Genomic DNA, 71,833 nt, shown 5'->3' with positions numbered 1-71,833 from the left:
TGAATCAATCAATCACAAGAATCAATATCAATGAAGACCAATCACCTCGAAATCAAATGATGACACAAAGATTTTTTATCGAGGTTCACTTGCTTGGCGGCAAGTTAGTCCTCGTTGTGGCGATTCACTCACTTGGAGGTTCACGCGCTAATTGGCATCATATGCCAAACCCTCAATAGGGTGTCGCACAACCAACACAAGATGAGGATCACATAAGCCACGAGCAATTTACTAGAGTACTTTTTGGCTCTCTATCGGGGAAAGGTCAAAAACCCCTCACAATCACCACGATCGGAGCCGGAGACAATCACCAACCTCCGCTCAATGATCCTCGCTGCTCCAAGCCATCTAGGTGGCGGCAACCACTAAGAGTAACAAACGAATCCTGCAGTGAAACACAAACACCAAGTGCCTCTAGATGTAAATACTCAAGTAATGCACTTAGATTCACTCCTAATCTCACAAAGATAATGAATCAATGATAGAGATGAGTGAGAGGGTTTTAGCTAAACTCACAAGGTTGCTATATCAATGCAAATGGCCAAGAGGGTGTGTAACACCCCTGGTGTTATGAGCTCATTTAGCACCGTGATTTAGACCTAAGTAAAAATTTTGAAACGAGTTTCTCAGAATTTTTGATTCAAAATGTACTTGATGCGATAAACGAATCCTGTGTGACTCAGTTTTGTAGACTAGAATAACGTCCAAGTAGATTACTCAGTGCGTAAAGATATTTAGAAATGTCTGACAATAATTCTAGCAAATAAATAGCGAATGGTTTGTTCTATTAAATTAAGCATGAAAAGCAAATGTTATAAATAAAATAGAATCCATTAATAAATAGAACGATATATATATACTCACGTGTTTATTTTGATAAGCGCGAACTAACGAGAGAGAGAGAGCGCAGCAGCTTCGTTTATTTTTCCTGGCGTACCACGTACTCGTTGCATGGCATTTATTACCGTCACGTCTCTCGTCGTGGCTTTGCATTGCTCTGCACCATGGCGTGTCCGTTTGCCTGCGCCCCTGTTTATCCTTGTCTGCCTCTGTGCCGAGCCGGGCAACCGACGTACCTACGCCTGCACGTGTGCCACTGTTGCTCAGTCACGTCGTAGATCAATCCATGCTAGTCCTGCCTCTCCCTCCCTTTTTCCGTTGCCTGCCTCTGCTTGTCTTTGCTCCTCTTTTTTCACTCTACCAGACAAGCAGGTCAGGGCCATTACCGCCTGAACAAAGCACGCACGCAAGCACCTTGTCACGTACGCCATGGCCCGCTGCCGTCCAACTCGTTGCATCACACTATAGCACCGTCAATGCCCTTGTCCTGCTCCCTGCTCTCTGCCTTGTGTGTCTCTACTGCTTTGCTTGTTTCTATCGAGCCTCGTGCTGTTTTCCTCTTTCTCTATTTCTCAGTTGCCGAGGAGACGCCCATGCCCTCAGCCCCGCCTCCCTCCTCCTTGTTCTACTGCCATGCTGAGCAACTCGTGCTGGGCCGGTTGCTCCTCGGCGCCCCCTCCTGTTTCCTCTCCGTGAGCCGCTTTCCCTTCTAGGACGGCCGCAGCACCGTTGCCCCTCTCGTGCGCCCGCAGCTGTGCTAGACCGAGCCGCAGCGCCCACCGTGGCCGCGCTTCATCGACGACCACCGCGCGTGCAGGCTCCATGACCCACCGTCCCAACCATGCCGCCCCACCTCCTGTGCGCGTGAGCTCCACGCTAGTACGGCTGCTCCACGATGCTGCTTCTCCTAGGCGCACCCACCATCGTCCACGCTAGGTCCGTCGGTGCCGAAGGGCCTGCCTCGCCAAGCCGCCGCGACCCGCACACCGCCACCACTGAGCGCGTCACGCTCGCCCGCCAAAGCCCATGGCACCGCCCCTCCTCTGCATGCCTCGCGCAGACGCCCAGCGTGAGCGCACTGCTCATTCGTGCCTCATAGTGTCACCTCCCATCACCGTGCCGTGCCTCTTGCCCACTCTGTTGCTGGTCGGTTTCCCCCCTGCTCGTGCTCTGTTCGCCGGCGACCACCACCACACCACGCTCACGCAAGCAAGCTAGCAGCCGGCTGTGCATATCTTTGCACTTCCTAGCTTATTGACATCATCCTTGCTCACACCCATTTTAGGGCCGTTTTCTTATAGGAAAATATATCCTTGAATACATTAAAAATACACACCATGTGCCGCCTGTTGGGCCGCAGCCTGCACACCTGGCTCGACAGCGCTAGCTACCAGCCTACAGCCGCCGCACTAGGCCGCTCGCGTCTGCGCCCGCCGCCTGCTGGGCCGCTCACGCGTGTGCCCCGCCTGCCGAGCCGGCCGCGTCGTCGCCGCGCACCTTGCTGGGCCAGTCTATGGCCGCGGCGTTGGGTCGGCCAGTCGCCTTCGTCCACGTGCTAGGCCGACTGGGTGCCGCCCGCGCTTGGGCCGCTCATGCCGCGCGCGCCGGGCCCGCCTAGGCGGTCTTGCCGCTGGACCTGGTCGAGCGGGCTGCTGGGCCAGTTTAGCTGCCACCACCCCTTTTATTTTGAGGTATTTTCTAATTTAATGATGAAGTAAACTTGTAAAATCAGTAGCAATTTGTGTACTGGTCTAAAAATTGTAAAAGCAATTTTGTTAGTATCCTAAAATCATTATCTACCTGTTAGTATAGTTTGTTCACATAGTTTGATAATATTTTTGGAAGCTATATAATTAATTTAAGGTACTTAATATTATAAAAATATAAACTTATAGGAATTATTGTGATAAATTAGTAATAGTGTTGAATCTGAAACTTTTACAGTAGGCTCCTAGCAATATTAGGTACTCACTGTAATTTTTGGAGTTCCGAAATAATTAGTTTGCTAAATAGATCATGATGTTCTATTGCGAATAAAGATTTAATTGATAGAATAGAATAAAGAAACAACATGGGTTTATATAACTAAAATAATTGTTAGGAAATAACGTCTTATCAGATAACGTGTATATGTAGCCTAAGTACGGTCGTCGTTAGAACTAGCCCGTTAACTTGAGAGGCGTAAATTGTATTTTGCGAGTCACAATTGCAGTCGATTAATTACGTCTTTGCATTGCATATCATATAGGTACAATAATGGATCAATGGATCAAGTAAAGGATGAGTGGGAATCCGAAGATAGTGTAATAGTATTCTCTCTAAGAGACGATGCAATGGGCTTTCTATTCAGTTGATGGTGGATGATCTGAAGATGTAGATACTAACTTTTTAATACATCTTACCCAGACAAGCCCCGGTGCATAACCCCTACTTTTCTACAGTTTAAATTATATTTGTGCATTAAGTTTTAAAGAGTTGAATGAAACTCACTTGCATATATATATATCCTATGAGTCTTACTAGTATGACAGGATCGTGTAGATTGCTATGCTACAAGACTCTAGTAGAAGTCGAGTGATTGCTATCACTCGCGAGATATAGGAAACATATTACTGTATTTTTACCACTCAGAAAATATAACTGGTGGAAGAGAAAATGGCGACCGGGCAGGGATATGGTTTGGGTACTAGTGGGTGTAAGGGGTTGTGTCCTGCGGCCAACAGGGCATAGCTCGGTTACACTTTTTCCCTATATGTGTCGGTTAAGGACCGATCGTTGCAATGGACGCTAGGCAAGTCACAGATCTATTATCCCGAGCACATACTTGGGTATAGGCGCAGAGAAGACTCGTTGCTCTCCTATCGTGGATCCAGCTCTTTCCAGACTGACTGATTGGAGGCAGGGATGGTAGAGGTCCTTACACCGCACTGAGTCCGAGACTTAGAAGTGGGGACTTGGAGTCCAAGTTTGGATGGGGACCTAGACACCTAGGACAGGAGGGTGATGGGTTAGTTCGGCTTGTGCCTAGGGTGCAAGCTGGTGAAAGCTCTAGTTTGGTTTTGGTTAATTAATGAAACCCTAAGTGCTAACCTAGTTTATCAAGATGATTATGAGATAGGTAGCACTACTCCAAGTGATGAAGTAATGGTAAAGATCATGACAATGGTGATGGCATGGTGATGGTCAAATGCTTAAACTTAGAAAAGAAGAAAGAGAAAAACAAAAGGCTCAAGGCAAAGGTATAAAATGTAGGAGCCATTTTGTTTTAGTGATCAAGACACTTAGTGAGTGTAATCACATTTAGGATAGATAGTCGTACTATTAAGAGGAGTGAAACTCGTATCAGAATGCGGTTATCAAAGTGCCACTAGATGCTCTAACTCATTGCATATGCATTTAGGATCTAGTGGAGTGCTAACACCCTTGAAAATGTTTGTGAAAATATGCTAACACTTGTGCACAAGGTGATACACTTGGTGGTGTTGGCACATCTACAAAGGAGGTGGTGTTTGTAGGGTTGAGATAGGTTTGGGTCCCTCTCTCCCTCATCTAGTGCCACTCGAGTGATCTAACTTTGCATCGTCGCTAGGATCGAGTGGCGTGGCAAGTTGAGTGGCTAACATCCTTTGGGAAATGATTGTGAAAATGCTAACACACATACACATGGTGGTGTTGGCACATCTACAAAGGAGGTGGTGTTTGCAGGGTTGAGATGGGTTTGGGTCCCTCTCTCGCAAGCTCGGTGGGATTTGGCGCTTTTGGGAAAATGGAATGCCTATTTTCTATTGCGCCGGATGCAAATTGTTGTGGTTGGCACATTGGAGCAAGGGTGAAGAAGTTAGAAGTGAAAACGAGTTGATCGCGAAGACGCTGGCGTCGGTCAACTGACTGGACGCTGGGTCTGAAAGCACTGGACCCTGGTAGCATGTGTCCGATCAAACTAACAGGTCTACACAGTACCGAGGGTATTGCACCAGATGCTGGTCTGTGTCCGGTCAAGATGGACCAAACGCGTTCGGTCAAAGAAATACACCTCGGGGAGCTTACTGGAAATGATCGGACGCTGAGGCTTTTGCGTCCGGTCAGTTTTGCCAGAGCGTCCGGTCAGCTTCGTAGCCGTTGAAATCTGACGAACAGCGTTTGAAGCCGATGACATGTGGCGCACATCGCACGACCGGACGCTGGAATTGAAGCCGATGACACGTGGCGCACATCGCACGACCGGACGCTGAGGTCCAGCGTCCGGTCAATATGACCGGAGCATCCGGTCGGCTCGTGTTTAGTGCAGTGAAGGGGTACAACGGCTCTATTTTATGGGGGCTTCTATTTAAGCCCCATGGCCGGCTCAAGCTCACTCTCTTGCACATTTTCATTAACATAGCAACCTTGTGAGCTTAGCCAAAGTCCTTTCACTCATCTCCATCATTGATTCATCATCTTTGTGAGATTGGGAGAGAATCCAAGTGCATTGCTTGAGTGATTGCATCTAGAGGCACTTGGTATTTGTGTTGCACTATGGATTTCGCTTGTTACTCTTGATGGTTGCCACCACCTAGATGGCTCGGTGCAGCGGTGGAGGATCGGCACGAGTTGGTGATTGTTCGTGGCCATCTCCGGTGATTGTGAGGGGAGTTGTACCTTCCCCAGCGGAGCGCCGAAAGGTAACTCTAGTAAATTACTCATGTCATTGAGTTACCTCACTTATGGGTCGATTCTTGCAGTGTCCAATTGTGTGGACGAGGTTTGTGAAACACCTCTTAGCCACCGAACCACCAAGTGTTGGTCGACACAACAGGGACGTAGCGTGTTGGCAAGCACGTGAACCTCGGGAGAAAATCAATTGTCTCTTGTCTTTGGCATTCCCCCGGTGATTGGCTATATATTCTTCTTGTAATTGGTTCATCCCCTACACGTCGGTATAATCACCCTACTCACTTATTTACATTCTTGCAAACTAGTTGATACAAGCTCTTTAGTGTAATTAGAATTGAGAGCTTGCTTTATTATTTACATTCATCTAGTTGAGCTCTTTAGAGTAGCAAGATTGAGAGCTCTTAGTGAGTAATTACTTTGGAAGTTGTGTGCCTAAGTAATCATTGCAACTAGAATTGTTGGATAGGTGGCTTGCAACCCTTGTAGAGCTAGAGCAAGTTTGCATTACACTATTTGTCATACTAATCAAATTGCTCTAGTTGATTTGTAGATTTTTAAATAGGCTATTCACCCCCCTCAAGCCATATTAGGACCTTTTAGCTGGGCGTGTATTTTTAGGGTACCCAGCTGGGGACATTGATTCATGAATCACCGCCGAGTCAGTACGGCTTGTCTTAACTCTAGCATCGTAGTAAGAATTGGAAGAAGAAAGATGGAATGGAAAAAGAAAATCTGATTTCTTACCACATGCGTGAAAGTAGCATAGGTGCTTACATAGAATGGTTAGTTAATGAATATGGGGGTATGGCCCCTAAGACATGGCTGCACCATCGGAGGTGGCCTGGCCCACAAGATTAAGGCGTGCACGGCGCTGCTCGGCGTGCACCGCAAGACATTATATAGTACCAAATAGGATACTTTACTTGTAACCCTGTCTCTCTAGACTATATAAGGAGAGGCAGGGGTCCCCTAGCGGATAGGCTACATCAAGCTACTTGGTCATCCAGATCAATACAATACACCAAAGACATAGGACGTAGGGTATTACGTCGATCAGACGACCCGAACCTGTCTAAATCGCTGTCTCTACGCCTTGTGTCGCCATCCGGTTCCTGATTACGTGCATCCCCATCGACAAATCTACCATCATGGGATACCCCTCGGTGGACTTCCAAGCATATTCTGTCGACAGTTGGTGCGCTAGGTAGGGGTGTGCGCTTGATCCATGGCGAGCCAGATGGACCTTAAATCAATAGTGCGTTCTTGTCATCAATCTCATGGAGATCCATGCTGATCCACGACGACGATTCATCGCTGCTACACCAGCCCCCGCGACAGCAGATCTGATCTCGAAACCACCTTCAAGGTCGTCTTCACCAACAACTCACCGCCCGCCAGGTGTTCGCCGTCAACGCCGACCAGATAACGCCATACGTCACCAACCAGATGCTCCGTCCAAAGCTAAGTCACGCTTTAATATTCTTGTAAATATTCTCCAATCTCTGTATATCGCCATAACATTTCTCCGAACTATTTTCTCCATATTTGCTCTCCAAATGATTTTCCGAACCCTCGAACAGTCACGTTGATGCTTGGATACCTCCAGAGATGGCCCTGTCTCCGGCTCCTCCCTACACGTGCTACGGGCTCTACGCTCTGCATTATGGGTGGTCGGCAGCAGCTCCTTGGTCACACCTATTCCTCCTACACATGCACGGGCTCCGTGCTCGATGTTATGGACTATGGGCTAGCTAGGGATGGAGACTCAGCTATACACTAATTGTTCGGGCGGTTTATATTAAACATAAATATATTTTCACGCTAACTGATCGCCGAACTGCATACGCCGTTTCATCACCATTGCTGATTTTTCTCCGGAGTTTATTTATTTGTGCATCATGTACTACCCGTTCTACATGTTTGTATTGCAGGATCATCATCCAGGTGATCGGATCACCTGGTGTTCGGACTTCTCCACCGATCAACTGGTCGGACCGCTTGGTTCATGGACTCCGTCGCCGACTAGTTGATCAGACTATTCGCCCGTCGTTTCTACTTAATGTTCACTTCACCGCCGACCAGTTGACCAGACTGTTCGCTGCTCGTGCTTCATCGCCAGCTACGCCGGTTACCCCTCAGCGCTTGGATTCTTCGTGCTCGAGGACTAAGTGGGCACACTTCACCGCACGAACATCGTCAGCTATGTTGGTGCTCGGACCTCACCGCCTACGCCGAGGACTCCTCGGTGCTTGGACATCGCCGCCTACGCTGGGGACTCCTCGGTGCTCAGATGTTGCCACCTATACTGGGGACTCCTCGGTGCTCGGTCATCGCCAGCTTCACCGAGGCCTCCTCGATGCTCAGACATCGCCGCCTACGCTGAGGACTCCTCGGTGATCGGTCATCGTCAGTGACTCCGGGGACTCCTCGCTCCTCGGTGCTCGATCATCGCCGCCTACGCCAGGGACTCCTCGACTCCTCTCTCCTCGATGCTCGGTCATTGCCGCCTACGCTAGGGACTCCTCGCTCCTTAATGCTTAGTCATCGCCGCCTATGCTAGGGACCCTCGCTCCTCACTCCTCGGTGCTCGGTCATCGCTACCGACGCTGGGGACTCCTCGCTCCTCGGTGCTCGGATCTTGTTACGTTTCGTTGGTGTGCTATCAAGCTGCTCCATACTGTTCAGATCAGGGTGCTGATCTTGGGCAGCACGTCTGGGGTCTTGATACGCGCATGTCAGACGATGTTGGCAAGCTTTCAGACTTCTTTGAACCTGCTATAAGATTCATTCTTCATCTTCCAGCAGGCTCAGGGACTAAGTGGGCACACTTCACCTTGCGGTGAATGTGCTTGTTCTCATCTCGAGGCTACGCTCGGGGATTGGCTGCCTGCTCGGCTGGTCTTCTACTTTATGACCCTAGCACAACGTGACTATGTCACCTACTGTTAGGCTCGGAGACTAGCTATGGGGGTATGGCCCCCAAGATATGGGCCGCACCATCGGAGGTGGCCCGACCCACAAGATTAAGGTGTGCACGGCGCTGCTCGGCGTGCACCGCAAGACATTATATAGTACCAAATAGGATACTTTACTTGTAACCCTATCTCTCTAGACTATATAAGGAGAGGCAGGGGTCCCCTAGCAGATAGGCTACATCAAGCTACTTGGTCATCCAGATCAATACAATACACCAAAGACACATGATGTAGGGTATTACGTCGATCAGACGACCCGAACCTATCTAAATCGTTGTCTTTGCGCCTTATGTCACCATCTGGTTCCTGATTATGCGTATCTCCACTGACAAATCTACCATCACGGGATACCCCTCAGTGGACTACCAAGCATATTCTGTTGACAATGAACCAATGCGTCTGTTAATAAAAGTTGACTATATGGACACACTTTTAGTAATGCTTCCTATAGATGCAATAAACCCACAAGCCAGATAGCCTTGCATATCCTTGGAGTCTTTTCTTTCCTCCTATCGGGTAAGTCTTGCTGAGTATAATTGAGTACTCAGGGTTTTATTCCTCCTGTTGCAGGTGACAGGCAGATGCTAGAGTTGACTCTTGTATGTGGACTCCTCCTAGTGGGCTCAGCGAGGATTTCTTTACGCTGCGATCATAGATTTTATTTATAACTCTTACTAAATGTTTTTATAAATGAAAGTTTTATAATCTGTTGTCATAGTTTACATATTAATGTTTCATCATGCTATGAATAGATAATTATTTCTGCTATAATTCTGATCATATTTAAATTGTTCATAACTATGATAATATGATTACATTCCGCTGTCATAATAATAAATGTTGTACTCTAATGTACATGTAAAGTGATGTAAGAATGGTTAAGAATGATTTAAGCTTTATTCTCTCATTTGTGATCCTAATGAAAAATATGGATTTTTTGATTTCTCTCCTAGGGTGTGCCCGATGGAATTGCATAATTTAGTGTTATCCCTTGGGTGCTTAGTGTCTAATAGAAGACGAGCACTCCTGGAGGCATTAGATTAGGCAGTTCTACCATAGGATCAGCTAGAGCCGGCCATGGGGCTTAAATAGAAGCCCCCACAAAATAGAGCTGTTGTACCCCTTCATTGGGCATAGCTCGGGGTGACCGGACACTCCAATCAGATCGATCGGATGCACCCTGCCAACGTCTGATTAACGGATGACTGTCACATCATCTCTCTCTTCAAATACTAAGCGCCCGATCCCAACAGTCAAGTGATGACTGGACACAGCATAGTGCCACAACTCGACATGGGACCCTAGTGTCCGGTCACTTCTAGTAAGCCTCCACTCACGACCGAACGCGTCTGGTCATGCCCGATTAGACTCACCCAACGTTCGGTCACTCATTGTCTCCTCTGTGCACTACCACGTTAGTAGGACCAGACGCCCTCCGCTAGAGTCCGGTCATGAAGTGACCTAGCATTTGGTCGAAGACCAACGCCAGTGTCTTCACTGCTTCCACTGACTGGACGCTTTGGTCCAGTTGAGACCAGCGTATGATGCACTATGCAAAACCCTGTCTTTTCTGTATAACACTACTCCACCGATGAGGTTTCTTGCCCTTGCTCCCAAGTGCTAAACACAATGTGTATCACCTTTGTGCATGTGTGTTAGCATATTTTCTCAAATGTTTTCAAGGATGTTAGCACTCCACTAGATCCTAAATGCATATGCAATGAGTTAGAGCATCTAGTGGCACTTTGATAACCAAATTTCGATACAAGTTTCACCCCTCTTAATAGTACGACTATCGATCCTAAATATGATCACACTCACTAAGTGTTTCGATCACCAAAACAAAACGCTCCTATCAAGTTTCACATTTGCCTTGAGCTTTTTGTTTTTCTCTTTCTTCTTTTCAAAGTCCAAGCATTTGATCATCACCATGCCATCACCATCATCATGATCTTCACCATTGCTTCATCACTAGGAGTAGTGCTACCTATCTCATAATCACTTTGATAAACTAGGTTAGCACTTAGGGTTTCATCAATTCACCAAAACCAAACTAGAGCTTTCAACAGGAAGCCTGCTTCAGGCCATAGAGAGACTTATTGAGCCAACAGACAAAATATGGACATAATGAGTCAACAAAACCAGAAGGCTACACACTATACACCGTCTTGGTCAGAGTGCCATTTAAGAATGCATTCTTAACATCCAGCTAATGAATAGGCTAGTGTAGAGATAGCGCCAAAGATAGAACCACCCGAACTATCGCTGGCTTGACCACATAACTAAAAGTCTCATCATAATCAACACTTAGCCGCTGTGTAAAACCTCGTAGGACCCAGCAAGCCTTCTAGCAATCAAGCGAACCATCTGAGAGCAGCTTGTGATGATAAATCCACTTGCCAGTCACGAGATTGACTCTAGGAGGCTGAGGAGCAAGGCTCTAGGTGTCATTGGTCAGAAGTGCATCATACTCAGCTTGCATAGCAGAACGCCAATTGGGGTTTGACAGAGCATCATGAACAGAGCGCGGTAGGGGCGACATAGGCACAACGTGGAGGTTGAGCCAATCCATGGGCTACATGATGCCTTCTTTGCCACGCGTGCGCATTGGTGACTGGGGTGATGGAGCATGGTGGAGTAGCAAGCGGTATGGCCGGGTCTGCTACAACAACCTATGCGTGAGCAGCAGGGGCAGTAGGACCGGCAGTACGTATGGGCTCCGTGGAGATGGCGCCACTGGCAGCAGCCTATGCGGGATGCATAGGGGGAGCAGCGTCGGGTGGCACTGGTGATGATGGGGAGGTGGCGCTACTAGCAGCAGCCTATGTGGGATGCACAGGGGCAGCAGCGTCGAGCGGCACGGGCAACAAGGACCCTAGCGACCATGACCTAGGGCTTAGTGGTGTAGGAGCAGGCTCGGGTACGGCTACAGGACCATGCACGGGCACAGTACCATGCACAACATGCGGCGCTGAAGCAGCCGGTGCGATTGATGGGGTACCTGCATGCACAAGACAAGCTCCAGGTGGTGGAACGGTAAGATCATGCTCATCAATCAAGAAGTCCAGGGCGGAGGACGCCATGGGTGTTGTGGACATGTCGAAGAAAGAGAAAAAGGATTCATAAAAAACGACATGTCGAGAGATGAGGATGCAATTCAACTAGAGCTCGAGACACCGATAGCCCTTGTGTTCCGAGGAGTAGCTAAGGAAAACACATAAGGAGGAACAGGGGGCAAGTTTGTGGGGCGCTGTGGAGGACATATTAGGATAATAGGCACACCCAAAAACTTTAAGGTGGCTGTAGGAGGGCTGGGTGGAATAGAGGGAGGTGTATGGTGTCGAGAAGGTAAGGGTTTTAGTGGGGAGCCGGTTCATAAGATATGTCACAGTGTGAAGGGCCTCAACCCAATAAACCAAAGGGAGACTCGCTAGAAACAAAAGGGAACATAGAATGTTATTAATGGTGCGAAGTGAACGTTCCGCTTTTCCATTTTGTTGAGAAGCATATGGACACGACATGTGGAGTGCAACACCGTGGGAAAGGAAGAACGTGCGGGCCTAAGAATCATCAAATTCATGGCTGTTATCGCACTGGACGCTCTTGATGGTGGTGCCAAATTGTATACGAATATAAGCGAATAAATTTGAAAGTGGAAAAGATCTCAAATTTGAGGCAGAGAGGAAAGGTCCAAATGTAGTGTGAACAATCATCGAGAATGGCATGGTAATACTGTGATAGAACCGACCAATTATATGAAATTAAGTAAGAAGATCATCCACCAGAGCAGACGATTAAGCAAACTTAAGCCCGTATAACCCGGTTCCGTGAAATCACGAAGGATTTCAAACCAACTCGTGTCCCAGCCATGATCGTAATAAGTTTAGCGGTCACCATCACATATTACATAAAAGTTTGCATCACGGATACATCAGAGTTTCAACATAGTTATTACAAGACCAGTTCGAATAAAGTAGCAGGAAGTCATTTGTTCAAACCACACACACACTCACGCGGAGTTTAAATATAGTGCCAGCGAATGATCATCTCCAACAAAAGCATCAGATGAGACATAAGGAATGACCATGCCCATGGTCCTAAGCATCACCCATCGCAGGATAAAGGCAGTTGATACAGTAGCCGTAATACATCTGCCCATCTGCAACAAGTGGGAATAAAACCCTGAGTACGAGAAGGTACTCAGCCAGACTTACCCGACATGACCGAAAATAAATGACACCAAGATTATGAAGGGCTTTATAGTAGGGTAGCTGACTCATTTGCAAAAAGAAGCATTTTTAGCATTTCAAGAACCTTTCTAAAAGCATTATTGCCAAGTTAATTATTATTAACCTGTCAACTAGATTTGCACCTATACTAGAGTAAACATGTGATTAAACAGATAACGATAACCCATGATCATTAAACAACTTCCTTACTGTCATATTCATTATAACTGTCCAAGTGTTCCATAACATTTACTATGATGAAGTAACTCAAGTCAAGTGCTCACTATCCAGGAGCGATGGCGATTCGAATCGATTCCTAACCAGCTGGTGATTTATTCCTTACACAAACCTCACTCACCCGCTAAAGTGAGATATTGATCACCGAGTCAACTTTCCAGGAATCTCGAGTTTGCCAGGAACCACATGTACCCGGGGGCCGACCGACTGCACTTTGGTCTTATCATCCCGCCCCCGTGTCCTACCACACCTGCTCCGGTACAGTGCGTTGCGGGCAATCTACTCGACCCGAAAAATCTCCCAGCTTCGCGGTCGGAAGGTACTTTATCCGGCCAGCTAAATGTAAGGCATGCGTTCAACATGACTCGAGGCCCAACAACGGTCGGTCCTTAATCGACACAGACGGAAAACACTACAGTCCAAAACTCTGCAAGTCTCCGTCCGGTCTCAACTTCATTTAACACTTAGTTATACCATGACTTCATAGTCATCCAAGCAGATCCAGGTAACCACCTATAGCTCGCAGGTGACAGGAAATCACCCGACTTCTACCGGTCTAAGCCAGCTAAGCATTGACTCGACTACGGATACCAGGGTAACAAGGATATAGGTATAACAAAGGTAAGCAAGGTATAATGCAGCAACGGTTGCAAACAACTCCTGAACGTAATGCATCAATTTAAAGTAAAGTATTTAATTAAATAATTGCAAACCGGGATAAAAATGCTTCGGGGCTTGCCTCTCTCGAAGGAGCTCGGACGGTGATCGGGGCACTCCGGAAGTTCCTCAACGTCCTCCTCGTCGGCTTCTGGCACTTCCTGCTGCTGCACCTCGAACTGCTCCTCTGGCTCCTCGGGTATGATGACTGGGTTCTCGGTTTGCGATCCTGTATGATGCAATGCGCGTAAGTGATTATGCAAACAGGTGCATCGAAGGAGATGAATGCAATGGATATGTTGAAATGCAAGGTAGTCAACATCATCCAAGAACTATACTACAAGCACATGTCATCTACTGCATTCTCTTCTACTACTAATATGTTAAGTTAACATACCTTATGAAATGCTTCAAAGATACACCAAAGCTTTACTAATTTCTTAATCACACTTAAAGCAACACTTGCTTAAACTCTAATTAATAATAGGTTTGAATAGCAACATATATTTTTGATGCTCCTAAAAATCTGAGAAAATTATAGTAGCATAATACTACCCTAAACAGACTACCATAAAAATTTCATGGCATTTGGATAAGTAAACTATCCTACACAAAAATGACAAGCTATAGCATAAAAATGAGCATGAAATTACTTTGTACTATGAAAAGTGTCAAACAACAGAATTAATATTTTTCCTAGGTTCTTCATAGCCTATAATGACTGTCCAAAAATTCACCACATGCATGTTTTATACAAAGTTTGCTCTCTAGCAAAAATAACAAAAATCAGCCATTAAAGGCACTTGAACTACACCTCAAAATTTTCCCACAGCACATGCATGAAACATATTTTTCATAGGAAGTACATGACCTAAGAAGATTAACAAACTTGAAATCATATTTTTCTGCAGACTATAGATTTTTCTACATATTTTTCAAGTTATCAGCAATATCCATGATTAAATAAAATCCTACAGAAAAGTATCCCAAAAATGACATGCAAAAATTTTCCCAAGTAGATCTGATGATAAGGAACCTAGCAAAATTTGTTTCAACAAATTTGGAGCAAGTTTGACCATCCAAATATTTTTCAAACCATTTCAGATTTCAAATAATAAAGAATAATGAAAATCAATTCACTTAAGCGTTACTGGGCCGGCCCGAAGGGACCCGACGGCCCACGACACAGCGCAGCCCAAGCCTGGCTCCCCCTTCGGCTCAGCGACTGACGCGCGGGACCCCCGTGTCAATGACACAAAATAGGGGAGACGGCACACGTCGGCGCGGCGACTGATCGAGCTCGCCGACGGTGATCTCCCCGGCGAAACCGACGGCACCAACGTGCCCTACGTGAAGAACCACGTCTATTGGTACTCTAACCATGCTCCCTACTGACCCCTAAGCACCCTAGCCACGGAGCTCGGTGGCTCGGCCATGGCGCACGGTGGTGCGCGGCCGCGTTCTGGCCAGACGGGGCCGGCGGGGATGGTGACATCATTACCCAAGTAACAGTGCGCGACGGAGAAGACAAAATGGGAGGTAGGGAAGGAAGGGAGGAGCTATGCCATGCTAGCCACGGTGAGCTCCAACTCCGGCGAGTTGTGGTGGCGGCGAAAACTCAATTGGGCCACTACCTTAGGTTCTCCGGCTCGATGGTGAGATGGAACAGCTAGGGGAGGTGAAGACAGAGCTGAGTGCTAACTGGAGGTGGCGATTTCGCGGCGGTGAGCGCGCTGGGCGACGGCGCTTGCTCGGCATCGATGGAGGAGCCGGTGCGCTGTTGCTGCGAGAGAGCGCTGCGGCGAAGGAAATGAAAATGGGTGGGCGAGTTGGTCAGGCAGGCGCGCGGGGTGCTCAAGACTCGGCCAGCAGCAGTCAGGAAGCCCGTGGCGCGTGGCCAGCTCGAGCAGAAGGCCGGCGACGCGCGGCATCCACGCGGCGGTGATCTTCTGAACCGGTCGGGCACTGTAGCAGCGATTCAGAGAACGAAAGGCTGACTGACAGCGCCAAAAGACGAGGCTCGATCTCCTAATCCGTTGAGTGTTAGCGAAAGAAATCAAAACGAAAGTTGTACACCTACATGCCAGCTACAAAACTCATTTAAAGATCACTGTCTAATTCGCAAAGGATAGAGAGAAAAATCATGCCAAAGTCGTGTTCAAGAAACTGAAAACTTGGAATTTATACTTAGAAATTTTTAAGTGTTGAAATCAACCCAAATTCTGACTTGTGGGACCATTTAGAGCATGTTCGTGCACATTTTCATGACTTGGTCACAAAATACTTTTTGTTCCTCATATAATTTGCTACAACTTTGTTTTAGGTTGCTCAGACATGCAAACATTCTAAGTGGCACTTTTTGAACAGTCAAACCAAAAAGTCCTAGGGTCAAAACAAGTCAAACCATGATTTGAAATCTTAATCAGGCAAAATGATCAACATGAACATTGTTCCTAATGACTTTCTAAGCATAGCTAAGATGTTTAACAATATATTTAGCTATACCACACCTTGGTCATACAATAATCAAGCACTAAAGGTACTAAAACGATGAAAAACACTTGAAATGGTACTCTTGTTTCAAAGTCATGTTTCCCATGTTTCAAGTGACATGCTCATGAATGGATGAATGATGCTCATGAACATGAAATGCAAGTGCAATTAGGCAAGAATAACACCAGGGGTGTTACAGCCCTCCCCCCTTATAAAAATCTCGTCCCGAGATTTGGGTTACGAACCATTTGTTATAAAATTCTTCATAAGCTTTTTGTAGATACTCTCCTGTTTCCCAAGTTGCATCTCCCTCATCATGATGATCCCACTGTATCTTGTATGTTTTCACCACACTATTCCGAGTAGCACGTTCCTTAGTGTCTAACACCCGTACTGGTTGTTCACGATACACCAAATCTGATTTGAGTTGGATACCTCGAGGTTCTATTCTTTCCTCCGGAACACGCAAACATTTCTTGAGATGTGATACATGGAAAACTAGGAAAACTGGTACTCATTGTCTCAGGTAACTCTAACTTGTAGGCTACCGGACCTCTTCGTTCTAAGATCTTGTATGGTCCTACGAATCTCGCGGTAAGCTTTCTTCGGATTCCAAACCTTTTCTTCTTCATTGGCGTGACTTTCAGATAAACATAGTCACCAACTTCAAACACAAGGGGTCTCCTTCTTTTGTCTGCATAGCTTTTCTGACGTGATTGGGCAGCTTTCATATTCTGCTGAATAATATGAACTTTCTTCTTAGGCTTCTTCTACAAAGTCAATGTCCATAATACCTTCTATCACCAGGCTCGACCCAATTCAATGGTGTTCTACAATTTCTGCCATATAAAGCTTCGAATGGAGCCATCTTGATGCTTTCTTGATAACTATTATTATAAGAAAATTCAGCTAACGGTAACCATGACTCCCATGATCCCTTGGAAGACAATACACAGGCTCTCAACATATCCTCCAAAACAGCATTTACTCGTTCAGTCTGACCATCTGTCTGAGGATGATAAGCGGTACTGCGAATCAAACTAGTTCCTAAGCCTTTGTGTAAATGTTCCCAAAAATGAGCCGTGAACTGTGAGCCTCTATCAGACACTATGGTCTTTGGTATTCCATGTAACCTCACAATTTCTGCGATATATCTCTCGGCATATTGAGGTGGTCGATAATCTGTTTTGACAGGCAAGAAATGAGCTGGTCTTGGTAAGACGATCCACAATTACCCATATTGAATCATGTCCTTTTTGAGTAGTGGGCAAACCCGTGATAAAATCCATACTGATATCGTCCCACTTCCAACTAGGGACTGATAAGGGTTGCAACATACCGGCAGGTTTCATGTGAATGGCTTTCACTCGACAACATGTGTCACATCTGACAACATATGCTGTAATTTCTTTCTTCATTTTGGTCCACCAATAACGAGATCTTAGTTCTTGATACATCTTACTACTTCCGGGATGGATAGATAGCTTAGAAAGGTGAGCTTCATCCATGAGTTTATTCCTAAGCTCTCGATCCTTGGGAACCACAAGACGGTTGTCAAACCACAACACGCCCTGTTCATCCACTTTAAAGTGTTGAGACGACTTTTCTTTTATTTTCTCTTTGATGTGGAATATCCCCTTGTCAGTTTTCTGACCTTCTATTATCTTACTCTCCAACGAGCAACTAATCTGAATACTATGTAACACAGCAGGATGCATTAGATCGAATCCATCTTCAAGTAATGGCTGCACATTCAAGTAATGTGACTTTCTGCTCAAAGCATCTGCCACTACATTGGCTTTACCAGGATGATATTGCACATTCAAGTTGTAATCTTTGATCAATTCCAACCATCTACGCTGTCTCATGTTTAGCTCTGGTTGGGTAAAGATATACTTAAGACTCTTATGATCCGTGAAAATATTGCACACATTACCAAGTAGATAATGTCTCCAAATTTTAGGGCGTGCACAACTGCAGCAAGTTCAAGATCATGTGTTGGATAGTTGACCTCGTGCTTTCTCAACTGTACGTGATGCATAAGCAATGACTCTCCTTTCTTGCATAAGGACACAACCCAATCCAGTCTTCGATGCGTCGCAAAACACATCAAATGGTTTCTCAATATCTGGTTGTGCTAGAACAGGAGCAGTGGTCAACAGTTTCCGCAAAGTGTGGAAAGCTGCTTCACACTCTTCTGTCCACACAAATTTATGATCCTTCTGAAGGAGGCTTGTCATTGGTTTGGCGATCTTCGAGAAATCTGGTATAAAGCGACGGTAATAACCTGCTAATCCTAAGAAACTTCTAATCTCAGGAACTGTGGTCGGTGCTTTCCAATTCATAACTTCTTGCACCTTACTTGGATCGACTGAAACTCCATTCTCTGACAGAATGTGACCAAGGAAAGGAACTTCCTTCAACCAGAATTCGCATTTGCTAAACTTAGCATACAATTGATGATCTCTAAGTCTGGTCAAGACAGTTCTCAGATGCTCTTCATGATCTTTTTCGTTCTCGGAGTACACCAGAATGTCATCGATGAACACTACCACAAACTTATCCAATTCTGGCATGAAAACTGTATTCATCAAAAACATAAAGTATGCGGGAGCATTCGTCAAGCCAAAAGACATGACAAGATACTCATACAACCCGTATCTGGTGGAAAATGCAGTTTTCGGTATATCCTGTAGGCCTAATCTTGATCTGATGATAACCGGATCTCAAATCTATTTTTGAGAACACCTTGGCCTTGGATAATTGGTCAAACAGAACATCAATATGAGGCAAGGGATATTTATTCTTGATGGTCACAGCGTTGAGTGGCCTATAATCTACGCACATTCTCAACGTGCCCTCTTTCTTCTTTTTCACAAACAAAGCGGGACATCCCCATTCAGACTTGCTTGGCCGAATAAACCCCTTTTTGACAAATCTTCTAATTGCTTCTTCAGCTCAGCTAACTCATCTGGAGGCATCCGATATGGTCTCCTTGAAATCGGAGCTGTTCCGGGGACTAGCTCAATTCCAAACTCAATCTCCCTATCTGGCGGAAGACCAGGTAGCTCATCCGGAAATACGTCCGGGAATTCACACACTACCGAATCTGATGAATAGGAAGTGACTGCCGTAGCACATGTAACACTTATAAGGTCTGTCCTTCGAGGCAATGGTACTTGGAAAGTACCCTCACCCAGGGGATCCTTAAGGGTAAGTACTCGACTTCCCGTATCTATGACTGCTCCCCAATCCTTCATCCAATTCATCCCTATAATGACATCCAAGACTAACCCAGGCATAACTATCAAGTTCACTCGGAACTTCCTGCTACCTAATTCAAGGGTTGCCCCTCGAACCATCCGGTTGGTCAAAACATCAGCCCCTGCTGAACTTATACGGTAACCATAACCCAATTCTGTGCATAGTTGTCCATGTTTCTGTGCAAATGCTTGACTCATAAAAGAATGCGATGATCCAGAATCAAATAGAACAACTGCAGGGTTTTCGTTGACAGGAAACTTACCAGCAGTGACGGGCTCTCCCTCTGGAATTTCATCCACTGTTGTACTATGCACTCTAGCATTATAAGTCTGCTGCTTCTTCTTAGGCGGGTACGGACAAAACCTCGAGAAATGACCGGGTTGATCACAGTTATAGCAGGGTCCTCTTACTGTCCCGGCAGATCCCACAGCTCCCTTGGAACTGCCTTGTACCGCAGTTGCGGCTGCTTTGTTGGGCTGTACTGCCATCTTGTACGGCTTTTGAGGTCCACGGAAATTCTGACTTCTTGGCTGAGGTGGCCTGAATCTAGCGCCAGGTGCCGATGGGCGATAAGGAGGACGACCTCCCATAGGTGCTCTAGCTTGAGACGGCCCACCTTCAAAGGCTCTCTTGCGTGTCTTGGCTGCGGTGCTGGCGTTGTTATTCTTCTCCTGCTTCAGACAGTCGCTGATGAAGTCATTGAATCTGACGCGGTTGTTGGTACCAACATGCTTCATCATTTTTGGATTGAGACCCCTCTTAAAACTGGCTATCCTTTTAGCATCTGTGTCAACCATGTCGGGAGCATAGCGACACAAGTTGTTGAAAGCATGCAGGTATTGCGTCACGGTCTTGGTACCCTGGTTCAATGCCAGAAACTCTCCCAACTTCATCTCTGTCAGCCCGGGTGGAATATAGACTCCACGGAAGGCCTCAGCAAACTCTCTCCAAGAAATTTGAGCATTTGGAGGGAAGGTGGTGCGATGGTGCTTCCACCACATTCCCGCCGGTCCTTGCAATTGAAGTGCAGCATATTCCGTTTTCAGCACCTCAGTCATTCCTCAACACACGGAATTTATCTTCCATCGTGTTGATCCATTCCTCAGCATCGAGTGGCTCTGTTGCTTCCTTGAATACGGGTGGCCTGGTGTCCATGAAATCTTTGAAGCTGCTATATTGGTTTACTCCCATGCCACCACCTTGATTGTTACCACGTTGAACGTTGTTGGCGATGGTTCGCAGAAAATCCTCCATGTTCTTCTGAGATTGTTCCGTGTTGCGCTGACTCCCGAGCAGCTGTGCGAGAACATCTCGGGGGTAAACGGGGGAGGAGGTGGCAAATGCGGTTCATGGGGAGGTTCATTGTTGTTGCCTGTGGTTTCCACCACCACCACCACCACCGTCCCCGTACCGTTAGCACCGGGCTCAGCGGCCTCATACGTGGTTCGGCGAGTGTTTGTCATCTGCATATTTCAGCAACAAGTAAGATTGAGTGAAGCTGTAATAATTGCGAGTGAAGGAAAAATTATGCCAGTACTGAATTTACTGGAGAGAATAAATTCATACAATAAAACAGAGGCACAACAATCGCATTCCAATTAAAACAACAGCACTTAATCGAATTACTTAAACGGCAAACATCGCGTCCATACAATCACATTGCCAGCATACATACACTGGACTTTTTATGCGTTCAGATATCGCATTCGAAAATCAAGTTCCAACCATATGCCAAGTCTCATACGTTCGAAGCAACATACGATAGATTACATGCCAACAAAAGAAAGGTCATCGCGACAAGACCTAGATACTAGCGCAAAGCAACTAGCCTACTCCTCGGGGCCATCGTCGGGATCGGAGACGTCACCATCGCCTCCAGGTGAAACTGCAGGCTCGTTCTCGTTGTCGTCGTCGATGTCCATGCCAGCGGCGTTCGGTGGAGCATATGGGCCAACCCCATTGTAGAGCGCGTGAAACTCCTCGTGCAGGTTGCCGTTGTATTCCTCTAGCTCATCGACTCTCTGCAACAGAAGGTTTCTTGCGTTCCAGGCTTCATTCCTTTCCTGAACCAACTGTCCAATCATGCGGTCTGCATTGTTGTTGGCTTGAGTCAACGTATGCACTCGCTGCATAGCTCTATCACCTCTCTCAACCGCTTGATCTCGCTGTAAGTTCATATCAGCCAACTGCTCCTGCAAGCTAGCTATAGCTCGTGCCTGTCTCTTCTTCTGCTTCTTCCCTTTGAGCTTATCCTCACTACGCAAGCCAGTCAAAGTCCAGTAGGTACTCTCGAGACCCTCATACGCTCTGATGGCGGCGAACATAGCACTCATTGCCTGGTTGTCGCTAGCCTGTCCCTCAGCTGGACCTCTGACCAATGCACTTCCCTGAGGCTGAACCCAAATGGCATCACGAGGATCATCCCTAGGAAAAGTACCAGCTAGAGCTGCAGCAAGCTCACTGGGAAATCTGCTCATAATGTCCCTGATGACACGGAAGGCTGCTCCCTCTGCACCCTCAGCTGGAGTGCGACCCTCAAACTCCAAATGCCAACCATCCCAATCTGGAGCATCACCGAGAGCAGGAACCGTGATCTCCACCACTGCAAGTCCATCATCTGCTAACTGGCTTTCATTCCAAGAGTACACCGGCTCTTGACCCTCTGGGTACCCCACATCATGGAGCACTCTCCAAAGCAAAGTTGGCATGCCAAACTCGCTCAAGAAGGTGTCCGTGGTGCGGTGCTCCCTTAGGGCCAACGGACGTCGAGGTGCTCTTCCTCCGGTGGACTTACGGGCGGTCTGCTTCGTGCGGGCCATCTGTAGCAAAAGTTCTCTTATTACCTCGGGGAAACATATTTTAGGTGATACAACTTTTATCAAAATGAGATAATCAATTTATAAGGGGAGGAATGCATGAGATGAATGAGATGCACAAGTAACATGATGTATGTACGTGCCGTACGTTCTCACAAACTTAGGAAATAATAATTTCTAACGACTGAATTCGGTGGCATACAACGATCTCTCAATACGTAGCTAATACGTTCTACACGATAGCGTTGTTATGTACCTGCAGAAGATTCATTTCAGCCCAATTCCCAATGAATGCATAAAAGCAGTAAAGTTTTATCTACACGCTCTACACGAATCCCCAGATACGTGTACAACGGTAGTAACTACCCGAACCATCGTCCTATTGACGGCATCGCCTCCACAGACGGAAGACCCATACATGAGATACCTTTGTAAAACATGCGTAGAACATGTAATTACTCCAGCATCATATAAGCATTCACCCTAGATCGGCGGTGTATCCGATCATGCTCTCACAACTCACACTTACCGAGGCGTAGAGGCAAATGATCCATTCATTACCACTCAAACAAGTGGCACTCATACAATAGCACGCCGTATGAGCGACGAAAGAGAAATATGATGCAAGAACCCCAGTCAGTACTTAATTAAGCCACCTAAAGTCCTTAACTGGGCATAAAGGATATGATCACTGGCACACTTTATAGTTTTAAAATCACGTTTTCCAAATGCCTTTTTGTTTTAAATACACTTGTGAACAGTAACACGCTAAACCATGCTCTGATACCAGCTGTGACAGAACCGACCAATTATACGAAATTAAGTAAGAAAATCATCCACCAGAGCAGACGATTGAGCAAACTTAAGCCCGTATAACCCGGTAGTCCGTGAAATCACGAAGGATTTCAAACCAACTCGTGTCCCAGCCATGATCGTAATAAGTTTAGCGGTCACCATCACATATTACATAAAAGTTTGCATCACGGATACATCAGAGTTTCAACATAGTTATTACAAACCAGTTCGAATAAAAGTAGCGGAAGTCATTTGTTCAAACCACACACACACTCACGCGGAGTTTAAATATAGTGCCAGCGAATGATCATCTCCAACAAAAGCATCAGATGAGACGTAAGGAATGACCATGCCCATGGTCCTAAGCATCACCCATCGCAGGATAAAGGCAGTTGATACAGTAGCCGTAATACATCTGCCCATCTGCAACAAGTGGGAATAAAACCCTGAGTACGAGAAGGTACTCAGCCAGACTTACCCGACATAACCGAAAATAAATGACACCAAGGATTATGAAGGGCTTTATAGTAGGGTAGCTGACTCATTTGCAAAAAGAAGCATTTTTAGCATTTCAAGAACCTTTCTAAAAGCATTATTGCCAAGTTAATTATTATTAACCTGTCAACTAGATTTGCACCTATACTAGAGTAAACATGTGATTAAGCAGATAACTGATAACCAATGATCATTAAACAACTTCCATACTGTCATATTCATTATAACTGTCCAAGTGTTCCATAACATTTACTACGATGAAGTAACTCAAGTCAAGTGCTCACTATCCAGGAGCGATGGCGATTCGAATCGATTCCTAACCAGCTGGTGATTTATTCCTTACACAAACCTCACTCACCCGCTAAAGTGAGATATTGATCACCGAGTCAACTTTCCAGGAATCTCGAGTTTGCCAGGAACCACATGTACCCGGGGGCCGACCGACTGCACTTTGGCCTTATCATCCCGCCCCCGTGTCCTACCACACCTGCTCCGGCACAGTGCGTTGCGGGCAATCTACTCGGCCCGAAAAATCTCCCAGCTTCGCGGTCGGAAGGTACTTTATCCGGCCAGCTAAATGTAAGGCATGCGTTCAACATGACTCGAGGCCCAACAACGGTCGGTCCTTAATCGACACAGACGGAAACACTACAGTCCAAAACTCTGCAAGTCTCCGTCCGGTCTCAACTTCATTTAACACTTAGTTATACCATGACTTCATAGTCATCCAAGCAGATCCAGGTAACCACCTATAGCTCGCAGGTGACAGGAAATCACCCGACTTCTACCGGTCTAAGCCAGCTAAGCATTGACTCGACTGCGGATACCAGGGTAACAAGGATATAGTATAACAAAGGTAAGCAAGGTATAATGCAGCAACGGTTGCAAACAACTCCTGAACGTAATGCATCAATTTAAAGTAAAGTATTTAATTAAATCATTGCAAACCGGGAGAAAAATGCTCCGGGGCTTGCCTCTCTCGAAGGAGCTCGGACGGTGATCGGGGCACTCCGGAAGTTCCTCAACGTCCTCCTCGTCGGCTTCTGGCACTTCCTGCTGCTGCACCTCGAGCTGCTCCTCTGGCTCCTCGGGTATGACGACTGGGTTCTCGGTTTGCGATCCTGTATGATGCAATGCGCGTAAGTGATTATGCAAACGGTGCATCGAAGGAGATGAATGCAATGGATATGTTGAAATGCAAGGTAGTCAACATCATCCAAGAAACTATACTACAAGCACATGTCATCTACTGCATTCTCTTCTACTACTAATATGTTAAGTTAACATATCTTATGAAATGCTTCAAAGATACACCAAAGCTTTACTAATTTCTTAATCACACTTAAAGCAACACTTGCTTAAACCCTAATTAATAATAGGTTTGAATAGCAACATATATTTCTGATGCTCCTAAAAATCTGAGAAAATTACAGTAGCATAATACTACCCTAAACAGACTACCATAAAAATTTCATGGCATTTGGATAAGTAAACTATCCTACACAAAAATGACAAGCTATAGCATAAAAATGAGCATGAAATTACTTTGTACTATGAAAAGTGTCAAACAACAGAATTAATATTTTTCCTAGGTTCTTCATAGCCTATAATGACTGTCCAAAAATTACCACATGCATGTTTTATACAAAGTTTGCTCTCTAGCAAAAATAACAAAAATCAGCCATTAAAGGCACTTGAACTACACCTCCAAAGTTTTCCCACAGCACATGCATGAAACATATTTTTCCTAGGAAGTACATGACCTAAGAAGATTAACAAACTTGAAATCATATTTTTCTGCAGACTATAGATTTTTCTACATATTTTTCAAGTTATCAGCAATATCCATGATTAAATAAAATCCTACAGAAAAGTATCCCAAAAATGACATGCAATAATTTTCCCAAGTAGATCTGATGATAAGGAACCTAGCAAAATTTGTTTCAACAAATTTGGAGCAAGTTTGACCATCCAAATATTTTTCAAACCATTTCAGATTTCAAATAATAAAGAATAATGAAAATCAATTCACTTAAGCGTTACTGGGCCGGCCCGAAGGGACCCGACGGCCCACGACACAGCGCAGCCCAAGCCTGGCTCCCCCTTCGGCTCAGCGACTGACGCGCGGGACCCCCGTGTCAATGACACAAAACAGGGGAGACGGCACACGTCGGCGCGGCGATGATCGAGCTCGCCGACGGTGATCTCCCCGGCGAAACCGACTGGCACCAACGTGCCCTACGTGAAGAACCGCGTCTATTGGTACTCTAACCATGCTCCCTACTGACCCCTAAGCACCCCAGCCACGGAGCTCGGCGGCTCGGCCATGGCGCACGGCGGTGCGCGGCCGCGTTCCGGCCAGACGGGGCCGGCGGGGACGGTGACATCATCACCCGAGTAACAGTGCGCGACGGAGAAGACAAAATGGGAGGTAGGGAAGGAAGAGAGGAGCTGTGCCGTGCTAGCCACGGTGAGCTCCAACTCCGGCGAGTTGCGGTGGCGGCGAAAACTCAATTGGGCCACTACCTTGGGTTCTCCGGCTCGACGGTGAGATGGAGTAGCTAGGGGAGGTGAAGACGGAGCTGAGCGCTAACTGGAGGTGGCGATTTCGCGGCGGTGAGCGCGCTGGGCGACGGCGCTTGCTCGGCGTCGATGGAGGAGCCGGCGCGCTGTTGCTGCGAGAGAGCGCTGCGGCGAAGGAAATGAAAATGGGCGGGCGAGTTGGTCAGGCAGGCGCGCGGGGTGCTCAAGACTCGGCCAGCAGCGTCAGGAAGCCCGTGGCGCGTGGCCAGCTCGAGCAGAAGGCCGGCGACGCGCGGCATCCACGCGGCGGTGATCTTCTGAACCGGTCGGGCACTGTAGCAGCGATTCAGAGAACGAAAGGCTGACTGACAGCGCCAAAAGACGAGGCTCGATCTCCTAATCCGTTGAGTGTTAGCGAAAGAAATCAAAACGAAAGTTGTACACCTACATGCCAGCTACAAAACTCATTTAAAGATCACTGTCTAATTCGCAAAGGATAGAGAGAAAAATCATGCCAAAGTCGTGTTCAAGAAACTGAAAACTTGGAATTTATACTTAGAAATTTTTAAGTGTTGAAATCAACCCAAATTCTGACTTGTGGGACCATTTAGAGCATGTTGTGCACATTTTCATGACTTGGTCACAAAATACTTTTTGTTCCTCATATAATTTGCTACAACTTTGTTTTAGGTTGCTCAGACATGCAAACATTCTAAGTGGCACTTTTTGAACAGTCAAACCAAAAAGTCCTAGGGTCAAAACAAGTCAAACCATGATTTGAAATCTTAATCAGGCAAAATGATCAACATGAACATTGTTCCTAATGACTTTCTAAGCATAGCTAAGATGTTTAACAATATATTTAGCTATACCACACCTTGGTCATACAATAATCAAGCACTAAAGGTACTGAAACGATGAAAAACACTTGAAATGGTACTCTTGTTTCAAAGTCATGTTTCCCATGTTTCAAGTGACTATGCTCATGAATGGATGAATGATGCTCATGAACATGAAATGCAAGTGCAATTAGGCAAGAATAACACCAGGGGTGTTACAAATACTTGTATCCAGACAGACTAACAATAGGAGATGTCCAAAGATCACATTGTACTAAATCAAAATTATGAAGGGCTCTAGAGCTAGATGATTCAAATGGCAAACGTGCATGACGACCGAGCTGGCACGCATGACATATATGGTCGATATCGTCTTTATTACAAGAAATGACATTGGAACTAATGAGCTTGGACGGAGCTTCACGCCCAAGACGCCCGAGATGATGATGCCAAAGTGAAGTGGGTGCGGCGATGAATGCGGAGGCGCTGGTGGAGGGTGGATAGAATGGTTAGAGGTCGCTAGAGCTATTGCACCAGGCGATCATGTTCCTGGTGTGCAAATCCTTCATAGAAAGGCCAAAAGGATCAAATTCAATGGAACAGTTATTGTCGGTGGTGAAGCGATGAATGGAAATTAGATTCTTAATAATGTTGGGAGGCACCAAAACATCGTTAAGAACAAGATTACGATACAGAAAAGAAAAATATGTGATCTAGTGGCAATGACAGGAAGTAGCGCTCCATTGCCCACAATGATAGATGAAGGAGTAAATGACGATGGTAGGGAAATGGTGGAGAGTTTTCCAGCATCCGCGGTCATGTGGGAACCAGCACCTGAATCGGCATACCATTTAGAGGAAGGTGCCAGCGGGTTGAGCCTCATGGTGTTGAACGAGTGCGCTAGGGAGTCCTGATGCCACAACCCCCCATGGGTAGGGTTCTAGGGTGCTGCCGGGGGGACCTAGTAGGCCGGTGAGGGCCCTGGAAAGCTGGCAGTACTGGTGGTGGAGGCACGGTTCCCCCATAGTACAAGCCATGCTGAGGAGGCAGAAGGCCATAAGCACCGCCATAGACGCCACCATCGGGGGTGCCACTGAAGTTGTCGCCATTCTGTGGAACGGTCGTGAACGCTGGTGGAGCCGTCTGAGGGTGCCCAGACTGGTCATATGACCACATCTAGATGATACCCGCCCACAGATATACGAAGGGTGGGTGCATGCCTAGGGGCGCCACCAGCAGGTGCCGAGGGACCACCACGTTCACCACGACCGTGGTGGCGGCCGTTACGCTGGCCACCAGTGATAGGGTTGGGCATGCTAGGAGGATGTGCGAGGGGAGGTGTAGGCATCCCTGAGTGTAGAGGTGTTGTAGCCTTGAGCGCCGACGGGTGAGGGGCTACGGCGACGAGAGTAGAGGGCGGCTGAAAGCTCTAGTTTTGTTTTGGTGAATTGATGAAACCCTATGTTTTAACCTAGTTTATCAAGTGATCATGAGATAGGTAGCACATCCCAAGTGGTGAAGCAAATGAAGATCATGACATGAAGATCGTGATGTCATGGTGATGATCAAGTGCTTGGAATTGAAAAGAAGAAAGAGAAGAACAAAAGGCTCAAGGCAAAGGTATAAATGGTAGGAGCCATTTTATTTTGGTGATCGAGACACTTAGTGAGTGTGATCATATTTAGGATCGATAGCCATACTATTAAGAGGGCTGAAACTTGTATCGAAATGTGATTGTCAAAGTGCCACTAGATGCTCTAACTCATTACATATGCATTTAGGATCTAGTGGAATGCTAACACCCTTGAAAATGTTTGTGAAAATATACTAACACATGTGCACAAGGTGATACACTTGGTGGTTGGCACATTTGAGCAAGGGTAAGATACTTCATCGACGGAGTGTTCGACAGTGCTACCGACGCCCTATACAGAAAAGACGGAGGTCACTGTGAGTGACCGAACGCTGGTCTCCGAAGGACCGACACGTCCGATCAGTAGAAGTAGCGAAGATGATGTGTGTCGGTTTCTGACCGGATGCTGGGTCACTTAGTGACCAGACGCTAGAGGGTTGCGTCCAGTCTCGCTGACGTGGCAGTACATAGAGGAGACATTGAGTGATCGGACACTAGGAGAGTCTAGTCGAGCATGACCGGATGTGTCCTGTCGTGAAAAACCATTTCTAGATGCTTACTGGAAACGACCGGTCGCTGAGGTCCAGCGTCCGGTCACTTCACAGCAGCGCGTCCAGTCATCGCTTGACCTTTGGGATCGGGCGCTCAGTATTTAAAGAGAGGGGACATGTGGCATGCATCGCACGACTGGACGCTGAGGTCCAACATCTGGTCAATATGACCGGAGCATCTGGTCACCCCGTGTTGTGCCCATTGAAGGGGTACAATGGCTCTATTTTGTGGGGGCTTCTATTTATGCCCCATGGCCATCTCAAGCTCACTCTCTTAGCCATTTTGCATTGACATAGCAACCTTGTGAGCTTAGCAAAAGCTCTCCCACTCATCTCCATCATTGATTCATCATCTTTTTGAGATTTTGAGAGAATCCAAGTGCATTGCTTGAGTGTTTGCATCTAGAGGCACTTGGTGTTCATGTTTCGCTATGGGATTCGCTTATTTCTCTTGGTGGTTACCGCCACCTAGATGGCTTGGAGCAGCGTGAATCATTGAGCGGAGGTTGGTGATTGTCTTCGGCTCTGATCGTGGTGATTGTGAGGGGTTCTTGACCATTCCCCGATGGAGAGCCAAAAGGTACTCTAGTGGATTGCTCGTGGCTTGTGTGATCCTCATCTTATGTTGGTTGTGTGGCACCCTATTGAGGGTTTGGCGTGTGATGCCAATTGGCGCGTGAACCTCCAAGTGAGTGAATCGCCACAACGAGGAGTAGCTTGCCGACAAGCAAGTGAACCTCGATAAAAAATCATTGTGTTCATCATTTGATTCCAAGGTGATTGGTCTTCATTGATCTTGATTCTTGTGATTGATTGGTTCAATCCTTAACACGACGGTATAACTATCGTGCTCTCTCTCTCTTTACATTACCGCAAACTAATTATCAAGCTCGTTAGTGTAGTTAGTTGTGAGAGCTTGTTAGTTTAGTTAGTGTGGCTCTTTAGTTAGTCTTTGAGAGCACACTAACTTAGTGTAGTGCCATAGCTATTGTGTAGATAGATTCTATATAAACTAGAATTATGGTAGGTGGCTTGCTATTTTAGCAGGCTAGCGTAACTCTTGCTTCACCTCATAATTGTCTAACCGGTTTGTTAAGTGTTGTTGTAGAAATTTTTAATAGGCTATTCAGCCCCCTCCAGCCATTAGGACCTTTCAGTGGCGATGGTGGCTGGGCCTCGATGTCCATCTCCTCCAGCAAGAGGTGTGTCCGGGCCTCCGCAAAGGTTGGGAATGGGTGATGCATCTTGAGGATGGACACCATGTGGCGCAACTTGCCGCTCAGGCCATAGAGGAGCGTGAGCACCATCTGTCGATCCCCAATCGGGTCACCGAACTCAGCAAGGGAGGTGGCCATCAACTCAAGGCGGCGACAATAGTCGGTGATGTTTAGGAAGCCTTTGCAGAAGTTCTGAAATTGCGTCTTGATGAGGAGTGCATAGGATGTGGCAGAACCACTCGAAATAACATGCTTTCGGAGGCGCTCGTCATCCACTAGACACTAAGCACCTCGAAAGTGAGCTATATCTTACAGTTCCATTGAGCACACTCCAATGAAGAACTCAAAACAATCCACGTTTTACATCCAAAATCCAATAATGAGTACGAGCTTACAATACTTAGTCCATTTCATACAACCAAAGTTCTTGAAAATCATTTATTACAATACCAGAGTTCAGAGTGCGATAATTAAATAGTGGAATGAAAATAAATATCTAGCGGAATCGATACAAGGATGTGTCTGTGCCCACCAGAAGAAACCTCCATACAAGAGCTACTCCTCAAGCTGCACCTGCAACAGGAGTAAAATAAACCCTTAGCACACAATGTACTCATAAGACTTACCCAACTAGTGGAAATAGTTTCCCGACTCCAAGGAGTATGATAGACAATATGTGTTTGTTGTTTTCTTTTGTTTACGAAAAGCATTACTAATAGTTCATTCTTATAGTCAAGTTTTATTAGCAGTCATGATTACTTCATTAGCTAACCATTCTAGGTAAGCACATGTTCTACTTTCAAGCAAGGTTTGAGCAATCAGAACCATTTCACCATCTTTCATCTTCCAGTTCTTACTACGGTGCTAGACCATAGCCAAGTCATACCGCCTCACAGAAACAATGATTCATGAACCAATGTATCCTAGCTAGGTACCCCAAAATACACGCCCCATTTGTACCCCAGGCACAAACAAGACTAACCCATTTCACTCCTATCACGGGGTCTAGGTTCTCGTCCAAACATGGACTCCAAGCCCCCATACTTGAGACCCGATCTCGGTATGGTGCTTAGACCTCCACCTTTCCTCACTTCCAATCAGTCGGTCTAGAAAGAGCCAGAACCCACGACAAGAGCATAACGAGTCTTCTCGCTCCCATAAACAAGTATATGTTTAGGATACTAAGTCTGTGACCTGACTACCATCCACAACAACGGACGGTCCTTAATCGGCATAAACAGGAAAAATGTGTAACCAAGCTAAGCCCCGTTGGCCACGGTACACAACCTGTTACACCCACCAATACTCATACCATATCCCTGTCTTGTCTCCATTTTTCCTTTCATGATTTTATCACGAGAGTAATAATAGTCACCTATTGTGAGTAACAGTAGGTTACTCAGGCTACCGAAAACCTAAGCATAGCAGCTACTCGAACCTGCACTAGTAAGACTCATAGGATAGATATATCTATGCATATGGTTTTAATAAAATTTCTATAACATAAATACACATCATATATATATATATATATTCAGTTATTATAAAAAAATAAGGGTTATGTATCGGGGCTTGTCTTGGGCAGGCGCGGTGTCAGCTGAGTCAGTCAGTGGTGGCTCTGAGACCTCCTCCTACATGAGAATCTCCTCCTCATACTCCTCGATGATCTCCTCGAACTCATGATCACCGGTGGTCACGATCTCCGCCAACTCGTTCTCTACATACATGCGATAATGATGCAACACTTAGTATTTATGCAACAGCAACTCTTAAATTAAGAATACACATACTAAGCTACTAAGCTAGCTCTAATAACTAAGGTACTAAGCTAACTATCATCTTCATCGAGCAAGGTGTTGGTTTCAACTAATAAACCCTTAGCTTGGCAAATTAAGGATATATCTTTATTTCTACTAATGATTTAATGTATATTGAAACAAAGAGCATTTAACTATCCTAATGTTTAGTCTATTCTAAAGCTATAAAAATTACAGTGAGCACATAATAATACCATGAAACTACTATAAAATTTTTAGGACTAAAGCTATCACTAATTTACCATAAAAATTCCTACAATGATTAACTTAATAATATTAAGCACTCTCAAATGATTTAATAGCTCCTAGTATCAACATGTACATATATGAACTAAATACACTAACAGATAGAGTACAATTTTAGGAACCTAACAAAATTTGTTTCATAATTTTTTTTAACACCTACATGATTTTATATGATTTATCAAAGATTAGCTCAAAAATTAAATTAGAAAACTATTTCTAATTCCTTATGAAAAAGAAAAACGGATTCTCCCGTGCGGCGACCCATGTGAGGCCAACCCACGGTGGATAAACCCGCGCGCGCTGGTGCTTTTGTAGAAACACCCCCGTGCTATCCCCTATTAACACGACGACTATGCGCACTATTTCTACAGACAGCATTTATGCTAGAAAGCCCTCATATTATCTTGTCTTTGCATCGAGGAGGTCCCCAACGCCTCTGCGCTTGTCGGCGCGGCATTGACCGACACTGGGCCGCTACGCCAGCCAACTAGGGACTCCCTCGACCCATCTAGAGGACCGATGCTTACCTATGGGCCAACACGCAACAATGGGCAACGATTCTCCACGTCGACGGCAACCTGCGGTGGCGACGACAACGTTTCGGTGAGCCACGGTGCTAAGGAAGCAGTAGAGGTAGCGGGTGAGCATCAGCGACTCACCAAGGACCCAGCCGAGGCGATGGTTCAGTAAGAGACGCCCCGAGCAGGACTGGCCGCGTACGCGTGGCGAGCTCGGCGATGAGCCACGGCGGACACGACCGTGTTAGCAACATTGGAATAGCGGTAGTGGTATGACTTAGGTGCGCATGGCGAGGAGGGATTCGAGACGAGTCTAGCAGTGCAGCCAATTTGGCCCAAGGTGGTCAGATGAAAGCTGTCCTCGGTGATGATCAGACTCGGTCTTATCAGCATGGTGGTGGGAAAAGGTCTAAAATTGAAGCTCGACCGGGCGCCATTTAAGACGGGGTGGAGGAGGGTAGCTAGGCAGCTTGTTCTAATGGTGCGGCTCTGCCCACCATGGCAGCAGCGAAGAGAGAGGGGAGGGGGTAGGTCAGAGCTCGGCTTGTCCTCGCCTTGGCGGGACGTGAGCGGCGCGATCAGGACGCACACGCGCAGGCGCTACGGACAAGGCGTGCGTGCCTCCACGACCGACACTGCACGAGCGACTGCCGCGCCTTTATGGGCGAGGCGACAACATGTACGTCCATGTGTCGATGCCGCGGATACGCCAAACGCGCGCGCAGCAGCAGCAGGGCCACCGGTAGGGTAGACAACGGTGCAGAGCCATAGGAGGGTGCGGATGCGGCGGGGAGGCGACAGCAGCACAGCGCGGTCGTGGCGGCACCAATCGCAACAGCGCGAGGCAGAGCAGCAGGGTGCGGGGCCAGCGGCTCGTTGCGACCAGCCTTGGCCAAGCCCAGGCGGGCTTGACCGACCCAGCGTGGTGGCATGGGGTGATCGCGCGGGATGCGACCATGTACGTGGCGCGGGGTGACCACGCGCACGGCGCCAATCATCTCGAGACGGTGACGTGCACGAATTTTAAAGCGTCGATAGCAACTAAACGGTTGAGGTTGACACTAAACCACCTTTGCTATGCTAAAGAGGGCCTATTAGGCTACCAATCCGAGCTAAAACACGACACCACCTCTTAACTCAACTTCTCAAAATAATTTGCTAAATATAGCAATGTCTAGCTATTGACAATCTTGAAAAATTATCTATGTTTTTGAGCTGAACTTGATTTTAATTTAAAATTTCTAGGCTAGTAGAAATATTAGTTAGTAATATCATTTTCAACAGCAAGTATTTCACTATCATTACAAAGTTTGTACTTCAAACTTTATTTAAATATCACACATATGTTCTATAGTATTTTTGCTTAATAAAAAATAGTTTACAACCCTACTTAATATACATGAACTATTGAATTTACTTTCATTTAACATTTTTATTGATTATTTTAAGTTACAAGAAATTTATCTATATATTCTATCACATGTATTAACACATAAACATGATGCTCATAACATGTTTTAGTAAATAATTTAAGGTGTAACACCGAGGGTGTTACATGGGACTCCTTCTGGCCGAGGAACTCGTCCTTGCGGTAGCACCAGGCGCCGCAAGCGGGGAGCTGCCGCGTCATCAGCGACTGTTGTAGGTCGTTGGAGATGGTGTCGTAGATCCACATCAAGACGACGCAGTCCGTCTGCACCCATGCCAGGCGCGAGGGGAAGGACTCGTCCTCAAGGACGTGGCGAGTTAGGGCATATTTGCCGAGGACGGTGAGGAACATGCACGCCACTTGTTGTAGGTGTTGGTGGCCTGATCGAGCACGACGGGGATGAGGGCCTTGACGTTGACGATGGCGGTGGCCTGTGCCCAGAGTGCTTCGTGGGCATTCTCGTACTCGTCCAAGGCGGCGACGCGGAGGCGAGCCTCCTCAGCGCGGCGAGCGTCTTCGGCGCGCCGGGCCTCCTCAGCGCGGCGGGCTTCAGCCTCCTTGGCGGCGGCGGCGGCGGTAGCGTCGTCGTCCGCCATCAGGAAGGAGCAGCGCAGCGAACCAGCGGCTGCGGAAGCGCTGACGATGGGATCGGCGACAGACCCGGCGACGGAGTCAGCAACGGGAGCGGCGATCGGATCGGCGGCAAGCTTGGGTTGCGGAAGGGTAGCGAATCATAAATGATACCATGTGAGAGTGATTGAAATGATTGATTGTATTCCATATCGTGTACAAGAGTACGTATAGATAGCCAGGGTGGCATGCAAGCCAACCGCACAGGCACAAGATTACATCCACAATTAAGGGAACCTACTGTAATTACATTATGCTGTCGATCCGGGCGGAATGGAACGGGCCGGTCGGCTGGCGTTTTTTTCGGCGGGATCCCACGGGTTCCACGCATGGCCGCATGGTTAAGTCGCGAACTGGCCGAATGGGGCGCAGCTCGGCAGTCGGCACCCCCGGTTCCCGGTTCCCGGTACCCGGAGCCCGGACCACACCATACAGGTTCATCCAGTCGCGCAGGAAGTGCCGCCAGCTGATGAGCAGAGGCGGCGCCGAGCAGGTAGCTCTCTCAATCAGGCCTCGGGATACCACGATTGTCACGGGGCCCAAAAAACAGGACGCGGGAGTAATGTTCTGCCTGCTCGCCCGCTGCCACGGCCCACGGATCATGAGCGGCGCAGGTTGCAGGAATCCCATGACGCGCAGCACAAAAGCAGTCCCACCGGCAACCAACCAAGTCCCCCAGGCTCCAGGTAGAGCGCAGCTGTGACGCACCGTTGGATTCATTCAGGTTTCCTTCCCAACCCTTCAGCTCCTCGAAAAATCAAGCAGGCAATCGGCCACCCTGTCATGCATGTTTGACCTGCAACTTAACACTCCAGCTAATGGAGAGCAGGAGGAGCGAGCATCATCAAGGAAAAGAACCCCAGCTAATGCACGGCACCTCTCGTCACTGCAGTTGCAGTACTACTGCCATTTTCCCATTTGACGGTGCCTAGTACCCATGAGGACGACGAATCATGCGGCATGTTCGCTGGTTGTAGCTGATTTGTTGTGAGAGAAAAATATTATTGGTTGGCTGGTTTGGGCTGGCTTAAACCAACAAATGAACAGGATAATGGTCTCGTCCCTAACGGCTTTGCCATTTGAGGCTGGGGAGCAGATGCGTTGCAGCGCGTACGGAAAACGACTCATCTCACCGGTGCTCGTGGACGGCGACGGAGCACTCGCTCGCTCGTCCCCCGTTTCCATTTGCCAGCTGATCCTAGCTGATTATGGGTGATGATAGCGCTAGGCCTGCGTGGAAGTGAGCTAGCTATTGCGTATTGGTATACCATACCAGCAGTTTGTACGTTCATTTTATGAATGGACTTGTTCAGACCATTGCACCACAAAAATGTTACTACAGTCGTACAGCTGGGCAGCAGAACAAGTGTTTGTGCACGTACAGCTTTACCGACGAGTCAGGTCGTCACGGAACCGGAACGCGCTAACGAAATCATTAGGTCCCGGTGGCGGTGCGCGAGATTGATTGGCCGGTGGCAGATCAGGTGAGGCCCCTCCTGTATGTGTGTGTTGACATGTAGGAGTGCTTGATCATGGCCGGCCGGTGTCCTTTTCTATTTCTGATTGGACGCCACATGACATGCTGGGAGGCGTCTTCCAAAAAAAATTATATTAGAACTCTTATTAAATGATGATGAAGGTCCTAGGAGCATGCAGTTAACCACAAACGACCTCCACATGGGGCAGCGAACGTTGATGTTTAGTCTTCAGAGTTTCAGATTGTCTAGGAGACTAGCACGGTGTCCGATCGAGCTGAAATGGCCACAGATGGAGTAGTACGGAGGAGCACAGCCCGGTCCAGTGCTGCGGAAACTGACAGACAGGCCGATCCGATGCGGCCATGCCGAAGCGTGGGCTGGGCTAAGCGGCTTCCTTAAATTGGGCCTGTTTGATTGGGCTGATATGGACGGTATATTGATCTATATACCGGCTTATCTTTAGCTGTCCATGTGACAATTTGCGTGTCGGCAAGGGCTGGGACAGTGAGACACCGTACACCGAGAGCTGTAGGCTGATTCGCGGCGAGCACGTCTGGGCCTCCCCCGCCGGGAACAGAATTCGCTGCTGTCTCCAGTTCTCCAAGACGTACGGCTTCATGTTCTGACTTCCAACCTAGCGGTGAGAGGGAAAAGGCGGGGTCGTGGCGGGTTTACTGTGCGAAAACCGTGGTCGAATGGACGCGATGGCCAATTTTAAATAATTTTGAGAGCTAAGGGACTGCGCGTGTCTGGTTTCGAGTTAGAGTGCAGCCATAGTTGGAGGGCCAAAATAGACTTTTTCCTTTTAAAAATAGTAGATGGCGAAATTTGAACTTTGTTTGAGTACCAACGTTGTAGCTTGTTCTGTGTAGATGCTTGTGGAGTATTTACTTGCTATCATAGTTGTTATAGGGAAAACTCAAACAGCGTATGTGGCTAATCCACACCTTTAAAGATTAAAGTATCAAGGGTGGTTTATGTGGTTTTTATTGCAACATGCCATGTGCATTGCATCGTTCACGTGTATTGAAAGTTATATCGTTGACCTATGGTCATGACCGTACCGGTACAACATGGGATACAGCTCCACAACTTGTTGGGTGTGCATGCATGAATCATTTTGCACTGCATTCATATGCATTCACGGTGAATATTGAAGTGATATGCCCCTTGTTATTATGAAGCTCTATCATATGACAATGTTCTAAATTGGAAGTCGCTCATTTTATATTGATATTATATCTTGTTTGTTGTATAAGTGGAACTCTAGGTTAAATCCTTGTTTAACTTAACTTGTGATTTAAATAGCTTGTCAAACATTTTGCTTGGTGAGATGTTTCATCTCATCCTTGCTTTACTCAACCCAGGTACTTGATGCTTACTTGGAAGGGAAGGAGATTAGTTGCACGTGTCACACTTCTTCATTTAGAGACTTCATGTTTAAAAGCTTAATAATTTACTTTTGTTTATTAGACTTAAGAATAAATGTCCAAAATGCAGTTATTAAACTTACTCTTGTTAGAGTAACACATACTTTTGTTAGGTTGTTCTTTCGTTCTAGTTTGGTGCTTATTTGGTTATTTATATATCTTCATCTTGTGTTGTTTATAAATGCAAAGGAGGTGCTGCCAAAATCTTTATTTCTTATGTGAGATTGATGTTTTGGGAAGTTTAGTAGTATCCCGTGGTGTTTGTGGATTTCGGGGTGTTAAAAAATATTAAGATAAAGCTACATCATTAACTACATATAAAGCCATCGCCAAACACAACATCATTCTAGTTGAGGCATCATTTAGATTTTAAAGTAGGCAATTTCACAATTTGTATTCAAATTGAAAATTTGAACCGTATAATATGGACCTTTTTATCCCCAACCGATATGACCTTTTTATCCCCAACTGATAGTATGACTGTAGGCAACTTCAATGCATACCGTGGCATTGCTATGCAAGTTAATGAAAGCTGAACTTACCAGCCATACCGTTTCAGCGAAATAACAGTGTTTTTCTTTCATAATAAATCAGCATCAGCCGTTTTCCCAGCGAACAGAGCTGTTGTCTTGACTATGATACTGATTCAGATTTTGTCGCCTCCGAATCACATACACTAATCATTTGGCTGCTCAACGTTTCAATAATCCGTGCTTAAACTTACTACACGCGAATTCTCAGTATCAGACGGAACGTTGACCACCACCACTGTCAGAGAGAAACATTCCCCAAATGATCGTGTTAAAGTCTTCTATTGACCGCTCACTTCGCTGAAAAAACAAACCGAAACACTATTCCAGCTAAATTGCTGACCGAAAAAACAAACTGAAAAAGCTTTACGGTATGCTACTACAGTACGACCAACCGAGTACCGACACACTGACAACCAAATGCCATCCCGGGTGCTTCCACTATTTCTGATGTAGTTATGTTTGACCACACTCCATATATACAGTATAAATTCTCCTACGATCCGTTCACAGCTTCGCCACGACCTGAGCTTCCTCTGTAGTTCAGCAAGCCTTCGTCTTGCTCACGGTTGCTTCTGGCGCGCGGTTGCACTTGCAGCTGCAGTGTTTGGCAGCAATGGAGCCCAAGTTGTTAGGATTGATCTCCCACCAGTTAGGCCCAACGGCCTAACTGGGCCTTGTCCTCGCGCCCTGATCGGGGGCGCCCAACCCTACATGGTTGGTGGGCCCCCGTCGCATAGCGCTATAAAGGAAAGGTGGGGGCCGGGGCTCGTAGTACGAGGTTCACCGCACCGCCAGTCACCCCACCGACATCCTATCCCTAGACCCGATCGGAAGAAGGGGCGCTGCCAGCGACGGGAAGCACCACCGACGCTGGCAACGCCACCGAGACGCACACGCCGTCGCCGAGGACGCCACAGCGCCGACTCCCTCTCCACCGAACGTCGCTATCGGCGCGCAGGTGGCGTCCGTCAATGAAACCTCGGCCGGAGCTTCAACAACTACGGCATTTGATGGTTTGTAACCTATCACCCCTCTCTCTCTCTCTCTCTGTAAAACCCAAACGCCTATTCTACTACCAAGACCTCCCGATCTGATGAACATGACTAAGAACAAACCTAACAATGGTACCGGAGCCGAGGTTCGATAAGAAATCAGATCGGGGAAGTGAATCCGACTGATCTGATGCGGATCGGGAAAGAAAATAGAAAACCGAACCCTAAGACCTAACCCTAATTCCCCAAATCAAATCTGAAGAAGGGATTGAAGAAGGGAAAAGGGGAGGGTCGGATTCTGAGAACCCTAGATGCAAATCCAAAAGAAAGAACAAGGGTCGAACCCTAACCCTAATCCCATTGTTTTCCATTCGGATGAACGAAAAGAAAGAAATAAAAGGCAAAGAAAATGAATCGGCAAGAACAGACCCTAAACCTAACCCTAGTTTTTCCCCATTCGGATAAACCCGAAAAGAACAACTCAAAGAAAGAAAGGGGAAAGAAGGGGTAGGGTTAGGGTTCATTTGATGAACCTTCACCGGCGCGGAAGAAGAAGAGCCGAACCGGCTTTTTCGCCGGCGCTGGAGAAGAAGCTGAGCCGGGGGCGCTGGTTCGTCGGGCTCGGCCATGGAAGCGCCGCGGCCAGGCTGCTCGACGGCGGCGTGCTCACCCGTTGGGGAGCACGCGCGCCGGCGAGGGGGCCGGCGACGGCGCCAAGGCTCACCATGGCTGCCCGCTCTGCCTTCCTCGCTCACGGCTACTCGATGGCTGCGGTCATCACTGCGGCTGAGAAAGAGCGAAGAGTGAGAAAGGGGAGAAGAATGTGCTAGGGTTTCCAAGGCGTCGGCCGCGGCGACGCTTTTGATCCGCGCGAAACGGCCGCTTGGCCGTTGGATCGAGACGAACGGTCGAGATTCGCTGGGCCAACTCGCCGGCCTAGGCAGGAGCGAGCGCGCGCGGCGCTTTGCCGGCCCAGGCCCAGGTTGCGGCCTAGGTGTGGCCTGTGCGCGCGAGGCAAGCCGGGCCGAGCCAGTTTCAGCGCGTCTTGGGCCGCGCTGGGCTGAAAATGAAAAGAAGAAGAAGAAAATTTTTCTTATTATTTTCCAGAAGTAATTTTAAATGCATATTTTGATGAATTTGAATGATTTTGATACAATTTTCTGTGCAAATTTTATCCAACGATATTTTGCTCAGAAAATAGTGAATTTTTTAGTGCTTCTAGAAAATAATAATATGAAAAGATTATTAATGTTTCCGCTGTGCATGATAATTATTGTTCCCTTTGATTAAATTTGAACCAACGGGATAATTTAATTTTAAGAGAAATGAATTTCTAATAATTTTGATGCGATTATGATATTGTTATTTTCTGACCAACGTTGTTAATAATAATATTATAATTTTTGATCCATTAGAAATTGTGCATTAATTTTACTTCTGCCCAACGGTGATGTAAAATGTTTACATGGATGAATTATAAGTTTTAATTTGACCAACATTGAGTTAAAGCATAGAATTTTATATATAAATGTTTTTTACTTACTCTGGTGTGATTTTAGGAGGCAAATGCATTGTGAACATTGCCAACATCTCGATACTCAACGGAACAAATCACCATGTGTGGCGGGAGAAGTATGAATTGGAACTTGCGTTGGGAGAGGTCGATTTTGCCATCACCTCACCGTGTCCTACTGAGCCAGAGGACCTGGTGAGAGGTGACAATGAATCCGACGCTGATTTCGCTTCTCGGAAGCGTGATCATGCTGAAATAAGAATGAAATATGACCTTAAACATAGGCAATGGACTCTCTCCAACCACAAATGCCTGTTGGTAGCCAAAGCCACCATAGAAGAACAGATAAGGGGCTCAATCCCTAAATGTGCTACTGCCAAAGAATATCTTGAGAAAATCAAGAGTCAGTTTACTGGGTCTACCAAGGCCACAGCAAGTTTACTGATTAAGAAGCTTGTGAATGAGAAATTCACTGGTGGTAGCATAAGAGAGCACATTTTGAAGATGAACACTACGGCATCTAAGCTAAAAGAAATGAATTTGAAGGAGAAGGATTTCCTAATTCATTTGATTTTTGCTTCTTTGCCAAAAGAATATGACACCTTCATTGTGAACTATAATATGCAGCCTGAAAGATGGGGGATAGAAAGACTCATCTCAATGTGTGCTTAAGAAAAGGAGAGGATAAAGTCCTCACAAGGTGAATCTGCTCATTTTGTGAAGGACAACAAAAAAAAGAACTTTAATGGCAAGAATTCTAAACCACAAGGGAAACCTAAGTGGGATAAGACCTCTTCCTTCAGTTTACAGGGAAAGAAACCTCAGGATTCTGAGAATCAGCAGTATGGTGGAGCTGAAAAAGATCAGTGCAAGCACTGCTTCAAGAAGGGACACTACAAGAGGGATTGTCCAGACTTCCTGAAATCTCTGCTAAAGAAAGGTGATGAATTTATTACATTTGTAGATAAATCTCTGTATTTATGTTATGATAAATCCACTTGGTGGGTTGATTTAGGAGTAACTACTCATGTTGCAAATTCTTTACAGGGGTTAAGTGGGACGAGAACCTTGCAAAGAGGAGAAAGAACGATTAAAGTTGCAAATGGACTGCAAGCCAATGTTGAAGCCATTGGAGTTTTTTCTTTAGAATTGAATAATGGTTTTGTGCTTAGACTTAAAGAAGTACTTTATGTTCCCTCTTTGCGTAGAAATTTGATAAGTGTTTCGAAACTTGATGATGATGGAATTGATTGCCATTTTGGTGATGGCAAGTGTAAGATACTGGTTAATAATAAATGTGTTGGTCTTACCTTTCGACAAGACAAGCTTTATTTATTATCTCTTGCTGAGAATGCGAACAATGTATGTGATGAGAATATGAATGATTCCCCATCTATGGATGTAACTAAGAAGCGGAAGAGAATTGATACTGTCTCTTCGAAATTATGGCATTGTCGCTTGGGCCATATTTCGAGGGGGAGAATGGAACGATTGGTTAAGGAATCAATTCTCCCGCACTTAGAATTTTTAGATTTAGAGCAATGTATTGATTGCATCAAAGGAAAGTATGTCAAGAAAATTAAGAAAGATACCAAACAAAGCACATGAATTTAGGAATAATCCACACAGATATATATGGTCCTTTTCCTGTGAAAAGTGTGGATGGTTATGATTCGTTTATAATATTCATAGACGACTACTCTCGTTACGGCAATATTTATCCAATTAAAGAAAGATCAGAAGCATTGGATAAATTCAAAATATTTAAAGCTGAAGTTAAAAATCAGCACAATAAGAAAATCAAGATAGTACGATCAGACCGAGGTGGAGAGTACTATGGGCGACATACCCCATATGGCCAAATTCCTAGACCATTCGCAAGGTTCCTACAGAAAAATGGCATAGTTGCTCAGTACTCCACACCGGGGGAGCCTCAGCAGAATGGAGTGGCTGAAAGACGTAATCGTACCTTAATGAATATGGTAAGAAGCATGATGAGTTACTCCACATTATCGATTAGTTTATGGATGGAGGCACTGAAAACCGCCATTCACATACTTAATCGAGTACCAAGTAAATCAGTGCCTAAAACACCGTATGAATTATGGACAGGAAGAGAACACTCACTCAACCATTTGCGTGTGTGGGGCTGTCCAGCTGAGGCAAAAGTGTTTAACCCAAACATAGGAAAGTTAGACTCCAAGACATTCAGCTACCATTTTATTGGCTATCCAGAAAGATCGAAAGGATATCGCTTCTATTGTCCTGACAGACATACGAAGATTATAGAAATAAGATACGCTGTGTTCTTGGAGGATAACATGATCAGGGGGAGCATGGTAGCACGAGAAATCAGCCTACAGGAGAAGCGGGTACATGTACCCACTTCGATGGTTGAAGAACCATTCTTCACGCTACCTGCTGCTGTTGCACCGACAGTGCAGGACACTGTAGTGCCAACACCTGTTGCAAGTTCTCTCGTGGCGACAATGAATGAACATGAGAAACCTGTCCTTGAGGAACCTATAGAACCAAATGTTGCACATGAGGAAGAACAACAACAGCCAAATGTGGAACAAGTGGCGGAGGCACCTAGAAGGTCTCAAAGAATAAGAAGATTAGCTATTACTGATGACTATGAAGTTTATAAAATAGAAGAATGTCAGATGGGGGATGATTTCACCTTATTTGAAGAAGCCATGAGAAGCGGCCACTCATTAAAGTGGCTTAAGGCCATGGAAGATGAATTAAAATCAATGAGTAACAATAAAGTTTGGGACTTAGAAATTATTCCTAAAGGAACCAAAACAGTAGGCTGTAAATGGATCTACAAAATAAAATATGACTCCCAAAGGAATATAGAAAGATTTAAAGCGCGACTTGTGGCGAAAGGCTTCACGCAAAGAGAATGGATTGATTATAATGAGACGTTTTCTCCAGTCTCATATAAAGATTCCTTTAAAATTATAATGGCACTTGTAGCCCACTATGATTTGGAGTTATATCAAATGGATGTAAAGATGTTTTCCTAAATGGGGATTTGGAAGAAAATGTTTATATGGCACAACCGAAAGGTTTTGTCGTAAAAGGAAAGAAAAATATGAGATGCCGCCTGAAGAAATCAATCTATGGATTGAAGTAAGCTTCAAGACAGTGGTATTTGAAGTTTGATAGAACGATAAAAGGTTTTGGGTTTGAAGAAAATGTCGAGGACAATTGCGTTTATGCAAAGTTCAGGAATGGAAAGTACATATTCCTAATTTTGTATGTGGATGATATCTTGCTTGCTAGTAGTGATATCAATCTACTAATGGAAACGAAGAAATTCTTATCCTCAAACTTTGATATGAAAGATCTCGGTGAGGCCTCGTTCGTTTTGGGAATAGAGATTTATCGAGACAGGAGAAAAGGGGTTCTAGGATTATCACAAAAGGCATACATAGAAAAGGTCCTGAAGAAATTTAGTATGCATACGTGCAGTCCTTCACCTGCTCTTATAGTCAAGGGCGATAGATTTAGGGAACATCAGTGTCCCAAGAACCAATATGAAATTGACCGAATGAAAGCGATATCGTATGCTTCAGCTGTTGGAAGTTTACAATATGCTCAAGTGTGTACACGCCCTGACTTAGCTTTTGTTACCGGATTACTTGGCAGATATCAAAAGAATCCAGGAATTGAACATTGGAAATTAGTGAAGAAAGTCCTATGTTATTTGCAGGGTACGAAAGGCCTCATGCTTACGTATAGAAGATCTGATTCCCTGCAGATAGAGGGGTATTCAGATTCTGATTATGTGGGAGACGAAAAAAAATCCACGTCAGGATATGTATTTACTCTCACAGGAGGGGCTATATCGTGGAAAAGCTCCAAATAAACCGTAACTACATCCTCGACAATGTATGCCGAGTTTGTAGCATGCTATGAGGCAACGGGGCAGGTGAATTGGCTGAAGAAATTCATACCCGGATTGAAAGTGATTGATGATATAAATGAACCACTGAGGTTGTATTATGATAACAATCCAGCGGTACAGTACGCTCACAACAATAGGTCAAGTGGTGCTGCCAAACACATTGACATAAAGTACTATGTTGTGAAAGATAAAGTTCGGGATCATATAATAAATCTTGAGCATATAAGTACAGAGAAAATGCTCGCGAATCCGCTCACAAAGGGCTTACCACCCAACGTGTTCAGAGAACACGTAGCCGGCATGGGTTTAAGGGAAAGCCTATGATTCCCGAACATACGAATGGTCCAAAGAAAGTTTACATTTCAAAACGGAGAAGTGTATTGTGGATGTTAGTCTAACGGCACTAATTGCTGTGACGATGGGACAGTTCTATGCACTAATCTGTGATGAAATAGGATGGAAGCAAGAAAAATATGAATTGAAAGTTTTGAGTATGAAATTAAAGAACGAAGAATAGATGAGAGATCAAGGGGGAGAATGTTAGGATTGATCTTCCACCAGTTAGGCCCAACGGCCTAACTGGGCCTTGTCCTCGCGCCCTGATCGAGGGCGCCCAACCCTACATGGTTGGTGGGCCTCCGTCGCACAGCGCTATAAATGAAAGGTGGGGGCCGGAGCTCGCAATACGGGGTTCACCGTGCCGCCAGTCACCCCACCGACATCCTATCCCTAGACCCGATCGGAAGAAGGGGCGCTGCCAGCAACGGGAAGCACCACCGACGCCGGCAACGCCACCGAGACGCACACGCCGCCGCCGAGGACGCCACAGCGCCAACTCCCTCTCCACCGAACGTCGCTGCCGGCGCGCAGATAGCGTCCATCAACGAAACCCCGGCCGGAGCTTCAACAACTATGGCATTCGATGGTTTGCAACCTATCACCTCTCTCTATGTGAAACCCGAACACCTATTCTACTACCAAGACCTCCTGATCTGATGAACATGACTAAGAACAAACCTAGCCGACCTTGCCATCGCGATGCTGTGCCTGGCGCTGCCCCGGGCCGCACTGTCCCAGCGGGCACCACCCGTAGTCGAAACGCCGGCGCCGCACCACGTCAACCTCACCGAGCTGCTCGCCCTCGTGGGGCCATACGGGACGTTCCTGGACTACCTCACCCGGACCGACGTGATCCGGACGTCCCAGAGCCAGGCCAACGCCACCACCGACCACGACCAGCAGGCGGCGTCACCGTGTTCGCGCCGCAGGACTCGGCGTTCGCGGCCGTGGACGGGGCCGCCCTGTCCAACCTCACCGCGGACCAGCTCCGGACGCTAATGCTGTGCCACGGCGTGCCCCGGTACCTCCCGCTCTCCTCCTTCGCGGCGCTGGCGGCGTCGGGACCCGTACCCACGTTCGCGCCGGGGTGCGCGCTGAACGTCACCGACGCCGCCTGGAGGATCCGCGTCGCGTCGGGCTGGACCCGGGCGGCCAGGCTCGTCAGCAGCGTGCACTCCACGCCGCCGGTCGCGGTGTACGCGCTCGACAGGGTGCTTCTGCCGGAGCAGGTGTTCCCGACCGAGCCCGCCGTGGCGCCCGTGCCCGCGCCCGCGCGCGGGGGTGATGCAACCGACGCCGTGCCGGCCGCCACCGACCGTGGAGCCAGCAAGAGTTCGTCGTGCCGGCTCGGTGCAGGTCGCCTTCTCGTTGGATACTTGGCCTTCTTCATGTCTTTCGGGTTTCTGATGATGTAGACGCCGAATTCATGCATTTGCGTCGTTAGTGTTTTTGTGAGGAGTGAGCTCTGTTGCACCTTTTATGTATCGCATTGCAAACGTGTCGATTCGTTTGTACCGTGACAGAGGCCAGAGCTGCATTTCTCAGCTCTCAAGGGGGCACTTTGGATCGTCTGCCAGTTGACACAGTCCTGCGTCCTCTGAGCCACTGGAAAAATAGGAAACGAGAGCTCACAGCTCGCACAAAGATCGCATCTCAGCGTCTCTCCCCCGCCCTCCTGTGTCTGTGTGCAGTCGCAAATAGCCGGCAGTTCATCGTGAACTCGCCTCCTCCGGTCCTGCCTACGCACTGCAATCTTCTTCCACGCTTGCATTGCAACATGAAGTGCGCCGTCGCGTTGCTCGCGGCCGTGATGTCCGTGTCTGCGCTGCACGCCGGCGCGCATCGGCCGCTCGTCAAGCCGTCGCGCGCAACGACGCTGCAGATGACCGACACATTGCCATTGCCGCCTACGCCACAGGCCAAGCGCACCGCCAACCTCACCGCGATCCTGACCCTGGACGGGCCCTTCCGCACCTTCCTCGGCTACCTGCAGCAGACCAACCTCGTGGAAGTGTTCCAGAGCCAGGCGTACCTGACGGACCAGGGCATCACCATCTTCGTCCCCGTCGACAGGGCCTTCGCCGCCGTCAAGCCGCCGGTAACGTCGTCAAGAACCAAACCATCGCAGAGTACTTGTATAGTACGGAGCAAGGGTGTCTGACATCAGGATCGATCCATCGATTTGCGTGTCTGACATGCAGAGGCTGTCGGATCTCTCCGTGCAGCAGCTCAAGAACCTGATGATGTACCACTCGCTGCCCAAGCACTACGAGCTCGCGGACTTCGAGCGGCTGAGCCAGACCAGGCCGGTGACAACGCTCGCCGGCGGGCTGTACACGGTGAACGTGACGTACGACGCTGGCACCGTCCACGTGCACTCCACGTGGGCCGACGCCAAGATCGTCAGCAGCGTGTCCGTGGACGCGCCTATGGCGATATACGAGCTCGACCGGGTGCTGCTCCCGGACACGCTCTTCCACACCCAGCCGCCAGTCGCGGACGTACCGGCCGCGCCAGCTCCGAGCAAAGAGGACTCCGGTGAGCCCTTGACGGAGCCGGATCCGGTTGTAGCGGCGCAGTACGGCTCACCGGGAGTGGCGGACGCCCCAGTCTCGGCGTGCGGAGACGACGACGGTCGGTTCGCGTGCTATGCGGCCGCCGCGGCTGTCGGCGCAGTAATGGCGCTGGTCGCATTGTGAATAACTGTGATAGAGGTGCTTTTTGTGCTTTAGTGCGAGAGTAGAATGTGTGTCACCAGTGTAGAGTTGTTACGTGTGGTTGTCACGGCAGGTGTTGTCTCGTAACTGGTCTGGTCTAGTGCCACGTAATTTACGACGATCAATACACTACGGCCACGTTCGCTTGTGTTACCATCCGTACTTTTTAGCTTGTTTTTTTAGTCGAAATAATATTTTTCTCTCACGACAAATTAGCCAGAACAGTGTTTCGCTCGTTTTTTCAGCGAAGCGAACGTGGCTTATATGTACTGTAGCGACATTGTAGCAGGAGCCGGTTCGTAAATCGAGGAAAAAAATGAACCAGAAAGAGGTGGGAAGAGGAGGAGCCGGTAAAACCACGATTTCAAACTTCTCCGGCTTTGTGCTACAGTGCTGGAAAGAGGTGGGAAGAGGAGGAGCCGGTGAAGCCACGATTTCAAACTTCTCATGCTTCGTGCTACAGTGCGTAAACAGTGCCGGAGCCGGAGCCCCACAGGAACTGCGCCAAACGGGCTCTGAATGTAGCTTCCTCACCAGCATTCTTGGAAGAGTTGACCGCAGAACAAAGCTCGTTTTCTGCTTTCTGGACGAGTCCAGTCTCCAGCCATCACTGAACGCCACTTTTGGTTCTCTTTTAGAAAATCTTACGTTTGTGAAGACATTTGCATCTGGGACAATTGTCCCCAAGCACTACATATGGCCCGTGTCATATGATAACTATCTCGAAGAATGCAGTTCAGTCGTCACTGATGGTCATGATGCAGGGATGGAAACCTATGCTGCTGGTTTTGGCAATGATTTAACGCTCAATTACAACTATAGCTATGATCCGCTGGCAGAATATTTCTCGTTTTTTTTTTGAAAGAACAGGAGGGGCCTGTGCCCCTGCTGGCAGAATATTTCTCGTTTGTTGATAATGACATCTTTTCAGTTGATGGTGTATTGACCGATTTCCCCGTCACAGCTTCAGAGGCTATCGGTAATTAAGCACTTATATTCTTCTGTGTGCCTTTTTCTTTAGGCCATGCATGATCAACTGTTCGTAATGTTTATCTGATCTATATTGGCATGGAGTTTAGCTTCTTAATTATCCATCCTTTTTCTTTTATGTGCAGGATGTTTTACCAATTTAAACAAGAGCAACGCTGATCATGGTATATGTAGCACCTTTAATTTGTTTCTATTATCTAATGGTTTAGTATGTTTATTTGTTGCTGACCGCCCCTTCTGACATTTGAGCCGCAGGAAAGCCCTTCATTATTTCCCACAATGGTGCTAGTGGGACTGGGGACTACCCTGGGTGCACGGGTCTAGCTTATCAAAAAGCAGTTGATGACGGAGCAGATGTCATTGACTGCCCTGTTCAGCTGACCAAAGATGGAATACCGATTTGCATGGATTCCAGTAACCTACTAGATGTATGTTGCGTTCCACTTCCAACTCCAAGACAGCAGTGGCAAGTGTGCCAGGGTTCTTCACCTACAACTTTACCTCGCATGACATCGTCGCTAACCTGCAACGTAAGTTGTTCCAGGCCTTTTTTTTTTTTTTTTTTTAAGATTGAGGTTAGGAATCAGTATTTGGTACTGTAGCACTTCCGTTTGTATTTGACAATTATTGTTCAATCATGACCTAATTAGGCTCAAAAGATTCGTCTCGTAATTTATAATCAAACTGTGTAATTAGTTATTTTTTTATCTACATTTAATACTTCATGCATGTGTCCAAAGATTTAATATAATAGAGAGAGAGTGAAAAAACTTACAATCTAAATAAGGCCCTAGTCAAATTTCGAGAAGTTAATAGATCTGTAAAGTCACCAGCTCTCTGCTTTTCTTCATTAATTAATGGGTCTTGCCGCGGTACTCTCAAATAACTGTTGTCCGTCCATCTTAATGATTTTTATCACATACGTATTACCTCTTAGGTGGTAATTAGAAAAAAAAATTATTTAGCTTGGAAAATAGAAACACTTACACTATCATATTAGATATGATTTGCATGCATAAGTTAAATTTGAAAGGATCACATGTACTACATGACGTGTTAAAATAAGAATATATTTTCGTTGTCACGGCAAACATTTAATGTTTTTATTATAAGTATGTAATATTTATTCATGAGGTGGATCGCACGCATAGTGACACAGGCATGTATGTAACACGATGATGGATGTAACATTTTTCACGTGACATCACTGTTGATTAGGTGTGTAACTTGTTATGTGATTTCACAACGTGTATATCGGATGTAACATACTTTTTTTTTGAACCTAACATATTTAGGGCCTGCTTGGTTGGGTTCGAAAACTTGCCCAACCAAAATTATAACACACTCTTTAACTCGCTCACTTATAGTAGAAATACAACGTATAAATATCTCTCTCATATAGTCAACAGCGATATACAAATATAATCCATATACAACCATATTAGCTTAATTAGTATGTGTCTAAATTATGATTATATTAAAATAAATTCAATTCTAAGGATCAATCAGCGCCTAAAAGAAAAGTTAAGCATTAGGCTCGAATCAAGTCAGATTTTCCCATACCTCTGACAAGTTCTTGTCCAACAACACTCACGGGCCGGGATGGACTAGGCCAGATTGGCTCCGGTCAACGTATGGAGCAGGCCGGCCAAACAACACGGCATGCCACATGGCAACTATTTGGGGTCGTCTGCCCCGGTGGTGGAAGGGCACACCAACTCGGAGGTGATGGAGGCCGTGGCTTGCCAAGAAGGTCTCGCATTGGCCAGCGATCTTGGCTTGCACTCTTTTAGGATAGCAAGCGACTGTGCCAATATGGCGAGGAGTCTACTGGGCGAGAGGGGTTCGACGGATACGGACCAATTGTTCGGAAGATCAACATCAGAAGAAGGAGCTTTATTAGAGCGGAGTTTGTTCATGAAGGACGAAAGTCAAATGTCGATGCTCACTTATTAGCCAGAAGCTCTCTAAATTTATCGATAGATAGACATGTTTTATTTTTAGAGCCTCCGGACGGAGTATGTGATTCTTATGTTATAGAATAAATAAAGTCAGAGCTCACTTAGAAAAATCACGCATGACCGAACAAAGACCCAGGAGCAGGAAGCGCCGAAACGGCTCCCTGGCCTTTGGCCTTTGCTGCGACGGTTTTGCATGCTACTCCGTCCCCGGGGAGTACGCTACGGCTGCAGATATCCCCGGTGGCCCCCGCGGAGATCACTCGCAGTCGCAGTGTCCGCCGCTGCTGCCTGGCGGTGGCAGGGCATGGACCAGTTGCGGCGCCGGGCACGTTCACTTGCGACCGCGGTGCAGTGCTGCTGCCAGATTGGTCAGTCAGTGTCCCCCTCTCTCTCCTCCCCACCCACCCTTCCTGGGTCGCGCGTCGCGTCGCGCCCGCCTCGCCTCGGCATCGGCTTGTGAGATTCTTCTCACTGACTGGACGGACGGATTGGATGCCGTCGTGCCAAAACGCATGATGCCGCATCGCATAGGCAGAGGTTGCGTTGCGTCTGGAGCATATCTTCAGTGGTACAGCCATGGCCGGCTACTTCTAGCCTTTTGCAGTCTTGCTCGGCCAGTCGGCCACCCACAGCGGTGTTTGTGTACGACAGTACGAGTGGTGGTCTTTTACCCGGCCAAATTTTTTTACAGCTTCCTTCCCCCCGCAACAGCCAACGGCGCAGTGGAGACTGGAGTACTGGAGTGCAGCCTCCTCCCATGTTTTGGAGCAGAGCAGAGCAAGATTCGTGTGTACTCGTACGTGCGATACGGGCGCGTGGTTGGAGAGAGTCGTTGGTCCGGTGTTAAAGAGGCTACGTGCGTACCAGCTGCATTTGGAGCATGCAGTTTCAATGCAACTTGGGGTGGGAGTGGGACGCATCTCAGACGCTCGCTCGCATTCAATGGGCCAGGACAGGCCGCCACTCATCCAATGCAATCCAATCCAGCTGACGCCCGCTTGCTATGCTTTGCTTGCGGCTCTCGCAACCGCTACAACTCAAGTACTGCAGCTGCAGCTGGCTGAACTGAATGAATAGCGTTCGATTCGATCGCTTTCAAATTTTGAAAAGGGCGTGCTTGAATTCTCGGCGAGAGTTTCCACCGTGCTCTTATTGCGCTGAAGAAAACCACTGGTGGTTGTTTTTTTTATGCATGGCTCCGGTAGAATGGAAGAAAAGATGAACAGATCTTTCGGCCTGCAACCTCGAAAGGCTGCCGCCGCCTGAACAGAGCTGCAGGCTCAGGCGCCAGGCATGCATGGTGTATGGCACGAGTCGAGATCTACCGACGCAGTGCTGGGCTGCAGGCAGACGATCGACCGACGCACGTACGGGGCAGGAGCCTCTCGTGCCATGTTGGCTGCGCTGAAAAGCGAGTACTATTTGTTGATATATTGCGAGAGAAAAAAAATTATTCATTCACTAAGGCCCCATTTAGTTCCACCCAAAAGCCAAAATTTTTTGCATAGTAACCGTCACATCGAATCTTGCGGCACATGCATGCAGTACTAAATGTAGACGAACAAAAAAAACTAATTACACAGTTAGTCGAGAAATCGTGAGACGAATCTTTTAAGCCTAAATAGTCCATAATTGGACAATTTTTGCCAAATACAAACGAAAGTGCTACAGTAGTCAAAAGCCAAAAATTTTCGAAACTAACCACGCCCTAAAATAGCACGGTCTACAGGACCAACGAACATGTCTTATTTATGGTGAGCATGACGTACTCGTACTCTTACATCAACCCCGGCCTGTACTCGTCGGGGGGCAAGCCTATCGATTCATGTCTGCATCGCGTCGCCGTCGCATACAAAAAAGATGGAGAGAGGCACGGCCAGGAGGTAGTACCACCCTCTCCAATCTCCATCCTGTGATGTTTTCCTCTCTCATCGATGTCCAATGCTTAATATATATCGAGTAATGTTTCGGATTAACGATAAACAACCTTAACCTAATCTTTTTTACGGGCATGGATTCACCGTCATCGTACATCAGGAGTGACGTACGGTAGTGATGTACATGCATTATTAATTGCGTATACGCCAACGTTTAACTCTGTACCGTATCCAACGCCTCACGTCCGATCCTCACGCTCGAGCTTCATGTCGTGCTCTCCCAGCCCTTGTTAGGTTCAACCTCGCAAATGCGTGTGTTCCACTGTGGAATGAGGCTGAACGAAAAACTCGAAGCTCGTAAGCTTGCTCGACTTGTGGCCAGTTTGGTTCGGCTCGTAACAATTTTCTAACAAGCCAAGCTTAGCTTTTAGGTCGTTAGTTATAACGAGCTAGCTTGTCAGGCTGCTCACGAGGCAAAGGAGCTAGAATATCTAGTATCATACCAAGAAAAATTGACCCACCACGACAATATGTTTGTCACTCACGTAATTAATGCTTCCAAAGCCTAAGGGCGTGTTTGCGACCCTGTACCTAGCCGGCCTGGCCGGCCCAACTGGCCCAGGCCTGGGCAGGCCTGCCCCAAGTGGTGCAACAGCTCTTGTTTGCGCCTGTGTACCTAGTGAGCCCGGCTCAGGCGAGGCTGTGTTTGTCATCGAAGAGGCAGCCGGGCTGAGAGGCTAACCGCCACCAACTGCCACACCGAGATAGTGTTTGTCATTTGGCTGTGGTCGGCCAGGCCCATAACAACAAACAGAAATGGACATGAATGAAAGGAGAATGAGGTTGCTCTTTCATAACCGTTACAACAACAAATCAAAGTTTCAGCATGAAATAGTTGGCCTCAGACATGCTAATTTAACAATTCATGGCATTACTGGCTACATGGGATAATCAAAGTCAGTAAAGAAGAACAGCAGCATCCGCTAGTCAAGTTTTGAAGCCAACAAACGAAAAAATTCACAGAAACAGATAAGAGGCAGCAAAATGATATGTAGCCAGCTAATGCATCGATCCATTGTGTCATCATTGGCCAAAATACAACATTTAACAGTTTGGCAAGCCGAGAAGGGCAACAAGTTAACAGAAAGCATGTAGCCAGCTAATGCAGTCATCCTATTGTGTCATCATCGGCCTAATTAAAACAACAGCTGTGGCACATGAACAGCTTGAGTGACAGACCAACTACAACCATAAACAAGATCAAGATGACAGCATTTTTGCAACAGTCTTGCAGCCCAGGTGAATGAGGATAGATTTCAGAACCTTGAGCTGTCACCAGTTCATGGGATGCTGATACATCCCCATGAGGGGCATGAATTGATAACAGCAAGGGTTCCTGAGGTACCCTTGCATTAAAATCTCTAAGAGCATCATCATAGTTGTTGTACTTCTGATAGATAGCCCCTTCTTCCCTAAGCACTTGCTTAGCACACTCATACCATGTAAAATAAATCCCAGGTTTTTTCCCTTCAAAGACCACATAGCAGGGAGGCATTCTCTGAAACCAACCAAATGTAGAACATGTAAGTGGTCTGAATGACATGCCTCAGTCGACCATTCAGTTTGAATGATGGTGAACATCATCGGCAACTTGATAAAAAAATTAGCCTCAGCTTAGTAGTTTGGTGGTTTTTTTCCTTGTTTAGTCATTGGTGGCTACCAAGAATTGTAAGAACCAAATAAAGAGGCAAATAAACAACAGTTGCACTCACTGCCATATAGACCTTTTGATCAGTTGCACTCACTGCCATCAGCCATCACAAGAGGATGTTGTTGTTGTGGAGTACAACTAAGCATAAGTGTAGAATGGAAGGATAGGCAAATAAAGAAGAAAGCACAATAACAAAACCATCAAAACAAGAATAAGGTAGCCACCTCAAGTTTGTTTTACGCATCATAGGCCTTTAAATCCCACAGTTACCACCAGAGGCATAAACAACAAAAATAGGCAACTGGTTATCAAATAAAAAGTAGCCAACAGAGACTACAAATAAGTTTCTTACAATACCAAGTTCAACCCAACAGCCAAGGGCTCAAATGTTCCCAAATCCTTGCCTATTGTTAGCCACCCTCCTAGGCAAACTACACCATCAAGGTCAGGTGTCAAAAAAACAAGCAGACTGCACAAAAGGTTATGTCGTCAAAAGAAGAGAGAGTGGGTGAGGGGGGGGGGGGGGTGGAGGAACTATACATCTCTACAGTCAACCCCCTCCTGGCCTTCTAGCCCTTCATGTGTAGTGGAACTACACATAGTAGTTTTTGGCCAGGAAGGTCCTAAGCCAAAGGGCCCTGTGGGCATCACTCATGTTCACAAAGCCCCTGCCTTGGGCCTTGTTGTCCAGGAGGAAGGTGTAGGCAACAATAAGTGCCTCCTCACTGAAGCCAGGCATCTCCATCATAGCAAGGTACAGATTGGCATCAACATGGGCAGGTCCAGTCTCCCTAAGAGCATTGGCCACATTGTTCACAGCATCTGACATGTTAGTCAACATGAGCATCTCCTCCTCAGAGAAGTTCCCTCTCTTCCTCTTTGGGCCAGCAGCTGAGGAGGTTGGAAGCAGTTCAGTGGCCTTGCTATCCCCTCCCTGTTCACTAGAAACTATGGTGTGGGTCAACGAAGGACCATCAGCCTTGGCACCAACACTATTAGTCTGGTTCTGCCCTAAGGCTTCACCAGACCCAAGTGCAAACTTGCCTGTGGCCATGGCATTAGCAAAGATAGCCTCCATCTCAGTGTAGAACCTAATAGGCAGTTAAGAAACTCTGCATCTTTAGGATGGTCCTACAGAGTTGGGCAAATGTAGTTTAAGAAAGGCAAATGTAGGTAGTCAAGGCAAAGACGAGATCAAACTGCTACCTTGCAGTGGCCAAGGTAGTGCTCTTGCTCAAGCATGATAGCATGAGCCTGGTCATCCCAAAGAGCACCACTAAGGTCCTTCAACTTGCTCACCTAAAAGCCATCTTCCCTGGCTACAGCATCTGCCAAAACAGATGCTGTAGCCAGGGAAGAGTGTGTGTTAATAGGCCATGGAATATGTAATTAGTGTTGGTGTGCAATTACCTTCTAGCAAACTCAAGCCATCTTCCCTGGCTACAGCATCTGCCAAAACAGTTGCATCATAGGCAGAGCCCTCCTAGCCAGCCAGGACATAAGTGAATTTTAGATCACAATTCACAGCTACCATCACATTTTGGGTGGGATCCTTTTTCCTACACCTAAAAGCTTGTTGCATGCGCCTAGGAACCCTTGCTAGGAAATGAGTGCCATCTATAAAGCCAATGACATCCTAAAAAGCATGGGTCAGTCATTGCAACATGTCTAATGTAACTAATGAACCCAGGGTATACAATTACCTTAAAATATGGATTCCATGTATGGCTTCCAAGAATCTTTGGGTGAGTGGTAGTGCTAGCTGGCTTTATCATTTCATTCCTAAGCTCACCCACAGCATACAACACCTGATGGAAATGCTTGTGGACAGTTTGGATGGACCTCCTAAAGGACTAGTGGATAACCCTAAATCTTTGGTTGTGCCCTACAACATGTAAAAACATGGCAACCTGCTCTTTTACTGACACCCCCTCCCTATCAGTGACAAGACTCCTCTCTCTAAAAGTTCTCACTAACTTAAAAAAGCAACTCTCTTCATCCTAATCATAGAAATACACTCTGAATCAGTGAAATTGTATATCATTCTCAGTGTTCTCTGTCTGTGCTGTTCATTTTCATCCCTAATCAGGGCCAGTGCTATAGGATCAGGCAGTGGGGTTTCAGGTTTAGGGGTTTTCCTTTTCAGCCTAGTGGATACAAAGGTAACCATAACAATAGTCAAGGCAGCTGCCTTCCTACATAGCATGTCATGGCTCAAAGACAGATCCATCTACAAGCATGTAAAAATGTAACATGATTTCAGCTTAATGTACCCTGCTAGGCATCAACATGAATGTGAAATGAATGCATGCCAACAAAAGCACGACTGCATCTTGTACGTGATGCCTTCCAGTACTAAATTTGGACAACATCATCGACCAATGATGGAACAAAAAACTCAGAGCAATAGTAATCAGAAACAGATTAACATCCCTAACAGATCAAGAACAACAAGGTACAAGCAACACTAACAACTGCATCAAACAGTTATGAACAACAAGGTACAATACAAATCTGAAACAGATCAACAACCCTAACAGATCACGATCCCAACAGATCAAGAACAGCAAGGTACCAGTAACCCTAATAGGAGCATGAAGCAGTTATAACAAGTATGAAACCCTAACAGATCATGAACAGCAACGAACAAGAAACCCTAAGAACTTCAAGAAGCACCACGAAAAAGAAGATTGGGGTCGATTTCACCTTGGCTTGGGGTCCAAACAACGGAGAGGAGGTAGATCTGGAAGTAGAGGATGCCGATCGGGAAAAAGACGAAGCAGATGCGGACGGAGAAGAAGAGGAACACCGCTGCCATGGAGTCCCAGCAGCAGCCGGAGCGGGGACGTGACGAAGAACCTCGGCGCCGGTGACCTAACCCACAACCAGCCGGAGGTCACCGCCGCCGCCACGCACCACAACTCACCGCCGGTCTCTCACGAGGGAGGTGGAAGAGCAAGCACCGAGTGGAAGAAGGAGAGAGTGGAGAGTGGGAACTCGTATATAAAGGCCGGCGAAATCGTCGCCATTTCACTTCGCGCGCGGTGGCCAGAGCGGGAGCGGAGAGCGGGGACGCGCGCGAAGACGTTTCCCCTTCCCGCCAGAGCCCACGCGAGCCACCCCACCACCGCCCAAAATCGCCCACGTGCGTCGCAGATGAGCTTGGCTCCGAAGAAACGAGGGTTTCGGTCGTTTCCAGAGAGCCAGGCGGAGAGGTCGAATGTTGCTCTGCGAAGCCAGGCTCGCTTGCGGGCCATCGACCACAAACATGGCAACTTGCAGCCCACGGGTGCAGCCGGGCCTCTAGGCTAGGGTCACAAACGCGCCCTAAGTCACCTCCTCAAGTTGTGTTCCACTCCAGAGATGCACCTGTACGGCAGATTATCTAATATTTGATTATCCATAGACTTGGATTTGCTTGATCTGTAGCCTATTAACTGCAAGGAACCTGATCTGTTGGGCGGAACTTTATACTAACAATACATCATCACTTATCAGTATATACAAATCATGTATATGTATGTTTTCTTTTGCATGGACGATGGATTGATAATCAGTGTGTCAGTGTTTCGGACCGGGGGGTCCTCAACCGACTAGTGAATTTGTTCTACATGCTCCCGATTCCAGATGGTGATGCAAAGAGACACAAGGTTTATACTGGTTCAGGCAATCGGTGCTCTACGTCCAGTCTGAGAGATCGAACTTGTATTCCTTGCACCGAAGGGCTCGTAGTAGGGGGTTACAAGCTAAGGGAGAGAGGGAACTAGTCCCAGGTCTCGGCAGGGTGTCGTGTAGACCGTCTGAGACGTTGCTCTCAAGCGGCTGGAATGTGTGCGTGTGTGTTTTTCTGTCCTCTCCTAAGTGGCCCTAGTCCTCTCCTTTTATAGTTGAAGGGAGGGCAGGGACAGTACATGTATTACTGTGCGGCATCATGTCAATAGGGGCGGCATGTCTGAACCCTGTGGCCTGTTCCTGTGGCGGCATGGCCATCGGAGTAGTCTGTCCTGGGAGTAAAGGGGCGGCGTGGTCGTCACATCAGGTCCTGTGCGTCGTGGGAGCCCAGGGAGTGTCTCGGAGCAGACGTGGCGATGAACGTGCAAGCCACGGTGGACAGATTGTGCGCGAGGCTGAGGCCTGGTCGGTGCCGAGGCTTGTACTGCGGTGGGGGGTCTCGGCAGGCACGAACCCCGAGACTACCGAAGCCCTGGTGTACAGTGCCGAGGCCTCGAGCGGGCGATGGGTCATGGGCACAGTGGTAGGACACAGTGGCTGGTAATCCTCGTCATACCCTATCCCAGGCACTGATCGTGGGCATAGTGTTGGGACACAGTGGCCGGTAACCCCCGTCATACCCTGTCCCAGGCGCTGATCGTGGGCATAGTGTTGGGACACAGTGGCCGGTAATCCCCACCGTGCCCTGTCCTGGTCGGTATGGCGCTGATGCGACTTCGGGTCGCGTCAGCCATTCTGTGACGTTGAGCTGTTGTCCGGCTGAGATTGCGGGAGTGGTTGAAAGTATTAATGAGACGTGACGCGCTGTCGGGAGGGTCGGCCGAGGCGGGGGGCGAGGGACCGTGGACAAGCCAGCCTCGAGCGATACGGAGAATGCTCCTTGCTGAGGCCTCGCGCGAGAGGCCTCGCGCGATACGGAGAACGCGGCCTCATGCGAGATGGAGATTAGGCTCCTTGCCGAGGCCTCGCGCGGAAGGCCTCACGCGATACGGAGAATGCGCCTCCTGCCGAGGCCTTCTGTGGAGAGCCTCGGGCGAGGCGGAGACGGCGTTCCCTGCCGAGGCCTTCCCTGGGGAGCCTTGCCAGGATGCCAAGACCTCCTTCTCGGGGCTCGAGGCGAGGAGGAGGAGGACCCAGTGGGCCTGATCGCGACGGGGAGGGGCCCACGACTTACCTTTTTGCTTTTATTATTTTTTAGATGGGACTTGGGCAAACCATTTGATGTTTTGCTTGGGGTACCCCATTCTAAGGTACCCGACAGTAGCCCCCGAGCCCCTGGGGGAGTGGAGTTACTCCTCCAGGGGCTTTCTTCATTTCCGTGTCTGAACGAGTAGTTCTTATTGCATTTGCCAAGCCCCCAAGCACAAGTTCGGGTTGCGGGGGTCTCGGCGAGGCTGCAGGGAAAAAGGCCTCTAGCCTCTGTGTGGAGCGAGAGGTTCGTCAGGGGTCCCCTGACTTTGGGTATGATCCTCACGCTTCCTTTCGCTCGGAAGGAGGGGTGGAATGTGCCAAGCTACCCTCGATGGGCACGAGCGTGGACACTTCCAGTGAGCTGTTAGCGGGTAGTCCGAGTGGAGGCCCAAGCCCCGTTCGCTGGGGGACGGCTAGTGGTCTAGGGATGCTCTCCAAGAGTACCGGGGGGTTTCTCTAGTGGGTGCCGAGGCCGTTCGCGGGCCTTGGTGGCTCGGTGCCTCCCTACGGTGGGATCCCATTCGGATACTTCCCCGCCGGTCTCGGACACGACTTAGGACGCCCCGAGCGACCATTCGCTCGGGTCTGGGCCATTCGTAGGCTCGCCCCAATGTCGTCCCTGACTCTGTTGCCCTGGGGCAACTATCGAAACCTTTTGGAGGCCCAGCCTTCGAACCCCTGGACCGTAATGGGCTCGGCGCCCTTTTATCGTGTTTGTAGTGAAACTTCTAGTGCGGTTTTGGACTGTTTGTCTTTGCCTTGGGTGTTCTGGCCCTTTCACCTGGTCTTCACGTGTCCTTTTCGTTCGGACGGAGGGTTAGTTTGCCGAGCCCGTTCTGGTCTCGGCGAGGTTGCAGGAAGAGCCCCTAGCCTCTACGTGAGAGGGCCGTCGGGAGTTCTCCTGACTTTTTATACGCCCCTCGCGCATGAGGGTTTGTTTGCCGAGGCCTCTTTGGGCGCGAGCCCAGGTCATGGAGTCTCGGCATATTTGCAGGAGGAGCCCCCTAGCCTCTACATAGGGCGAGAAGGCCATTAGGGGTTCCCCTGACTTTTTATGCGACCCTCACGCTTCCTTTTCGCTCGGAAGGAGGGGTGGAATGTGCCTCGCTACCCTCGATGGGCACGAGCGGTGGCACTTCCGGTGAGCTGTTATCGGGTAGTCCGAGTGGAGGTCCGAACCCCGTTCGTTAGGGGATGGCTAGCGGTCCAGAGACACTCCAAGAGTACCAGCGGATTTCTCTAGTGGGTGCCGAGGCCGTTCGTTGGGCCTCGGTGGCTCGGTGCCTCCCTACGGTGGGATCCCATTCGGATACTTTCCTGCCGGTCTTGGACACGACTTTGGGCATCCCAAGCGTTTCGCTCGTTTGGGTCTCGGCCTCGTACAGGCTCGCCCGCAGTCGCCCCTAACTCTGTTATCCTGGGGCGGCTGTCGAAACCCTTTGGGGTCCAGCCTTCGAACCCCTGGATCGTAATAGGCTCAGAGCCTGGTTCCTTCCTGTGAAAGGAACAGGCCGCGGGAAATATCTTCCCTATTGGCTCGGCCGCGGGGGGGGCGCGCCTTTTGAGGCGGTTTCGTGGGGAGGCGAAACGACGCCTGCTACCGTAGTGGCCGAGCACGACGTGATGGACGGGACGTAACCGTCCTCGCATTTAATGCGGGAGACTTGGGCGCGTGGGCCGCCGAAATCGGCTCGTGGTTAACCGCGCCGGATGGGGAAAACCTCCCCGATTTCATCGCCCGTTCGTTTCACCTCCACCCTACATAAATACCCGAAGAGTCTCGCCCCTCCCTGTCATACCTTGCCTGCCACCTCCGTCGAGCCGTCGCCAGAGCCACGGGTGCCGGGAAGAAGAGGAGAGAAGAGCGAGCCTAGGGGGAAAGCGAGAGCGTGGAGGGAGAGAGAAAAACTCACCGCCGCGCCCGATTCCTCCATCGCATCCATGGCCGGCAACATCGTTGTTGTCGAGGCGGATCCTTGGGATCCGTCGGATGTCACTGAGGAGATGCTCCAGTCGCTTGTCGATGGTGGACTCCTCCACCTGGTGATAGACTCTAGTAGGCCGGAGTGGATTGCTCCGTATGGCGAGCTGGAGCCGAGGCCCCGCGACGGCTACGTCGTGAGCTTCGTCTCCTTCCACGAGCACGGCCTCGGCGTTCCGGCGGGCCGGTTCATGCGGGCACTCACGCATTACTACGGCGTGGAGCTCCACAATTTTAATCCTAACTCCATCGCTCAGGCGGCTATCTTTGTTGCCGTCTATGAGGGGTATTTGGGGATCGCTTCCCATTGGGATTTGTGGCTCCACCTGTTCCGGGCGGGGCATACTACCAAGCCGACGGGCACGTCGGGCAAGAGGAAGGCATCGAGGGCTGGAGGCTGCACCCTCCAAGTGCGTCAGGACCGCCTGCATCTCTACATCCCGGCCCAACTCGCGTCCTCCAACCGCCGGTGGTACACGAGTTGGTTTTACCTCCGCAACGACGACGGAGGACTCCCCCCTTATACTGGGCGGATTGTGGGGAGTTGCCCGGAGAAATGGAAGTGGGGCGTCCCGAAGGTCGACCAGCCCAAGCTGAAGCCGCTCCTGGAGGGGCTGGCGAGGCTGCGGAACCATGGCCTCACCGTCACTGTGGTCGTGGCCGCCTTCCACCGCCGGAGGGTGCTGCCGCTGATGGCTCGGCGACGGCGGCTGTTCAAGATGAGGCCGGGTGAGCCCGCCGAGGGCACCCGGATGTCTTCCTCCGCCCTCTCCGATGAGGAAATTCACCGTCGGGTGGGGGAGACGGTAGATGTGAAGTTGAGGGGTGGCAACCTGACCCCCTTCACGATGCATCCGTCGCGGGGGTTCCTTTCGCTGGTAAGTAGAGCACCGCTGTAGCCTCTGAACCTCCTCGATCTCCCTTTATCCTTTGTTTCCTTATGCGCGTTTGTCGTTTCTTCAGGGGATGAGGGATGTGCGCTCCTCCCCGCCACCCGTTCCTGAGGACGCGGGGCAGCGGGCGATCAACCGCGCTCATGCCGACGCGCAGAAGAAGCGGAAGGATGCTAAGGCGGCGAAGCGCACGAAGCATATCCTTGCGCGCGAGGCGTTGGATAAGCGCCGCCGTCAGCAACGGAAGGATGGTCTCCCGTTGGAGGAATCCCCGTCGACGTCGTTGTCGACGGAGGCCTCGGACGGGAATGACAAGGGCGAGGGGGGGTGAGGCCCCCTAGACCACCTTCCAGACGTCGAGGAGGTGGCGCCCGGGGCATCGGTAAGCAGCCCGGCACCCCCGGGAGGGGGAGAGGAAGCGGCCCCAGGGCCGGCGGTGGCCCCCTCCGGGGCCGAGGCCGACACGCCCGAGGCACGGGCGTTAGGCAAACGCGCCATCAGCCCTGTGAGCTTGGCGGTCGCGGCGGAGCCGGTGGCGGTGGAGGCGGCGCCGCCAGCCCCGTCGAGGGTCGAAGGGGCGTCGGGGTCCGCCAAGGACCGACCGGCGCCAATGGATACGGATGCGATGCCACTGCCGCCGCCTCCGCCGTTGCGGAGGAGGTTTGCTGTGGCGAAGCTGGGGCTGCCCCGTTCAAAGTAAGTGTGTTTTTGGCGGGGTTATGGTGTCTTCCATTCGCTTTTTTGGTCTCGTGCTGACCCTGTAGGTTGATTTTCTTTAGTCGAAAGCGGCCTGTGGACGACCTCCCCTTGGCGCCCCTTAAAGCGCTTAAGGCGAGCCCCGGCTCCTCTGCCCACTAGGTGGCGGAGGCACAAGCCGCCATCCAGCGCGGCGCGGCGTCGATGAGGGTCGACCCATAGGAACCGGCTGCCTAGGGAAGGGTTGCCGAGGCGGCCCCTACACAGTCGGATGGGGCCATCGTGCCCTTTGTTGCCGAGGCTCCTGGGGCCTCTAGGGCTAAGGCGATGGGGGCCCCGGTGCCCATGACCGCCGAGACCGCAGTGTCCGCGGCCGGCGCTTCTGCGTCTGCCGAGGCCATAACGACGGAGGCCGGAGCCCCTGAGAGCGCCGAGGCCGTGATTGTAGAGGCCAGAGCCCCCGAGGTCACCACGGCCGTCGTGACGGTAGCGAGGCCATCTGTGCAGGAGGCGGAGATGTCAGCGGCGGAGGCCTCGGCCGTGCCCTTGGCTCAGGGCCCGCTGTTGTTGCGGGAGAGTGCCCGGGAGACGGAGGTCTATCTGATCTCCTCCGATGATACTTCCCGGGCACGGGAGGTGGTCGGCGCCGAGGAGGCCGATGTCGTGGAGCAGCCGGCGCCGCTCTTAGACGAGGGAAGCTCGGCCCTCGTGCGGGTGCGACCCGAGCCCCACGGGTGGGATCACCCGCGGGTACTATGGCAGAGCCGGGACAACCTTGAGGGGGAGCCTCTATTCGCCCTTGAGGACACGGCCGAGGGCAGGCGCTGGAGTACCTTCGAGCAGTACTGCAAGCTAGCGGAGCGGTCGCTACGGACGGTGCTGTCCATGGTGGCCGACGAACTGCCCGAAGTCGCCCAGGTTCGTGTTTTCCCTTTCTCGCGCAACATTGTTCTTTCCTTGGTTTTGTTGCAATCGACGACCTTTGCTCTGCTTCCTCAGGAGCTCAAGACCTGGTCCCTTGGGAAGTCGGTCTTCCTTCGGCGGGAGAGGGGAATCTGGGACTAGCTTCAGAGGCAGAGGGGCCTTCTTGCCGATGCTAACGAGCTTCTGTCGGCCCGAAGCGCGGAGGTGGAAGACCTCCGCCTTCGCTGTGCCGATGCGAAGGTCGAGGCGGCCACCGCCCAGACGCAGCTCGCCCCCTTGGCGGCGCGGATCAAGGAGCTGGAGGAGGAGCTTACCCGCGCCGTCAGCGATCGGGATGCCTTCAGATCCCGGGCTAAAGAAGCAACGGCCTCGAGCAAGGCTCTCACCAGGCAGCTGGGGGCAGAGGAGAGTGCGCACCGATTGACCAAAGGCGCTCTAAACGAGGCCCTTGCTGTGGTTGAGGCCTCGTGAATCGAGGCTGTGGTTTTGAGGGGGACGGTCGAGGGTGAGTTTGAGTCCCCTTGTTTTGTTTTCTTTCCCTTATGCTTGCTCCCTAACTTCCTTGTATGACGCAGAGCTGGGGAGTGAAGCTTCCAGGGTGGCCGAGGCCTCTCGAGTCGAGGCCCAGCGGTTGAAGGAGAAAGCCGAGGCCTGTCAGGCCAAGACCCGACGTAGGGAGCTGAAGGCCAAGGGTGAGCTCCGTGGGCTTCCGTCCCTAACTTAGGTTGTTTTTTCTCTGGCTTGACCTCATTCCGTTTTCCATGGTGCAGAGTCAGAGGCGGAGATCATTCGGGCTGCCAAGGCTTCCAGCGCGGTGTAGGCGGTGCTCGAGACCGAGATTGGGGAGCACGAGGCGCTAAAGTGTGCTGCCCTTTCCACCTGCGAGGCCCTAGAAGTCGAGGGGGTTCAGTCGGGCAGCTCCCTTGGGAGCTGCTTGATTGCGTTGAGCAGCCAGATGAGCGATCGGCTCCGAGGGGCGCTGCACACGGGTGTCAAGCGGGCGATGGCCGTCTTCTCCTCTCACTACCTTGGCGTCGACCTCCCGGCCATCAGTGATAGCTATGTTCTGCCTGATGATGACGAGGAGGCCCACGCGGTGGTCGCGAAGCTGCTGGAGGAGGCGGAAGGCCCTGGCACGGCGCTGGCGATGCTCTTTGAAGAGGAGGTGGTTCCTCCCCTACCATCTGCTGGCGCTGGAGACCCTGAGCCTTGATCTGGGCCCCGGGGGCTATGTAAAGATAGAATAGGGGTTATTTTTGTACCACAACATTTGTGGCCGTCGAGGCCTTTATTTCTGACATATTTGTGTTTCTTAGTTGTTTTTCTCATGTTTCCGAGCCTTTGCCCTCTGCTGCTCCTGATCAGATTTCGTTTTGCAAAACACCCCTTTGGGGCCTAAGCCGTCCCTTGAGCGAGAGGTATTGAGGGAGTGCCGTAGCCCTGGGGCGTAGGCCGTCTCGCGACTCAACTGGCCTCTTGCTTAGGAAACAGACCTTGGTCCAAGGAGTCTCTACAAATGATTCGTCAGAGCCTGCTAGAGACTTGGCGTAGGAATTTTTTTGAAAAGCAACTAAAAAATAGTGCGTGGGACCTAGGGGAAGTCCCCCATCTAGCCCCCGAGGGAGGCTTGGTTCTGTCGAGGCAGAGCCGAGTCTCCCTTATTGTGTTTATTGTACTGCCAAGACCTACGGTGGGCTTGAGGGGTTTCTCAAAAAATAAAGACCAACTAAAGAACACTTTTTAATTGCATTTCGAGAAACGACATATACAATGCTTGGAAATTTAGGGATAAAAGCGACGTAGCTGTTCTATGTTCCAAGCGTTGGTGAAGATTTCGCCCTTCTCATTGGCCAGCTTGTAGGTCCCGGGCTTCAGGACTTGGGCGATGATGTATGGTCCTTCCCATGGCGGGGTCAGCTTGTGGTGACCCTTGTTGCTCTGTGCTAGCCTCAGCACCAGGTCGCCTACCTTCAGGTCTTGGCCTCGTACGCGTCGGGCCTGATAGCGCCGTAGGCTCTGCTGATACTTGGCCGAGTGTAGTAGCGCGACGTCTCGGGCTTCCTCCAGCTGATCGAGGGTGTCCTCTCGGGTTGTGCGGTTGCTTTGTTTGTTATAGGCTTGCAGCCTCGGGGAACCATATTCCAGGTCGGTGGGGAGGATGGCCTTGGCCCCATAGACTAGGAAGAAAGGCGTGAACCCCGTGGCTCGGCTCGGAGTGTTCCTCAGGCTCCAGATGACCGATGGGAGCTCGGCGAGCCATTTCTTGCCAAACTTTTTCAACCGGTTGTGAATTCTTGGCTTGAGGCCTTGTAGGATCATGCCGTTGGCATGCTCTACTTGGCCATTGGTCCTTGGGTGTCCTACGGCCGACCAGGCCACACGGATGTGGTGGTCGTCGCAAAACGTCAGGAACTTTTTGCCAGTGAACTGCGTCCCGTTGTCGGTGATGATGGTGTTGGGGATCCCAAACCGGTGGATAATGTCAGTGAAGAACAGCACTACCTGCTCGGATTTGATTCGATTGATCGGACGGGCCTCGATCCATTTGGAGAACTTGTCGATTGATACCAGTAGGTGGGTGTAGCCCCCGGGGGCCTTTTGCAGAGGCCCGACCATGTCGAGCCCCCACACGGCGAACGGCCATGTGATGGGGATGGTTTGCAAGGCCAGGGCCGGGAGATGTGTATGCCGAGCATAGTACTGGCATCCTTCGCAGGAGCGTACTAGCTTGGTAGCGTCGGCGACCGCCGTCGGCCAGTAGAACCCTTGGCGGAAAGCGTTCCCTATGAGCGTTCGAGGCGCCGCATGGTGCCCGTAGGCGCCTGCGTGTAAGTCCCAAAGCAGGGCTTGGCCCGCCTCGGAACTGATGCATCGTTGAAGGACACCTGAGGGACTTCACCTGTATAATTCGCCATTATAGAGGGCGTAGGTCTTGGCTCGGCGCGCAAGCCGTCGTGCTTTAGTTTGGTCGTCGAGAAGCTCCCCCCGATCAAGCCAATCGAGGAACGAGACTCGCCAATCCGCGTCCTGATCAGTCTGCAGAGGCTTGGTGCTAACTTCCATGACCTCAGGCTCGGTCGAGGGTGTCTCGACAGCAGAGGGGCGTCGGGCTTTGCCATGGGTTCCCCAGGTAGGCCCTCCTCTGCTGTCGAGGTGCAGCCGATGGAAGGTTTGTGGAGGTCTCTGGCGAAGACATTTGGGGGGACCAGGGCCCGTGTCAAGGCCATCTTTGCCAGCTCGTTGGCGGCCTCGTTGTACTTTCGCGCGACGTGATTTAGTTCGAGACTGTCGAACTTGTCTTCTAGGCGTCGCACCATCTTGCAGTAAGCCTCCATTTTAGGGTCGAGGCAGTTTGATTCCTTCATCACTTGGTCTATGACGAGCCGCGAGTCGCCTCAGATGTCGAGGCACCGTGCTCCAAGCTCGATGGCGACCTGTAAGCCATTGATGAGGCCCTCGTATTCAGCCACGTTGTTGGAGGCAGCGAAGTGGAGCCGCACCATGTAGCGCATGTGTACTCCGAGGGGCGAAATGAAGAGCAGACCCGCGCCTACCCCGGTCTTCATCAGGGATCCGTCGAAGTACAGGGTCCAGCACTCCGTCTGAATCTGAGCAGGTGGCAGTTGAGTATCTGTCCATTCAGCCACGAAATCGGCCAAGACCTGAGACTTGATCACTTTTCGAGGCGCAAAGGTCAAGGTTTCCCCCATAAGCTCGACAGCCCACTTGGCTATCCTGCCCGAGGCCTCCCGGTTATGAACTATCTCGCCCAGGGGGAAGGATGATACCACAGTCACTGGGTGTGACTCGAAGTAGTGGCACAGTTTGCGCCGGGCCAGGACCACGGCGTAGACTAGCTTCTGAATGTGGGGGTAGCGCGCTTTGGTCTCGGAGAGCACCTCGCTGATGAAATAGACAGGTCGCTGGGTAGGCAGAGTATGCCCTTCTTCCTGCCTCTCTACTACTACGACGACGCTGGCCACTTGGGTTGTTGCGGCGACGTAGAGTAAGTGGGCCTCGTCCATGGCCGGGGGTATCAGAACGGGAGGATTGGTGAGCAGCCTTTTGAGTCTGTCGAGGGCTTCCTTGGCCTCGGGGTTCCAAGAAAAACGCTCAGACTTTCTCAAGAGTCGGTACAGAGGCAAACCTTTCTCGCCGAGGCGCGAGATGAAGCGGCTCAGGGCCACGAGGCATCCCATGACCCTCTGCACTCCCTTGAGGTCTCTGATTGGTCCCATGCTGGTTATAGCTGAGACCTTCTCTGGGTTGGCCTCAATGCCGTGTTCTGAGACTATGAATCCTAAGAGCATGCCTCGGGGGACCCCGAACACACACTTCTCGGGGTTGAGCTTGATGCCCTTCTCTCTAAGGCATTTGAAGGTTACCCTCAAGTCATTCACGAGATTCTCAGCCTTTCTGGTTTTGACCACGATGTCATCTATGTAGGCCTCGACGGTCTGCCCGATGTTGTCACCGAAGACCTAGGTCATGCACCGCTGGTACGTGGCTCCTGCATTTCTGAGGCCAAAGGGCATCGTCACGTAGCAGTACATGCCAAATGGTTTGATGAAAGAAGTCACGAGCTGGTCGGACTCTTTCATCTTGATCTGATGGTAACCAGAGTACGCATCGAGGAAAGATAGGGTCTCGCACCCTGCGGTGGAATCAACGATTTGATCGATTCGAGGTAATGGGAAGGGGACCTTTGGACAGGCTTTGTTCAGACTGGTGTAGTCTACACACATTCTTCATTTCCCATTTTTCTTCTTGACCAAAATGGGGTTAGCCAACCACTCTGGGTGGGATACTTCCTTGATGAACCCGGCCGCCAAGAGTTTCTGTACCTCCTCTCCTATGGCCCTGCACTTTTCTTCATCGAAGCGGCGCAGGCGTTGCCTCACCGGTCTAGATCCAGCCCGGATGTCCAGGGCGTGCTCGGCGACTTCCCTTGGTATGCTCGGCATGTCCGAGGGACTCCATGCGACTATGTCGGCGTTCGCACGGAGAAAGTCGACGAGCACGGCTTCCTATTTGATGTCGAGGGTGGCGCTGATCCTTAGCGCCCGGTCATCGGGGCAGGCGGGGTCGACCGGGATGAGTTTGATGGTTTCAGCGGGCTCGAACGCCCCTACGCGACGCTTGGAGTCAGGCACCTCGCCACTAAGTTGGTCGAGGTGGGCGATGAGGGTCTCAGCCTCTGCAAGGGCCTCAGCGTACTCGATGCACTCGACGTCGCAGTCGTACGCATGTTCGTACGTGGACTTGATTATGATGACACCATTAGGGCCTGGCATCTTGAGCTTGAGATAGGTATAGTTGGGCACTGCCATGAACTTGGCGTAGCACGGTCGCCCCAGAATGGCGTGGTAGGCTCCCCCAAACCCGACTACCTTGAAGGTGAGGACTTCCTTGCGATAGTTGGAAGGGGTGCCGAAGCAGACAGGAAGGTCGATGCACCCGAGGGGTTGCGTGCGCTTCCCTAGCACGATGCCGTGGAAGGGTGCGACGTCGCCTCGTAGTTTCGACCGGTCGATCTCCAAGAGCTCCATGGTGTTGGCGTAGAGGATGTTGAGGCCGCTGCCTCCGTCCATCAACACCTTGGAGAGTCGGGTGTTGCCGATGATCGGGTCGACGACCAGTGGGTATTGCCTGGGGTTCGGAATACGATCGGGGTGGTCGCCTCGATCGAAGGTGATCGCCTCTCGAGACCAGTCGAGGTACTAGGGGGTGGCCACCTTGACCGAGAAGACTTCTCGGCGTTCCCTCTTGCGCTGCCGTGCCGTAAGGCATGCCGAGGGCCCACCGAAGATCATGAAAGCATTGCGTACCTCGGGGAACCCGTCGTCCTTGTCTTCGTCCCGACCGCCGATGCCCTTCTGCTTGGCATCGTCGTCGGGGAGCCCGAGCCTGGCGTAGTAGCACCGTAGCATGGTGCAATCCTCGAGAGCGTGCCTGACCGGGCCCTGATGGTAAGGGCAGGGTTTCTTGAGCATGTCGTCGAAGGGCCTAGGGCCTTTGGGGCCTCGGGGATTCTTGCGCTCTGTGGTCGCGACCAGATCAGCTTCCAGTACCTCCTGCCTCCCTAGGCGCCCCTTTTTCTTTTTCTTAGGGAGGTGGGAGGCTGAGGCCTCGGGGGCCTCTTCCCTCCGCTTACCCTTGGTGTCGGCGTCGGGGAAGATGGCTCCGACGGCCTCTTCCCCTGAGGTGAAGCTAGTGGCAATGTCGAGGAGCGCGGCAGCAGAGCGCGGGACGTTGCGACCTAACTCTCGGACCAAGTCCCGACAAGTGGTGTCGGAGAGGAAAGCCTGGATGATCTCTGAGTCGCCGACGTTGGGTAGCTCGGTGCATTATTTGGAGAAGCGCCGGATGAAGTCTCGGAGAGGCTCGTCTGGCTTCTGGCGACAGCTCTTGAGATCCCAGGAATTCCCAAGGCGCACGTATGTGCCCTGGAAGTTCCCGACGAAGATCCTAACCAAGTCGCGCCAGTCGTGGATTTGCGAGGGAGGGAGATGCTCGAGCTAGGCTTGCGCCGAGTCCGACAAGAGCGAAGGGAGATTGTGGATGATGAGCAGGTCATCATCCACGCCACCTAGCTGGTAGGCCAGGCGGTAATCGGCGAGCCAGAGCTCCGGGTTGGTCTCGCCGCTGTACTTCACGAGATTGGCCGGCTGTTGGAACCGGGCGGGGAAAGGAGCAGCGCGGATGGCCCTGCTGAAGACCCGAGGGCCTGGCGGCTCAGGGGAAGGATTGCGGTCTTCACCGCTGTTGTAGCAACTACCTCGGTGTGGGTGGTAGCCCCGAGCGGGCCCCTCGTTGTCGTGGCGTCGTCGCCTGCTGACCACCTCATGGTCTCCCTGCACCTCGCGTTGATTGCCGAGGCGGTCTAGAAGCACGAGGACCCTGTGGGCTATTGGCGCTCGGTCGGGCTCAGGATGAGCCGAGGCTTCCATGTCCTGCCGAGGCAGTGCCGTGAGAAGGTTTGAGGCGCCCCCGCGCCGTCGAGAGGCGGAACTCTCGGCCTGCTGAACCGCAGCGGTCTCTAGGAGATCGCGGAGCTCGCCGCGGACCCGCCGCCCCTCCGTGGTAGAAGGCTCGGGCATTGCGCGGACCAGCATTACCACCGCCGCGACGTTCTGGCTGGCGCGATTGAAGACTAGGGGTTGCTCGCTCCCTTCGTCGTCATGGATGCGGTGATGCACATCGCAGGCTCTTCGTCGGGCTCCCCCGCCTTCGCCGCGGCCTCGCTATTCCTGTTCGAGAGAGTCTCAAAGCTGCTGCAGAAGGAGCTGGTCTTGCTCGACCTTGGCCTGGAGCTCACGGAGCTGCTCTAGGTCTAGGTGCTGAGGTCGTGCAAGAGCGACGTTCTCATTTCGTGCGGCCGGCAGGACATTGCGTGGGGGCGTGACGGCGCCCGCCCCTGGACGAAGTGGGGAGCGGCTACCTGTTCCCTCATCCTCTTCGCCTGCCCTCGGCATCCCGAGCCCGACGTGAAAACACTCGTGAGTAGGGTCGTAAGTGCCTTCGTCGTCGGAGTCAGAGTGACCGAAGCAGTAATCGCTTACGGCCAAGAACTGGCGCAAAGTCCCAGGGTCGTGGAGCCCGGAGAAATCCACTCCGGGCCATGCCTCGTCCTCATCCGAGGAGTCGGCGTGGGTGCTTAGGTCGAGACCGAAGCGCTGGCAGCGCTCTGAGGGATCCTCACGAGCGGCAGCGTAGGTGTAGGCGTAAGAAACGGCGGCATTTCTCAACCCAAAGGGGTATGGGGATGGTGCCATCGCCGGATTCTGCTCCGCCGGGGTCAGTTCTCCAGAGAGTGGTGGAGTGGAGCTTGACGACTGGGCACCATCGCAAGCCACCGGCGTTTTCCCTTTGTCCAGGCTCAGGCTAGACAGGTCCCCAGCCAGGGACCCCGTACCAATAGCTGGTCATAGGGTATCGATGGGGAGTGGCGTGCCGCCCTGGGTTCGCGTAGCATCGGGGTGGCCTTGCTCGCGTCGTGCCTGGCGAGCGCAGCGAGAGCGGCCGCCCAGGCGCCGCCTGCGCCTGGGCTGCCGATGCGTAACTTCATTGTCGGACGGTGGGGCTCGGGGAGTGAGGAGTAC

At 49.5% G+C, this 71,833-nt stretch overlaps 2 protein-coding genes and 1 pseudogene across 3 annotated transcripts; all 3 read left to right on the top strand.

Moving 5' to 3' along the window:
• Positions 1 to 45,757: 45,757 nt before the first annotated feature.
• LOC136496559 (fasciclin-like arabinogalactan protein 7) lies at positions 45,758 to 46,473 on the top strand (annotated as a pseudogene).
• A 249-nt stretch (positions 46,474 to 46,722) lies between these two features.
• On the top strand, positions 46,723 to 47,922 carry LOC136498616 (fasciclin-like arabinogalactan protein 7). Of its 2 annotated transcripts, none has more exons than XM_066494505.1 (2): positions 46,723 to 47,156; positions 47,284 to 47,922. In XM_066494505.1, exons 1-2 carry the CDS (start codon positions 46,836 to 46,838, stop codon positions 47,755 to 47,757), a joined length of 795 nt encoding a protein of 264 aa, XP_066350602.1. In that variant the 5' UTR covers positions 46,723 to 46,835; the 3' UTR covers positions 47,758 to 47,922. The 2 variants fall into 2 exon arrangements, with proteins under 2 accessions (XP_066350602.1, XP_066350601.1); XM_066494504.1 differs by having other exon boundaries at positions 47,260 to 47,922.
• A 15,212-nt stretch (positions 47,923 to 63,134) lies between these two features.
• LOC136495876 (uncharacterized) lies at positions 63,135 to 64,551 on the top strand. The gene is made up of 3 exons (XM_066491677.1): positions 63,135 to 63,521; positions 64,309 to 64,423; positions 64,502 to 64,551. Exons 1-3 carry the CDS (start codon positions 63,135 to 63,137, stop codon positions 64,549 to 64,551), a joined length of 552 nt encoding a protein of 183 aa, XP_066347774.1.
• Positions 64,552 to 71,833: the final 7,282 nt, after the last annotated feature.

The sequence above is a fragment of the Miscanthus floridulus genome, chromosome 12, assembly GCF_019320115.1.
Source record: "Miscanthus floridulus cultivar M001 chromosome 12, ASM1932011v1, whole genome shotgun sequence".
NCBI classification, from domain to species: domain Eukaryota; kingdom Viridiplantae; phylum Streptophyta; class Magnoliopsida; order Poales; family Poaceae; genus Miscanthus; species Miscanthus floridulus.
This window is presented reverse-complemented; position numbering and strand designations above follow the sequence as displayed.

Bases quoted from the DNA above. Each gene is read 5' to 3' on its own strand.
- LOC136498616 (XM_066494504.1), top strand. From the start codon at position 46,836: ATGAAGTGCGCCGTCGCGTTGCTCGCGGCCGTGATGTCCGTGTCTGCG. The intron at 47,157-47,259 runs GTAACGTCGTCA...TCTGACATGCAG, and splicing joins TCGCCGCCGTCAAGCCGCCG to AGGCTGTCGGATCTCTCCGT.
- LOC136495876 (XM_066491677.1), top strand. From the start codon at position 63,135: ATGGGGGCCCCGGTGCCCATGACCGCCGAGACCGCAGTGTCCGCGGCC. The intron at 63,522-64,308 runs GTGCGACCCGAG...TATGACGCAGAG, and splicing joins GAAGCTCGGCCCTCGTGCGG to CTGGGGAGTGAAGCTTCCAG. The intron at 64,424-64,501 runs GTGAGCTCCGTG...TCCATGGTGCAG, and splicing joins TAGGGAGCTGAAGGCCAAGG to AGTCAGAGGCGGAGATCATT.